This window comes from Pogona vitticeps, chromosome 3, assembly GCF_051106095.1.
Source record: "Pogona vitticeps strain Pit_001003342236 chromosome 3, PviZW2.1, whole genome shotgun sequence".
NCBI lineage: Eukaryota > Metazoa > Chordata > Lepidosauria > Squamata > Agamidae > Pogona > Pogona vitticeps.
Window position 1 is genome coordinate 27838317 of NC_135785.1, and position 72089 is coordinate 27910405.

Consider the following 72089-nt stretch of genomic DNA (forward strand, 5'->3'; position numbering starts at 1 on the left):
CCAACAACATCACACAGACTTGAAGACCATTGGAAAAGAGACCAGGCACAGCTGCTCTTGACTGACAACATGCGACATGTGGCAGCAGAGATCTACACCTGTAATGTGTAGGAGTTCCAATGTCCACACAACGCCCTTCCTTATTACTGTAGGAAGAGAAGTTGCCAGTCACAGTTTTTTGTCTCTGTGTTCCCTCATGCATCAAACATTATTGTCACATAGGGTATGTTATCTCCTTCCCTCCCCACCCAGAGAGCCAAGAAACGAAACTGATTCACAATGACTTCATCTCAGTAGCCTTAAGAGCAATATCTTGTTGAGTTTCCACAGAGTCCCATCAACATAGCAATGTACGACTGCACTGCTTACAGAACACTTGGTTGTACTAGTGGTCATCTCTATGAAGAAAATTCACCCTCTGCTTGGCAGCTGCAATACTTGTGCAGATGACATGATCTCATGTTTTGATTCTGGAAGGAGTTTCCACTCAGAGAAAGTCAGCCACGGAGTCAAAAGAAGGAGAACAGTAGGGGTGCTGACTCTGCTCACCTGGACAGCAAAATAAACAGACTTATGGGGCATTTGGTCACTGGAGTGAGATGTATTAGATTCCCATAGCAATCATATCTACAATTCTGTATATATGTACAATATTTACATAGAGAGCCAGTATAGTGTAGTCATAGTGGACAGGGTGATGGACTATGACTCAAGAGAGATGTGTTTTAATCTCCACTTAGCCATGGAAACATACTGGTAGGTGGCAATGGTGAAACCTCTCCTTAGATATCTCACATACCTTGAATATTGTATTTTGGTCACAATAAGGCACATAACAAATGCTTGTACATGTATGTGAGTCCAACCTATACCTATAAATCAACAAGTGTAAAATTGTATCCTTGTTTGTCTTCTTTTCCAACTGTGCAATTCTTCATTTTTGGAGATATATAATTGCCCTCTCTAAAGAGGCAACACTATTTTTTTTCCTCTCACCCATCCCCCTAATGTGGAATCTCACAGATCTCTCCACCACAAGATATGCCTGGCAGAGGAAGTGAGGTTACATTCTTTAAAACGTCAAATCTGACAGCAGCATTAATGTTCTGTTATTTTGCTTATAAATGTGTCCAGCTCAAAATTATTATAATTTGCAGTTGACTATATAATGAGCCATATTGATACGCTCCAGAAGTTAAAGCACTGTGAAACAGACTATTCAAGCAGAATTTGACACTGATGCTGTATTGAAGCGGTAGTTCATAGGAAACTGTCTTTCGTAATTGTTTACTTCACATGCATTTGTAAGCTGTTTATAAAACAGCGTTCTGAAAGGACGACAGAATGAAGTGGCAAAGAGCTTGCTTTCAAAGGACTGGAATCCTATTGCTATTAGTTACACTTCCTAAGACTGATGACATCATTAGCTACAGCATTTTTTTGGAAATAAAACATGTATGATTTCCCCCAGGAAATATCCTGAGACTCCTGTGGATTCTTTCTTTGTTGTGGGGAAGCTGTTGGGTGCTACAGACTGCAGGAGAAGCCACAATCTTCAGTAAAATTATCCTGGCACAATGATTTCCAGAAATCAAAGACTTACAGAAGTCCTACAACCTCCAATAAATCGCCACAGCTGATGACAAGTTGTAACTAATGGCAACACAAGCCAAGGAGACGTTATAAAATTTGGTGGAAGAGCATAACTCAAGGAAGATTTTAAAAGTATGTGTATAAAACCAGGGCTATGCACAGGAAAAAAACATTTATTTTGGCTTGTTTTGGGAGGGGGGACCATTGACATTTTCATTGTTTTCATGCACCAATCTTTTGGTTTACCACAAATGTTTCAGGCTTTCTCGCACTGGTGCAAAAAAACAAAGAAACCAAACCCATACAAACTCACAAAAGAATCCCATGGGGGCCTCGGGCAAGGCAACAGAGAAAAGAAGACAATGGTAAAACCAGCAACAACAAAGACACAGCCGGGCAGCAAGGCAGCACAACACTGAAAGTGCCAGGAAGAAGCTGACACGCTCAGCTCACCCTGCAACCTTCAAAGCACGTGACCAAAACATTGCAAGCAGATGGTGGCTTGACACCTCTGGTCTCAGAGCCCGAAGTGTTGGGGATAGTATAAATATATGCCCACACATCACACCACACTTCCCTCCTCCCCGTCCACCCTGCTTAGTAGCTTTTTGATATATTAGCAGGATATGAGCTTTCATAACTTGCCCTGTCCTTTCAACTCTGATGGAGAGGTGTTGTGTGATAACACACAAGTAAAACTCTCCTTCCTTTTGCCCGTCCTGCTTGTTTCACAGATCTTCCTTCAGCTTTGATAGAATTCCAAGAAAGAAAGAAAGAAAGAAAGAAAGAAAGAAAGAAAGAAAGAAAGAAAGAAAGAAAGAAAGAAAGAAAGAAAGAAAGAAAGAAAGAAAGAAAGGGCAAATGGGGGAAGGAGCTCCCATCCAATTCACCCCCTGCCCACAAGAGAAAATAGGAGGGAAAAACTTTTGAGAAAACCTTCACATGGTGATTCGTTGCACTTCCCTGCATTCTCCCCCACTGCCTGCTGTCCTGCTCAGCTACTTGTTCCCCACCCCCAAAAAGGTCTCAGAAACATGTTTTGTTTTTTTTTGCAGGGATATTTAACATTTTTTACCATTCCTGCTGGTCAAGTGCACCCTAGGGCTGTGGAACGCCTTCATTCCTCCTGCTTTTCTTCCCCCCCTCCACCTTGATCTCACCCCATCCTTTGCTTTTTCCAGGACCTCACACACTTCTTAGGTTTTCACAAGGGCAAATGGCAGGTGGAGAGCTACCAGAGTAAGTACACAAAATGGAAGTGTTGCATAAATTACTCCTAATCAGCCTCAAAACGCACAAACAGAATTGCCGGCACCTGGATGCATCCTTTCTTAGTAATGTTGTAGCCCACAGCATTTAAACTTTTATTGGTATGCATTTGGGTGGGAAAGACTACTCATTGTAACATCATTAGTGGCCTGGTGTAAAGAAAGAGAAAGCTTGTTTTAGGCAACAGCCATATTTTCCTGAATTTGACAAAAATTAGGAAGCAGAAGGTTGGGTTAATTGCACCATTTGAAAAGGCCTTCTAGAAGTGTAAACAGACTTAATGACACTAAAGGCATCTGTCTGGTGAGGCCACTGTATACAGGAAGCTGGACTACATGGGCTGTACTTATTTAGGTGTGATCAGAAATTTCCCACTACATCAGAGGCATTTCTGAAATGGTGCTTTACTGGAATGGAGTGAAGAGCAGTGAAAAATAAGCACTATCATGACAACCAACACAACTACCACGTTTCCCTGAAAATAAGACAGGGCCTTATAGTAGTTTTTGCTCCAAAAAACGCATTAGGGCTTATTTTCAGGGGATTTTTTTAAAAAGTACAACACTCTACATTTATTTAAATACAGTCATGTCATTTTCTGGTTGCTGCACAATGGTGGAAGGTGGGGTTTCACTTAACTAGGGCTTATTTTGGGGGTAGGGCTTATGTTAAGAGCAATCATACTGGGGTTTATTTTCAGATTAGGTCTTATTTTCAGGGGAACAGGGCAGTTTCCTTAGCAGCAAGGCAGTAGCAAAGTGTGGTCACTGTCCTATAGATTAAGTATGAATTGGAAAAGCAATCTGTAAGCCTGTCCCTGATTCTAGAAGCCTTCCTGTTGTGTAGTTGCACAACGGGGCCTCACACAGAGCATGGAAAACAAGCACGTGACAGGGAATATGATGGAGGGATAATAAATGCCATCATTTTCATGCATATTGCTTTGTATCTCCAGGATTCCAAATCTGTAGAACAGTGGCAGGTTCTACGAAGATGAATATGGCTGTCACTTCAGCTATTACCAAAATCCACATGGCAGCAGAATAAATAAAATCTGCCATTCTATTTTGAAGAAAGCAATCTCTGAAAGGATTTTTCATGGGATGTTAACAGCCCACACTCACCGGAATAAGGAAAACAACGATGCTATGTAGATTTCCGCACAAATATAGTAAATAATAATTCAACAAAACATAGAAGTGCAAGGTCTCTGATAATTTGAACAGGCAGAGGTTAAGGATGTGCGAGGGGAATACTTTTGGTTTGCTTCTGTTTGGGGTTTTTTGGGGGGAGATTCCTAAAAGATGGGAATTTATAGGAGCCCCCCAAAAGAACCCCAAAATATATACACACATACACACTCAAAAAAGAAGGTAACACAACAACAGTTTCTGAGGAACAAAAATCATCAGACCTATGTGGCTGGCGTTTTACATCATATCATACATTCTTAACAGCATTATCATCAGGAAACAGTATAGATGAGAAAGAGGGGCATCATCAGACTCATGAGATCTTTTTGTCACCACTTGCCAGAACTATGACATTCAAAGTGAAGTAATGTCAGTGAAATATTGGAGTTTTGTTTCCCCCCTCTTTCAGAATCAGGAATCTATCATATTTCAAAAACTGTCTATTTTAAAGCCACAAAAGACTCTGAAAATGAAAGAAAGTACTTCTTTTGTGTTTTTCCCTGTTCAAGTCCCATCCTTAGATGGATGCTGCAATTCACTCAGTTTTTTTGAATATAAGATTGCAGTCCAGCTCTGGTGGAGTAAGGAAAGTGTGGGCCATGGGCTGCCCCCTGCCCCTAGAACCCAATTAGTTCTCGCACCTCCAAATCTTTTGGGCTTCACAAAATCCTACTGTCCACCTGGCTGGAAGATAAATGGAGAGTAAGGGCTGAACTGATGAATTCATTGGTTTCCCTTCCAACCAGCTGGTATATATAGATACACCAGCTGCTTGGAAGGGATCCAATAACTAAAATTATTTATATATATACTGGATCAAACCATGTAACTTACACGTGTTGTGACATATGGTTTCATTTCAAGCTGGAGATACAGTATTGTGAACTAATTAGTCCATATGCAGTGTCTGTAGTTGGATCAATGCACCTGTGTGTTTTTGCAATGTTTATTGCACAAAGACACACACACAAACACAAGCACACACCACAATGACAACTGATACAAAAGATATTTGATGAATTCAAGACTAGACTATTACAGCATACTTATTTCTCAATAAGCTATTTTAGTCCTTTGGAGAATTCTCTGTTTTCTCATAGTCTGTTTACTATCTGAATGTTTTTAGAGACCATTCTTTGCTAAAATTAGGTAATGGAAATCAGAACTGAAAACACAAATTCTTCCCTTTTTCTCTGCAGGGAAAAGCAAATGAACAAAAAGTTTAATTACTTCCTGATCAGAAAGCCTTCTACCTACCTAAATTTTGCATTTTTGTTTTGCTTTTAAAATACGAAATATGAATATACCTTTCATACTCAGCAGTAGGGCATGCATTCTTTTTGGCATGCACTTTGTTTAGCCGATTTTGGTAGCAGATATTAGGGGTAGTGATTAATTGAGAGCTGATGGACTACTAGGGATAATTTGATGTTCGGATGGGAAGAGCATCCTAAATGGCATAACCTCAACACACACACACACACACACACACACACACACACACACACACACACACACACACACACACACACACACACACACACACACACACACACACACACACACACACACTATGGTGCCTATAAAAATGTGGGTTTACTCTGAGTATGCTGGTGCTTCCCATTTGGAGGATGAAAGTTAGAAAGATGGACATGACCTTTACATAAGATTCTTTTACAAGCTGTGATCAGAAAGACTTCTTAAGAAAAAGCAAGTAGCTCAGTTTCCTTCCTCTTCTTTGTTTTAAAGAATTCTGAGGACATGATTGTTTGCTTAAAGCTGACATAGGACAAATTTAAGTCCTCAGAATTCTTTAAAACAAAGAAGAGGAAGAAAATTGAGTTTCGGTCCAGTTTCATTTTATTGGTGTGAGATTTGGGTGGAGGATGGACGATTTTTCATGGGATAGAACTCAGATCATAAGCAGAGTCTTGACTGTGGTATTACAGTTTAACCTCTGCACCATTATACAGGCCCTGAGATAGCATGTTTCTTAGAGCAAATGAAGCATGTGTGACTAATTACAAAACAAAAGCAAGCCAATAGAACTGATTAAGGTGCCTTTCATTAGTTATCATGATATACAATATCATTTTAAATTGTTTATTTATTTAAAGACAAGTTAGTTGGTGGATTTATTGTTTCTTTGATTGATTTGTTTGTTGATTTTTAATTATATATTGTTTTTATTTATTTTTTCTTTGTTGTATGCTTTGCTGTAAATAAACCATGAGACCATTTTGTGCTGGGACAATTTAACATTTTTTATCACTCCAGGGAGCTCCACTTTTATTGACGTGTTAATTTTATTCTCTATTTTTTATTTTTGATTAGCTTTATTCTCTATTTTGGGCCTTAACAATGTAGGGTCATATTCAATTATATGGGCCAAAATAAATTGGTTGTAATTCACAACATCTTTTGAAAATAATAAGCCACTCCATTCTCATCTTTCCAATTTTAAATTCCTTTTTCTCTTCATTTGTCATTGTGGCATTCGCTCTCGTACCCCCTTGCTTGACTGTCAAGACTCAGAGCACACAAAGGCAAACAATCCCCTCTTTTACACTGCTGCCACCAGGTGATCACTAAATCACCATTACTTATGGAAGATAAAGATTCAGGTCCACACTCAAAGTCTTATAGGACTTTTGTTTATAGATTACAGAAATTGATATTGATTCATGAATATCTTCTTTAAGTAAATTTATTATTAAAAACAACCTTCTTTTTGATAATACACTCCTAACTGTAATCATACCTCAGAATTACCCAAACTCCACATTCTAACTATTTCTTTCTCTCACACTCCACTCCAACTCTGACTCCCTCCTGACTCCTAAGGCTCTGCCTCTTATAAGATCTCTCTCAGCTCCGCCTCTCAGCAACATGAATATACATGAACAATTAACATACTAAAACACGAACCATTGGCAAAATAAAAGGGGAATGCTACAGTCAGATTCCTCATCCATCTGCTTACCCAGGTGAAACACAAGACAGAGTTCATGACTCGTCAGAGGTCACAATTTTAACAAGATGTTTCCAGCCCCAGCAGGAAAATATACAGTATTCCTAATTTCCTTTTTAGCTGCCCACCATAACTACTACTATTTTCCTCTGTTGAATTTTGGTAATGGACACCAGTGGCATCAGTGGATTCAAGCAACTTGGAAGCAATATCCAGTCTTTCTCAGGGTTTTACTGGATGACACAAGTAACTTGAATCTAGAAAGAGTGCTCCCTCAAGTGGTGAAATAGGTATATTTGTGAAAGCACATTAAAAGGAGAAATGCGTGTCATGAAGACTACTTGACCTTTGTCTAATTCAAATGCCCACTTGGCCATGAAAGCTCACTGGGAGAGTGAAACAGGCAAACCAACTCCTTAAATTACCTTGGAAGCCTTATTAGGGTTGCCGTAAGTCAATTTTGACTTGATCACAGAGAACATACACATGTGTGTATACACACACACACCATTCAAATAAAGCTTTAGCTACATTCAGATAAACTTTGCTAGAGTATTTTCACTGCCCTTTGAACATATAACTTGACAATGAAAGTTTCTTGGCCACCAAAACACAATGGAAAGAAATCTTTTGGAACAGGTTATTTTTAGAACACTGAAAGCACTTGAAATAAGGTTCACTTTTGCAGAGAAACGCTGAAACTAGAACTGTTCAACAGAGGCTTTGTGGACAGTGAACGTATAATTCCTCTAAAACTTTGGTTGATGCATGTTTGATGTACTCAGTGAAGGTCATCTGGTTCTAGATGAAATTGTCCTTTTCCTACATTTCAAACCACATCCAAATTAAATTGAGGTATTAGGATTTATTTGGCTACTATCACATTCCTTTAAGTAAAATATCAAAGAGGAAGCCAGAGACTTCACACTGCTAAAGCATATGATGCTCTTTCAAATGATTTTGCCTCTTTTATAAAGTATAATATTGCACTGCACATGTGTTTTGCTTGCAGATTTGCATTTGCTTGTATAATAAATAAAGAGGGCTGATTGAGACTTTCCAAAGACTTTCCATATAGCGTGTATTTACAGTAATCCAGCCAAAATATAACTAGGATGTGTTTTGCCTTGGTCAGATGAGACCTTTCAAGAAATGGGTTCAGCTGGTGTACTAGTTCTAACTGTGGAAAGGCACTCTTGGCCACTGCCAAAAAAAAGAGGAAATAAGGAAAAGATCTTGGAAAACTTCATACCATTTCTGCAGAGTGCTTACACTCTGTGGGTCTCAAACTCCTTGTAGGAGTGGCAAGTCTGCACTGGCTGGTCCTCCCTCCCTCTTGCTTTTCTTCACCACCCAGCCTCAATATCACCCACTCTATTTCCAGGATCTGCCAGTCCTCCAGGTAATTTACTCTAGCTCAGCCAGAGGAGTAGCAGGGAAAGAAAAGAGCTGAAGTGAGACCAAAGGATGAGAAGGAACCCTTTCAGCATTTCTGCTTCTTCCTCACTCTGACTGACTGCTGGCAACAGCCGACTCAGCATTATTTGATAGTGAATTTCCTTGGGCCACTTGATAGACAAGGAGTGAAGGAAAGAGCAAATGGAAGAGGGGGAGATGAAAGAATCTGAAGCTTTCATGTCCTTCTCTTTTATTAAAATGAAGCATTTGGTTTTAAGAGGCTCTCTGCTGGGAACCAACAAGAAAACATGAAAATGAAAGTAATGTACTGTTCCATGCTTCCCCATGCTTCCGATTAAAGCAAAAGTCCTATTTCTAGTTGTCACCATCCTCTGTCAAAACATTCAGCTTTCCTGAAGACGGCTGAAAGCACTGCACTGTTCTTGAAATAGATTACCACTCTCCTGCCCAAACACCAAATCTCTATCTCAAAAACCCTATCTAAACTCCTCCTGTGGAGTATCTTATACCTCATGACTCCGCCTCTCCAGCACTACCATTGGTCTATGCAAATAACATATGAATATTCATGACCTGGGTGAACACCCCAGTGCCTTCTCCGTAATTACGATCAGCAGAGAAAGCCCTCCTCTTGGTCCCATTGCCAGTCACATGACCTGATGTACAACTAGCAATGAGAGTGGCAGCTTGTTGATTAGCAGCAATTTGTCACCACGATCTGTGCGATTGCACATACCCTGATGTAAGTCCCTAATAAGATTCTAGCTGGATGAGAATAAGTTATGCTGAAATCAAGAGTAAATATGCAGAAGACATTGTGGTGAATCAAACATGGTTGACAACTTCAGTTTACAATGGCTGCAGTCCTAACACACAGTTCAGCTGCTTCAGCATGACTTCACTTTAATAAGATTTAAGCAGCCCAAATATATTAGCATGTAAATACTGCTTTCTTGGGCATGACATACCAGTAATCTTTGTGTAGAAAAGGAAGCCAAACATTTCAAATGAAATACAGTGCTTATTTTTCAAAGAATCTGCCTGACTATAAATAAGGTTTTGAGAAATGTAGGTGAAAATGCCAGCCACCCAGCCTTCTTATCTAAGCAGCAGTAAACTATTCACTTTCATCATTTGTATTCATGGTGCATTGATGCCAATGGAAAGAGTTCCTTTTATCATAGGATTTTCTGAAGGCTGCAAGCCTCATGGCAATGCCTCAGACATTCCCCAAGAAAGCTCCAGTAAGGCAGATTTCCTTGTGAAATACAGGAGGTGGGCTCAATAGAAGTTTCTTCTATGGAATTCGTGATAGAAAGAAGAGCCTAGGCAACTATTGAAAGGGTATGTTTCATCTGGGTTTTCTTGTCTTATAGAAGTAGATAAGAAAGAAGGAAAGGAAGAATCTATAGAACAAGGATGAGTAAGGTACCATGGTAGGAGATCCTAACAAGAAGAGGAGTCTAAGAAAGGTGGGGGCTTCAAAAAGAGAAATTCTAAAGGCACAACTACAAACAATTCCAACAAGAAAAAAGGGGGGGGGAGGTGGCAAAAAAGGCCAGTCACAAAAAAGGCAAAAGGTCACAAAAAGCTCAGGGAAGACCTAAAAACCAAAATAGACATGTACACATGTACAAGGGAAGAAGGACAAGCCACCAAGGATGAGTACAGACAAGTAGCAAGGAAATGCAGGGATGGCATTAGGAGGGCAAAAGCAGCAAATGAGCTGTGGTTAGCTAGAGACACTAAAAGCAATAAAAAAGCATTCTTCAGGTATGTGAGTAGCAAAAGACAAACAAAAGACATAGTGGCCTAGCTCCGCAATGGAGATGGAAAAATGATAACAGAAGACAAAGAAAAGGCAGAGGCGCTCAATTCCTATTTTTATTCAGACTGTTCCCATAAGACAGACTATGAACTTCCAAACAAATTGGAAATGCAAGTGGGGGGAGGGGATTACAGCTAGAGATGGATAAACAAATAGTCAAGGAATACCTTACCACCTTGAATGAGTTCAAATCTCCAGGGCCAGATGAACTGCATCCAAGATTACTGAAGGAATTGGCTGAAGAACTCTCAGAACCGCTATCCATTATTTTCTTAAAATTATGGGAAATGGGTGAGATGCCAGATGACTGGAGGATGGCTAATGTTGTCCCTCTCTTCAAAAAGGGCAAAAAAGGAGGAACCTGGGAACTGCAGGCCAGTCAGCCTAACATCAAACCCAGGCAAAATTCTGGAACAGATCGTAAAGCAATCATTGTGCAAGCACATAGAAAACAATGCAGTAATAACTAGAAGCCAACGCAGATTTGTCAAGAAGAAATCCTGCCAAACTAATTTGATCTCATTTTTTGATCACGTTACCTCCCTGATAGACAGTGGCAATGCTGTAGACATAGTATATCTTGATTTAAGCGAAGCTTTTTGACAAAGTGCCCCATGATATCCTGATTAGCAAGCTAACTAAGTGTGGTCTGGATAGATCAAATGTCAGGTGAATACACAATTGGCTACAGAATTGTACTCAGAGGTTTATGATTAATGGGTCCTTCTCTAACTGAGGGGAGGTGATCAGTGGGTTACCCCAAGGCTCAATTAATGGGCCTGGTGCTTTTAAATATATTTATTAATGATTTGGATGAGGGAGTTCAGGGAATGCTTGTCAAATTTGCAGATGATACCAAATTGGGCAGGATAGCTAACACCCTAGAAGACAGAAACAAAATTCAAAATGATCTTAATAGGATAGATCACTGGGCCAGAAACAAAAGAATGAAATTCAACACAGATAAGTGCAAAGTACTGCACCTTGGAAAAAGAAACAAATTGCACAGTTACAAGATGGGGGATATCTGACTCAGCAAGAAGAGCGAGAAGGATCTTGAAATTGTTGTAGATCACAAGCTAAATATGAGCCAACAGTGTGATGTGGCTACAAAAAAGGCTAATGCTATTTTAGGTGTCATTAATAGAAGTACAGTTTCGAAATCCTACAAGGTGGTAGTCCCCCTCTATTCAGCACTGGTTAGGCCTCACCCTGAGTACTGTGTCCAGTTCTGGACACCACACTTCAAGAAGGATGCTAACAAACTGGAACAAGTTGAGAGGAGGGTGACAAGGATGATCAGGGGGCTGGAAACCAAGCTTTAGGAGGAAAGGTTGAAAGAATTGGGCATGTTTAGCTTTGAGACAAGAAGACTGAGGGGTGATACAATAACACTTTTCAAATATTTGAAAAGCTGTCATACGGAGGAGGGGCAAGATCCGTTCTCGATCATCCCAGAGTGCAGGACACGCAACAATGGGCTCAAGTTAAAGGAAGCCAGATTTTGGTTGAATATTAGGGAAAACTTCCTAACTGCTAGAGCAGTACAATGGTAGACCCAATTACTTTGGGAGTTGGTGAGTGCTCCAACACTGGAGGCATTCAAGAAAAAACTTAGATAATCACCTGGTAGATATATTTTGATTGTATTCCTGTATTGATCAGGGTGTTGGACTTGATGGCCTTGCAGGCCCCTTCCAACTCCACTTTTCTATAATTCTATGATTTTATCATTCTATAGTTTCAAGAGAAAAAAATAGCAGTGTGCTCCATTTTAGTTGAGACAACAATAAATACGTAGTTGCCCAATTAAATGACCAGGTTGATTTCAATGCTTTTATGGTACTAATAAATCCAACAATGATTATTCACAACCAAAATCAAAATCAGATGACCATATCAAGAACACATGGTTGTAAAGGGAGGGGATCACTCCTATGGCCTGGGTCAGTAATACTGATGTTCTGGGTTAAGTAACTCAATTAGGGAATCATCAGTTACCAAAGTGAGTTTTCAGTTTCTTCCAGAACTCTTTACCAGACAAAAATAGTACAAATGTTGAGAACAGGAAGAAGCAAAATCTCCAAAATTATTGGACCAATTGTGATAACCCATTATTGTTGAATGCAAATAGCTGTGCAAGCTCCATGTTGCCTTGCGAACAGCCAGCTTTCAAAAACAAAGGTTATCACATCTTTTTTTTTTTTTAAAAAAATCTTCCTCCCCTCCTCCCTAGCTTCATACCATCTTTGCTTGATGAAGAGTTCTGAGTAGAGATAGGCACCTTGATGGACCACAAACTATGAATTTCCAGCTGGCTAACCAGCAAACTACAAATTGGTTCATTGGTTCGATGTGGCTTTTTAAAATTTGTAGATAGCGTGCCGCTTCCTACTGCCCATCATCTCTCTATTTTGCCCTCTTCTGCCTCCGCCACCTCTTCCCACACTGCCACCACCATCTGCTGATTGGTGGGCCATAGGCAGACAGGGAAAGCTAGGCTGCCGGAAGGGAAGCTGGCCACTCTTTGCAAAGACAGTGGAGGTTCCCTTCCACAACCTGGCTTGCCCTGTGTGTGTATGCCATAGTTAGAAGCTGACCACTGTTTGCAGAGATAGTGGCGGCAATAGTGGAAGTGGAGTAAGATGAGGACAAGGTAGGGAAGTGACAGGGACAGTTGGAAGGGGCGGGAGGAGTGAAAAGGGAACAGGAGGGGACTGTGGGGACAGTGAACCAGGAAGTTCATAAATCGCTCCAAAATTCATTATTTTAGGAAAGTTTGGGTTCTCCAGTTTGGATGAACTTGAACCAATCCAAAGCAATGTACTGGTGGTTTTCCTCAAATTTCCTGGTTTGCCCTGGGCTTCATGCCCATCTTTAGTTCTGAGAGATGCCAACAGCTCTATTTGTTTGTAAGTTCTCAGTGATCCTACCCAGAACTTTGTTTCACTACTTTCAGACTGCTTTTACCTCGTAGAGTTTGGGGGAACATTTATGACACCACAGAACAGTGATGGCAAACCTTTTTGAGCCGAGTTCCCAAACTGCATAGATCATCAAGTCCAGCTCCTGTCCAGGAGGCCCAGGATCTCACCATTTGTAAGCCACTTATTCTACAAAGAGCATATTTAGAAACATACCTCTGGTGACTGTGAATAAAGCATAGTGATTACTGGTTAGGTAAAGGTAAAGATTTCCCTTGACATATAGTCCAGTCGTGTCCGACTCTAGGGCGCAGTGCTCATCCCCGTTTCCAAGCCGTAGAGCCAACATTTGTCTGTAGACAGCTTCTGTGGTCACGTGGCCAGCGCGACTAGACATGGGTTACCTGTTGCCTAACCTCAGTTTACATTTGCTCTTTATAGCTTTTCTGTTAATAACAACAGTAACAACAATAAGAATCTAAGAACTGTAGAGCTGGAAGGGACACTATAGATTATCAAGTCTAGCCCCTGTCAAGGAGGCACAGTAGGGAATCAAACTCCCAACCTCTGATTCCACAGCCAAATATCGAAACAACTGAGCTATCCAGAAGTTCTTCTCTTTTTGTATCTTTACGTCCCTATGAATCCCTGCACCACTTCTCTGCCCCTCCTTTTCCTTCTGCCACATTTACTAGGGCACCAGGATGCCAGTAAGATTTTCGTCTTTCTGCCCTACCTCCCATGGATAGATTCTCATCTCTCCCACAGACACTTTGGCACCCAGACTGCCACAAGAAGAGTGCCCTAGATATGAAGACCAATGTAATTCTCCACGACTCTTCATTCCATTCCAGTCATGATCTTCATAAGTGTTACTGACTGAGGCCATAGGAATGAACCCCTCCCTAGATCTGGTCATATGATTTCAGTTATGAATAATCATTGTTCAATTTACTAGTACCATAAAAGTATTGAAATCAACATGGTCATTTAATTGGACAACTATGTTTTTCTTCTTTTTAAAACATAAAATTGCCCTCGCACTCTCCATCTGCTCAGCAAGACATGGGGTGTGTGTGCGAGAAGCATCACATTTTCCTCTGTGAAATCAGTTTGGCAAAGAAAGAAAAACATGCCTGTGTGATTTACAGAAATGCTTGCAGGTTTTAAAGGGAAGCATGGTCTCCCATCTAGTGTTCTAACTAAATAATAATACATCTTTTGTTGCTCTGACTCAACTGGTATAATGTTATACACACACAAATTATCCTTAGGGATGAATTCAGTAAACAGAGGTTCTGAAGCTTGAGATTTATCAGACTGAGGAAAAGGGACCCTGAGGAAAAGGGAAGGGTTTTGTTGTCAACAGTGTAGCATTGCTCATGTAGTGTTATGGACAGGGTAGCCTAAATTATTTGTTCTTGTCAGTTTCTGCTATCCAAACAAGATACCTCAGAGAGGAATGTTCAAAGCTCCACAGGATTCCCCACCTCTAGGCAAAAGCAAAGTAAAAACCATTGCAAATTTTTGAATTTTGGTTAAAAACCTCTACCTGCACAACAGAAGTGCAGGAACTTATCTTCGAGTCTCCCCAGAGTAGACCACCCCCTATTGTCTCATCAACTAGCACTTACAGTCTGAATAACTCACTTTGAGATATTGGTAAGGGAAAAAATAAAATGTTTCCTTGACTCACCATTGAATAAACAGCATACTAAACATAAATGACTGCTTAGAGTAAGAGACCTCAACAGAATTGCAACCTGCTTCCAGCAGAGTCATACAGACTATATTCTCATAAATGCACCCTAACTGCATAACTGCTAACTGCCATCAGACTAAAAGAAAGGGAAAAGTACAGAGTGGCATGGCTGTCTTTGAAATCAGGCAGGGCAAGAACAATTGCTTACAACTGGATGGATTGACAGTCACCCCAGCCTAGAAATGTCCCTCCCTGCCAAACCTACTAAAGGCAGCATATGAGGCTGCTAAAACTCCAACAAGAACCACCATTTGTTTTCAATAGGGTTTCTATTATTTATACGAACTGCTTGAGAGCAAAACTAGCATTCTTTCCCTTTCCAAAGCAAAGCACACAAGTGCAGTACAACTTGCTGATTGTTAAAAAGATACAAACAGCCTATCTGCTACTTCTAACCCCTAGAAGTCCATGTCACAAAGTGATAGCCATTGTCTTATTGTGTTATTTCTTTTATTGACATAACTGTAATTAACGTGCACAAAAAATCTCTCCTGCTCTCATTCTTTTGTAAAACATGCCACAAAATATTACACCATCTCATGGAATGAGAAGAATCATTCTGCATGAACATTTGTTCTCTTTCATTTTGAACCTGGATGAAGTAGTTCGGATTTAGTAGCATCTGGTTGTGCTTATTTTCCCGGGCAGTGAGAAGTTCCAGTAGCACAGCACTTACCAAGGTTTGGGGAAGTTGGTGTTTTTCTTTTTGTTTGGAATTTACATCACAGAATCTGTCACCTAGCTAGCATGACTACTTGCCTAGAGGATGATGGGAGCTGGGTTTTCAAGGGTAAAGTTTTGCAAGCTTCATTTTTAGCATTGGTCATGATCTTTCTAAATAAGTTTGCTTCTGAATTTTGAGGGCGGTCCCTGGACGACTGATGATCTTTAAAAATATCTATATTTCTTTATAAGCAATGTAGAAATGGAGAAATATGTTTTTGCCATATTTGACTTTTTTTAAAAAAAACCCTTTCTGTTCTGAAGATGAGGGAAAACACAACTTTTAATAAATTATTCAAAAACACACTGAAGTAAGATTTCCAGCCAACTGCACCATCCAAATTGAATTGATACAGCTACAGCTTATTCCCAATAGGAAGAGAAGATGTTTTGCAATGATCTGTTTCTACCCACTAGAGGGCGGAAATACAACATACAATTCTGTACTGTTGGTCGCTTCCAATTGGCAGGATATATGTATCACAGTTTGACAGACTGAGAAGACAACATGACCACAAAAACAGGGGTCGGAGTGGCTCATTCACAACAAGGTCTTTTCATCCTCTGGTTGAAATGGCCTCACCAGCGTTTCCTATGTTCATGTAACTGAAACAAATTAAGCCACTGCAAAACACAAACAAACAAACAAAAATACATGAAGACTTCTGTCTAACAGGACAAAGCAAGCACCATTCTTTCTTCCATTCCTTACAGTTCTTTGCTTCACCTGCAACAGCCAGCTGGCTGTCCTGGAGAAATGTTCCTCCAGAGATACACTCCAATGATTGCTGCACCCCTCTCTGTGAATTGATTTATAATGCATTGTTTGTGAATGTAAAGGTGTAGTTTCTGCCACCATCTGGATTAGCTGCTGTGATGTCACATTACTGAGATAAAACATTTTACCTGTCTAGGGAATGAATTGCAATACCAGTTTTGCAATAATACACTGTACGTATGCCTGCACGGATGCTTGTATAAAAACGTTCAGTTTCATCTTCTTCAGTACTGGTACTTGGAGCATCAGCTTGGATGATGATTATGCTGAATAGATTTTCCACTGAGTCTGATTGATATTATTTGATCAGATTTTGCATTATAGCATCTTACTACCTGTGCTACATCTTGCCTCAATTTCTTCTGAATTTGTCATTTCCAGAGTAGAACATGTTGTAGTTGCCTGACTGAAAATATTCCATTCCTGTCCACTCTAGGTCACTGACATCAAGTGCTGCAATGTTTATATATTCCATAGTTATAAATTCCATTTCTCGGTTTAGGGTTTCCAGTTTGTCTTGATTCACACTCCTTGCATTCCATGTCTCAATTGCATGTGTTGTACAGCTGCAGATTTTCCTTTCACTTCTATGCACACCAGCTATTAGGATTCCTTTCAGCTTTCCTCTAGTTCAGCGGTCTCCAAACTATAGCCCGCAGGCCACATCTGGCCCACCTGCCATTTTATCTGTCCTGTTCCCTTTAGCCCATTCACACATGCATGGAAGTGGGCGGGGAGGAAGGAGGCATCCATGCAGGCATGCACACCGGGGGTGGGCAGGCAGAAGTGTGTGCATGCAGATGCTCGTAGACGTTCCTTCAGCCCTCAGAAATGTGGAAAATATACAATGTGGCCCTCACGCTCAAAAGTTTGGAGGCCCCTGGTCTAGTTACATCATTAGCAACAGAGGTATTTATACTTGTTCTTTGATCTTCCCCAGTAGCAGACTGAGTGCTTCCTAAGCTGGGAGTGTCATCTTCCAACACAAAATGTTTCATTTTGGACAACAAAGGGAGAAAAGCAAGAGCTCTCTTCAAGAAGATCCAAGAAATGAAAGGGAAATTTAAACGTAGATTAGGAATGCTGAAAGACCAACATGAAAGCACACTATCTGACCAGGAGAAAATCAACAGAAAGTGTAAATAGTAATTCTGAAGACCTATATATAGAAGAAATAAAAGGATGACAGACTCCTTTGAGAAGAAATTCTATGACGAAGAACCTGCAGTTCTAGAATGTGAAGAGAAAGCTGATCTGAAAGCACTGGGAAGAAATAAATAATCAGGCATAGATGGGAAACCAATAGAACTTTTTCAAGCTACAAAGACTGAATTTGTCAAAATCCTAACAAGAGTATGCCAACAAATATGGAGAACTGAACAATGGCCCACAGACCGTCAACATTCAATATATATTCCAACCCCCCAAAAAGGAGATGCCAGGGAGTGAAGCAACTATAGGACCATTGCTCTAATCTCCCAAGGAGGCAAAGTGATGCTCAGGGTATTGCAGCAAAAGCATTTACTTTATATGAAGTGAGAAATGCCTGATATTCAGCCTGGATTCCGAAAAGGGCCACTTGAGATCAGATTGCAAATATCCAGTAGCTATTGGAGCACACAGAAGAATTAACTAAGATGATAAGTCTGTGGTTTATAAGCTACAGCAAAGCCTTTAACTGTGTGGATCACATGAAACTATAAGTTGTTCTGAAAGAAACAGGTGTGCCTCAGCACTTCATTGTCCTGATACATAACCAGTATCGTGGACAACAAACTACCATTAGGACAGATAAGGAGAGTCAGAATGGTTTCCTATAAGTAAAGGTGTCAGACAGGGCTGCATTTCATCCCATTTCCTGTTCAATCTATACACACAACATATCATATAGAAAGTAATATTCAGATGAAGGAGGACTGAAAATTAGTGGAAGAAACATCAATAGTTTAAGGCATGCAAATAATGCTATCTTACTGGCAGAAAGCAGCAATGATCTGAAACAGTTTTTAATGGAAGCGAAAGAAGAAAGTGCTAAAGCAGAACTCCAGCATTAAAAAGACCAAAATCATGATTATGGAAGAACTACACAATTTTAACACTGACAATGAAGAAATTGAAATAGTTATGGATTTCGTATACCTTGGCTCAATCATCAGTCCTAATGGAAAGTGCATCCAGGAAATCAGAAGACCGAGTCTTGGAAGGGCTGCAATGAAAGGCTGCACATTGTCGTCCCCCCCCCCCCCAGTGAGCTGGGTATTCATTTTACCAATCTTGGAAGGATAGAAGGCTGGGTCAACCTTGAGCCGGCTACCTGGGATTGAACCCTGGGTCATGAGCATAGTTTTGGCTGCACTACAGCAGTTTAACTACTGCACCACAAGGCTCTTCTAAAAGGAGACAAAAAGGCAGTCAAGGAGAGATGGAACTGATGAAGGAGAGGTCCAGGAAGATGTGGTAGAAAAGCAGATCACTGAAGTCAGTTTAGTAGATATAAGAGTGCTGAGGTAGGTCATGAAGGAAGATCTCTGGGCAGAGAAACCTGTCCTATTTAGAATCCCTAAGGTAGGAGCAGAAATAAGCCACCTTATTTGGGAGAACGAGAAAACGAGAGTGGCCCGGTGGGCCAGATAGGCGGGGTATGTATGTATCAATCAATCAATCAATCAATCAATCAATCAATCAATCAATCAATCAATCAATCAATCAATCAATCAATCAATCAATCAATCAATCAATCAATAAATAAATAAATAAATAAATAAATAAATAAATAAAAAAGGGGAGAGAGGATGTCAGGACTAAGAAGCTAGTTCCCCGGAGAAGAGTAGAGAAGCAGCCATAGACTGACCCAAGATGGAAGAGTGAAGTTGCCAAATGCAAAAGGTCTTGGGAAGTTCCTCAGGGAAGAAGGGAGGACTGATCACTGGAATACAGTAGGTTTGTATAAGCCACTGTTGCAGTATCCCCTGTCTGGCATATATGTGCTCAATGATGTATTCCGAGGGAAACTGGGAACCCAATGTTAAAACTCCCCAAGGTTAAGCAGGTACCCCTGGACACAATAACTGGAGGTGATCTGCTATGTTAAACTTAAAGTTACCAGTTAAAGCTACCGGTTAAAAACATTAAAGTTCAAAGAGCTATTTAATTAAAGCTGCCGTTTCACATGCTACTGACTCCCATGTCACAGAGGTGAATATGGGTGAGGAATATAGCCAGTGGAGGAGAGAATAACACCAAGGCAACAGCATCAAACATGGAAAGGTCTGAACGTATCGTCCGTTTGATATCTGTGTTTTATTTTAATTTAAGAACAATGTGGTGGAGATGCAAACAAACAAACAAACAAACAAAAAAACAAAGACTCCAAGATTATTTCAGAATTGTCCAAAAAGAAGAAAGAAAGGATTCCATATCAATTACAATAGCCATAGAACTACAGTATCAAAATGATTCATCAAAAAGTAATTTCCTTTTTGGGAAAACAAAAACATTGTGAAACTGCCCGAATTAATCAATGCCAATAGCATTCCATAGAGACTCTTACTTTTATAGGTTGTTATTTAGCCACTCGATGTAATTATTGACCACTCTCTCTCCTGCAGTTAGGATGAATGGGCTGGTGGTAAATAGTAGAATCCCATGAACAGCATCCTCAACATGTTCATGTATTACTGGAACTCCTGCCTCCCTAAGTCGTGAGACATACATGATTCCATCATCCCGCAAGACATCATACTGACATGTGAGAACATATGTGAGGGGCAACCTATGCAACTTAACATCATCAACCAGTAGCGGTGCTGCTCTTGGATCCAGCAGCCCTGGATATTTCTGTCCAATCTTGGAATTCTCATGTTTGGGGATGGTATAAATGTGCCCCTTTTTAAACCTTTCAGGTAGCCAGTTACTCCAGTTTACAAACTTCAATAAATTGCTTGCTTCAGGAGGAACATGTTGGTTGGTCTCCATTGCTTCCATCAAAGAGAGGTCAGTTGTAAAGTATTCACTTAAGAATCTGAGCATTAATGATTTAGGTAGAATTGGCATGTCTTTATTGTCTCTATAGGAGGGCAAATCCAAATCAAGGGTCTGAAGAGCAGGGTAAAGCAGAGCTTGGATCTTCAACTGAACATCGATGTCGGGGTCATGTAGAAGCTGTAAGAGTTAACAGGGGAAAAGTGATAACAGATTGGAGATTTGTTGTTGTTTTGTTTGTTTCCTCCCAGGACACATGGCCAATCTAAGCAGAAAATATGTTTAATATTTCATAATATAAGAAGAAACAGGAAGTTTAAAAATCCAGATATTTACAGTAGTGTTTAAGGAGTTCGGTTTTAAAGAAATTCATACTGGGGACAAGGGTTACCCCAGTTTGTTTAAGAGACTAATTCAGGGCTTCCAAACGGTTCCAAACTTTGCCTGAGATTATCTATATCCCCATCTGATTCAGTCATGCCCCCAGATTTGGATCAATTGGTAAATTCAGATCACCAGCCTCCCATTGACATAAGCTGAATAACCAAAAAAGCTATAGCTTTTTCTTTTCTTTTTGCACCAATGAATGTGACATTTGGAGACATCATATGTCCTAAAGAAGAGAGCCAACCTGCCAAAATTCAGGGAGGCTATGAGGCTGTCTACACTGGTATATAAAGCAATATATGTATCACGGTTGATATAGTTTGGATTGGTTCAAATTATGGCATCCACATCTGATTCCCTTTAGAGCAATCCATCCTTCTCCTTTAAGAACTGTCCCACACCTTTTTGGATTCCTGTCAGGGGCGCTACTATTTTGGTACAGATTGGAACTCTTGAGTAAAATCCATTCCCAGTGAGTGTGGTCATTTGGAATGAACTAATTAGAGCCTTGCAGTTCCTTCTGGTGTTAATTTCTGGTACCCTAAAGTGTCTTATGGGCCACTTCAGGATATCAAAAATTGAACACATCGTCTACAGATGGTGAGAAGAATGAAAGAATTATTTCTTTACATCTTCCAGATCATTGTTGAAACAATGCATCACTTCTGTTAAATATATATATAAAATTACACACACACACATATACATACTGTATGTATGTATGTATGTATGTATGTATGTATGTAGGTAGGTAGGTAGGTAGGTAGGTAGGTAGGTAGGTAGGTAGGTAGGTAGGTAGGTAGGTAGGTAGATAGATAGATAGATAGATAGATAGATAGATAGATAGATAGATAGATAGATAGATAGATAGATAGATAGATAGATAGATAGATAGATAGATAGATAGATAGATAGATAGATAGATAGATAGATAGATAGATAGATAGATGTGTGTGTGTGTATGTATGTGTATGTGTGTATGTATATTTCTTTGCTATCGGTGTACTGCTGATTGAGAAATTGCCTGCAGCATTCACTTCTCCCTCCCTCCTTCTCTGCAACTTGTCAAGCATTCTTCCTTCTAGGGTGTCTGCAGCGCAGGTCTATTTATAACCAGCTGGGTAGACAAAAAAAGCTGAACCTCCCCTTCTCTCTCTCTCTCTCTCTCTCTCTCTCTCTCTCTCTCTCTCTCTCTCTCTCTCTCACACACACACACACACACACACACACACACACACACACACACACACACACACACACACACACACACACACACACACACACACACTTCCATTGCACCTCCATGGCTGTGGGTAGTTTCTCAATTGACAAAGGAAAATATTTTCTTAACAGAAGTGATGTAATCCTTCAGCAATGATCTAGGACAGCCATTCTCCACGAGGGCCATATGGCCCCCTCAGGTGTCCTGGCACATTCGAAGGGGGTCACAGACTGGAAACAATTCTCCACATCCTACCCCCTCAGGTGTCCTGGCACATTCGAAGGGGGTCACAGACTGGAAACAATTCTCCACATCCTACCTTATACAATACATGCAACTTAATCCTGATTTGGCCTATATTTCTTTCATTTTGTGTTCATGGCAGCATCCAAAAAGACAACAAAAAAAAGCCTTTCACATTCCCTGCATTTTTCTAGGCGTCATAAATTCCCATGTTCAATGTGATATCAGCACAATCCTAGCTAAGATTGTTCAACAGCACTTACTACTAGGAAACATGCTTAGGATTTCAGCCATCCTTCCAGGTAAGTCCAGTCTGGGTTTGCTGTACTGCTAGGAATCATTGACATCTATTATTCTTTTTCTAGAGCTCTTTGACCAAATGCCTTAAAGCTATGTTGAGGCCTCAAAATTCTCGGCTCCCAGTGTTCCTAAGATCTACTTGTCTCTAAGAACGGGGCAAAAGAAAACAGAGATGAAAGCCAACTGACTGGTAAATGTGCTGTGAAGTAGAGCGTCACATTTTCTCTTAAGTCTGTGCAGGGAGCTGCCATACATCTACATAGATTGCCAACTCAGTTTTATTAGCATGAGTTTTTGATAATAAAATAACATATTTCAAAATTATAGGTGTTTAAATCCTTTTTTGTCTGACTTTTTCTTTTCTCTTTTTGAGTAAGGTAGCTTCTTTTAAAAGAAACATCCCAGCATTAATGTCGCTGAACTTTAGCACCCATAATCCCCAGTTACCATCGCCCATGATCAGGGTAGTTGTAGGTCAGCACTGACCTACAAAATACAATAACACTGGCAAAGCAGTAGTTTTCCAGTGTCCTTTATTTTGGAGATCTTTGCTCCATCAAAAATTCCCTACCTAAAAAACTGAGGGCTGGTATGTTGCAGAGGATTCTGTGATTATATAGCAAATATTCATTTGTCTAATTTCAATGAACAATGGGCCCTCTTATTTTCAAACCATTATTTCAAATCACAATTACAGTACTTACCTGTTGAGTCACTGCTGCAGCTAAGTTCCCTCCTGCACTGTCTCCTGCAATGCACACCCTGCTTGGATCTACCTTGTACTGGTCAAGAACATTGCTTTGCAGGAAGTATTTTGTTGCGGTGTATACATCTTCAAATTGAACTGGGAAATGATACTTTGGTGCCAGTCTGTACCTTTATGGAATGAGTTTAAAAAGAAGAAGAAGAAATGAAACAGAAAAAGAAGGGAATAACCACATTTGCTCCTCATGCAAAATAGAACAAATAAAACCAGTGTTAGATTGGTTACAGTGTTAGCTCAATTACATTAAAGGTAAAGGTAAAGGTTCCCCTTGACATTTTAGTCCAGCCGTGTCCGACTCTAGGGGGTGGTGCTCATCCCGTTTTCAAGCCGTAGAGCCAGCGCTTGTCCGAAGACAGTTTCCATTGCCACGTGGCCAGCATGACTAGGAACGCCATTTTACCTTCCCACCGTGGTGGTACCTACTCGCATTTGCATGCTTTCGAACTGCTAGGTTGGCAAGGAGCTGGGACAAAGTGACGGGAGTTCACTCCGTTGTGTGGATTCGATCTTACGACTGCTGGTCTTCTGGCCTTGCAGCACAGGCTTCTGTGGTTTAGCCCACAGAGCCACGACGTCCCTTTCTCAATTACATTAGCTTCCATCAACATATATTTTAGCCTTGGTGTCATGAGCTTTTGACTCCCTTCTTAGATTAGACCATTTTGCTTCTCTTTTCAGGAAGGAAGGAAGGAAGGAAGGAAGGGGAGAGATGGGGGAGGGAAGGGGAGAGAGAGAATTTCCTTTCAAAACAAGGCACATGAAAAGCACATGTTTTGAAAGCAGAACTGTGCTTCTGGAAGCATTGTTCTTTTCTAAAGCAAGATGTAGGTACATTGCCTTCTCACCCTGCTTCGAAAGGATAGTGTGGCTTTTGCTGCTGATTCTCCAGCCCCAAAATTTAGAAGCACAGCCAAGAAACCTAGTAGCTCAGTTTTACTAGAATGCTCTATTTTCTGAAAGATTCTAATAATGTAAGCGCCTTTTAAGTATGCTGTCCTTCATTTTCTCTACTGCAAACCACTGTTAAACTATAAGCATGTCATTAGAACAAAAATTTACTTAAGTTCAGAATGACATCTAATTGTCACAACAGAACTTCTCACACTTTCCGTAGTTTCCAAATTAGATTATTTTGTTACTGATTATCAGGTGGTAAGTACAAACTTCGTTTCAAACACCTGCTGTGGCAGTAGACAAATTGGGCTGATCTGCCAAACTGGCAGGTTGTGCCCGTCGCTAATCGCTATTAACCACATGTGCAAAACAGCCAAGGATGAATAACACTCCCCCTGCAGACTTGTTCTCCCTTACTCGACTGATACGATGACCGCATTTAGTTTTTCAGAAGTCAGTCTTGACAGGTTGTCGTAAGACTTCATGGCTGCAACAAAATAAGAGGGGGGGGGTTATTATTCTCTGAAACAAATGGACAAACAATTCCCTATTTCTTTTTGCAGTGGCTTTTTACAGGAATCTCCATTCTTCACTGCTTTCTTGGATAAGGAACACAACCCCAGCACAAATGCTTTATCTACAAGCTAGAACTAAACTAGCCATGCATAAGTGACTTTGACGGCAATCTGGAAAGATGCTCTGGATGGGGCCTTTCTTTTTTGCATATCAAGCTTCAGATCTGTGCTCTATAGTTTTAAAACATGATAGACTTCTTTTAGTTTCTGGTGTATTTTATTTTTTAAAAAATTTTCAGGATACATGGCAGTATAATAAACAAAAAGTCCTGCTAATGATGCATGCAAATGAAAAATGAGATTTATGCTTTCAAAAAAAAAAAAAGATAGCAAAATGCTAGGATACTCACTATTGAAGGAACAGAGACTGCAATGCTCCTGTTAACTAATGACATTTGAAAAGTTCTGATTAAACAGGGTCGGCAGCCCAAGCCAGTTTACTCCTTCAGGTAATGCAAACTGTGATATCTTCCTTATTCTATAGACAGACACTAGAAAAATTGGCAGTCAGTATTTTTCCCTGGTGGCAAAGGGGCAGTATCACCTACCTTACCTAGGAACAAGAAGCTCTCTTAGGGCAAACTGTACACGTTTTGAGACGTCATCACCTCCACTGCCCTTAGCTCATCACCTGCTGTTTCATTCAAATTCTTGGTATGGCCTCTAGTCCTTCCAAAATATGTCAACACTGCATACACCTGATTATTATTATATATGTAATGACTAGGCTCAATATATTTCACATTGCTTTGCTTCTTTATGTGTGTTGTTGTTGTTGTTGTTGTTGTTGTTGTTGTTGTTGTTGTTGTTGTTATGTGCCATCAATTTGCCTCTGACCTGTGACAGCCACATGAATGAGTGAACTCCAAAATGTCTGTCCTTAGCAGCCCTACTCAGTTCTTGTAAACCCAAGGCTATGATTTCTTTGTGGAGTCAATCCTCATATTTGGTCTTCCTCTTTTCTTGCTATCTTCAAGTTTTCCTAGCATTGTTTTCTTTTCCAGAAAATCTTGCCTTCTCATGATGTGCCCAAACTATGCCAGCCTCATCATTTTTGCTTCCAAAGAAAGTTCAGGCTTGATTTGACCTAGGACCAACTTGTTTATCTTTCTGGGAGTCTAGGTTATCTGGAAAGGTCTTCTCCAGTTACCTATTTTAAATTAATCATTTCCCCCTGTGTGCTTACTTCACTGTCTAGCTTTCACACACTTACATAGTAATCGGGAATACCTTAGTGTGGGTGATCTTGGCCTTGGCCTCCTCTGGCATGGCCTTATATTTTATGATCTTTTCTAATTCCTCCATTGCTCCCTCCCAAGTCTCAGTTTTCTATGTATTCATGGGGGTCTCTTGAACCCACAAATATGAAGGGATGAATATTTAATGGATCAGCGATTTTCCACGAATATTGGGTTCTGTTATTCTTTCCCATGTCTACTCTCCACTCTTAAGTGTATCATTGACAAAGAAACACAATCCCAACACATACTGCTTTATCAACAGGCTAGAACTAAGCCAACCATGCTTATGGCTCTATATATGATATGAAGTTCACCACTTTATTTATTTATTTATTTATTTATTTATTTATTTATTTATTTATTTATTTGTTTGTTTATTTGTTTATTTATTTATTTATTTATTTATTTATTTATTTATTTATTTATTTATTTATTTATTTACTAGATTTTTTTAGCTGTGCCATTACCAGTGGTCTCTAGTTATATCTTTTCTGATTCTTTCTTTTTATTTCCCCATCATACATTATTCTGGCCACTGCACTTCTACCAGGACATAAGACATTAAATGCCCATGCTGCCAATTAGTTAATACATACAGTATTTTTATAAAGTTAAGAAGACATAGACACACCAACACAGACAGCTCAAGAACAGAACAGGGAATGATTTTGAGCTGAGCCTCCTCTCCAGCTTAACGCATAATCCTCTCTTACACATTAATAAGCGGATCATGGGAAAACAAATTTGGGCTATGCCTCCCAGACATGCTGACTCAGTAACGTTTTCCAGTGTATCACACTGTATCTGTATATTTCCAATTTCTTTTTTAAAATCTTGATTATCATTTCCCAGAATGTCTGCACCTTTTTATTGCTTTCTTGCTTCACTATAGGTTCCCTTTTCCCATTCACTAGTCATAGCTTACAACAAGCCATAAGCTTTTGAAAGTACAGTGGTGCCTCACTTAACGAGCGCACCATTTAATGACGAATCCGCATAGCGACACCTTTTTTAATAGGCAAAACATCGCATTGTGATGATCGGTAAGCGTTTCGCTTACCGATCTTTGCATTGCAATGTTTGGGAACAGCTGATCGTCGGTTCTAAAATGGCCGCCGGATTAACAAAGTGGCCGCCCGCAGCGGTTTCACACCCTGCCCTCACTTACTGGGCGGCGAAAATGGTGGCCGGATGGAGGATTCCCCACATAGCGGTGAGTTTTTCCCCAATAGGAACGCATTAAACAGAGTTTAATGCATTCCTATGGGGTTCCCCCCCGCATAGTGACGAATCTGGATAGCGACGTTAATCCTGGAACGGATTAACGTCGCTATGCGGGGCACCACTGTATTTCAGAACCTAATGTACTAATAGCTGGTTGGATCACTCAGTGGGTTAGATACCTTGAGATTTGGTTATTTTAATTTCCCTGTTTCCAACCTGTTTCTTTTGATTATTATCCTGCAGAGCCAGAAGCTGGGAGTTCAGATTCCCCACTGTGCCTCCTGTGAGAAGAGCCAGTGTGTGTATGAGCCTTGGGTAAGCTGCACAGTCCCAAGGCACCCCTGGAAGAAGGAAATGGTAAACCACTTCTAACCACTTCTCTACTTGGAAAACCCTGAAAAGCCATAAGTCAGAATTGACTTGATGGCACATGATTATTATTAATGTACTAAGGCATGTTCAGCACTCTTAATATACTTTTGTGTACGCTCGAAAACCTTAAGGATAATAATTGAAAGAAACGGTTTGAAACAGGGAATGTTTTTAAAGAATCAAATCCTCAAGAAAAATTGGCCAGCAAGAATGCTGCAAGTTGTAGTAAAAACTTTTCCAAACTCTCCTCTCAGGTAGGCAGATAACAATATCCATCCTTTATGGGTATAGCATCACCTCAGCAGAATTTCCTAGAAAATAAGATATAAATACTTTCCATATTTTTACCAACCGGCAGCGGTCATTGTCTTACCAAATGATATCATATATCCCATCTCAGTGAAAACCCCATGAGGAAAATGGAGAACATTTAACCCTTGGGCTAGGTACTGTGCTTCCGGTTTCCCTGTCTAGCCTTCAGCTTCTTAAGTTGTAATCTGTGATCAGCAACTGAAGATGGAAAGGTATTTAAAAGCATTTACCTTTATATGACCTTGCAGATAATACACTGCCTATTCCTTAAATAGGAAGGACCTTTGAAATAGGAAGATGAAGCATTTTCTAAGGAGTGATGATGTGAAGGGTGGGGGGGGAGTACTGGTGCTTACCTGACCCTCCTACACACCATCCACCTCCATGAACAAAAATGACTGCCCTTTTCAGGGATTCAGGCCGCCCTTTAGGGATGTACAGACGAACCGAAACACCATTAAATGCTGTGTCTGTCACGGTGGTCTTTTCATCTGACACCGGTGCTGTAGATTCCACATTTGTGATCACCATCAGAACATCCATGTGGTGTGCAAGACCCAGTTTTTCTGCAATGTCAGCCTGGAAAACAGGAAGAATGATGCTGCATTTATGTTCTTAGCTGCTCATGAGACATTCCAAGCACAGTACAGATGCCATAATCAGTAATCTGAGACTTCTTTTTCAAAAACCCCAAACTAGAGAAACTGGACAGTTTGGAGCATACATTTAACATCTGTAACTGCTTGTGCATGTGGCAGCAAAGCAGTATATACATACACACACACACACACACACCAAACAAACAAACAAACAAACAAACAAAAATGCAGCCCTAATTGGTTGGTAAATTAATGTCTAAAATATACATCTTGGGGGCAACCTTCTGTGTGCAGAGCGCATAGATTACTGCAATGCGCTCTACGTGGGGCTGCCTTTGAAGATGGTCCGGCTACCGCAACTGGTCCAGAATCGAACTGCACAGCTGGTGAGTGGTGTGGCCACCAGGGAACATATCAAGCCAATTCTGTTTAATTTACATTGGCTACCAGTTGCTGCCCAGGTCCAATTCAAAGTGCTTGTTTTGACATATAAAGCCCTAAACGACTTGGGCCCTGGATACCTGAAGGACCACCTCCTTCCATATGAGCCTACCCGGCAGTTAAGATCTAGCCAGGGGGCCCTTTTGAAAGAGCCATCCCTCAAGGAGGTAAGAGGGACGGCTTGTAGACATAGGGCCTTTTCGGCAGCTGCCCCCAGACTATGGAATGCCCTCCCGACTGAGATTCGTCTGGTGCCGACGCTGATGACATTTCGGCACCAGGTCAAAACCTTCCTGTTCCAGAAGGCTTTTAATTGAAATAATATTAGCTGTGGGTCCGATGGTAATTTTTATATATATTTTAATTGTATTTTAATTGTTCTGAAGTTTTGTTGTATTTTAAATGTTGTAAGCCGCCCAGAGACCTTTGGGTAGTGTGGGTGGCATAAATAAATAAACAAACAAACAAACAAACAAACAAACAAACAAACAAACAAACAAGTAAATAAGTACATAAGTAAATAAGTAAATAAGTATCTACATGTGTTTCTTTGGCATTGGGATTAGAGTCTGCAGTACACTAAGCTGCCAGATCTGTCCCAATAGCAGCATGGTAAGAACAGGGTGGACAGGATATAGTCTCTCCGCTTGTTCTTTTACCCCTGTGCTCAGGACCCAGTAAACCTATTGCTAGTAAACCCTACCTAGCACTCATACTTGCTTTATATGGGGTTTCCGCTCAGTTTGAAATTCAGTTAGACCAAGCATTACTAGTTTGATTTAGGGGCTTTTTCCTGATTTGCTATTGAAATTTAGTGGTGCAATGTGAGGGTGCAATCTGCCGCAGCTCATGGGGAAGTGAAATCAGAGATGTGACATATTTGTGTTTTCTTCTTTAATCTACACACCACAGAAGCCCACAGTCAAGGTAAGGTAAGACTAGAATATTGACAGATTTAGGTACAGGGTTTGGGGGAGTGCAGTGAGGAGCAGGAGGCGTCGGGGGAGTGCTGTCATTTGCCACTCCAGTACCTCAGGCAGCCACCTCACTGAACCTAATCATGGGGCAGGCTGAAAGTCAAGGAGAACTTACCAGAAGGTTCAGTCGTGTTACTTATGGCCCCAGCCACAAAAATATTTTCCTGCTCCAACATGGGTATCCATTAACTGGGCAATGTGGAATGTTAGTTTATCATCAGCTGCTGTTGTTGTTGTTGTGAATGGGTGTTGTGCTTTTGTGCATATACCTAACCCTTGATACTAGAGACGGGCACAAACTGCCAGTGGGGCGATTTGTGCCGGTTCATTTTTCATCCAAAGACATGTCCAGCGCTTCCCAGCCTTGTTTCCTCCTGCAGATGTCACCTCCAGAGGCAGCACCTGGAGGAGGCAGAGCAAAGTAATTGGGGGCATGGCCTCTGAGTGGGTGTCCACTGAAGAAGGTGGAGCGCGGAAGTGCCGAACATCTGTTCAGACAAAAAATGGACCAGCACAAACTGGCAGTTCCTGTCCATCTCTACTTAACACAGTTATCACAGGCTGTATTTTTCCCCACTGTATCTCCATCATCACTCATTAATTTCCCATAAAGGCATTCATGTGTATTTGTGCCAGCAGGAAGACAACATTTCATGTAGCTACAGAAGTGGACTTTAATCTCCAATCTACTTGTTTGATTGATTTTATTTAATACCTCCTGCACATCATTCTAATAGTCATTCAGCAAGACTGCTGTTGTCTACATGTCAGCTAAGTTGGTAACCTTTCAGCTGATGATAATGCCATCATTTGAATCAGCAAGTGCATCCCTGAAGATGTTATCACAGTACAAATGAAAAAAGCAGTACTTATTTTAAAAAATAGCATATTCTCTTCTTTCTCATCGTTGTCAAATTCCTTTATCTTTTTGTCTTGTGTTATTTGTTTTTTTAACTTTCGCTATAGTATTTTGCCAGTACAGATTGCCAGTTATATAAATATTTTCTGAATCAAGATTCTTGTTTACCAACCACTCCTTCAGCTTCCCATGTTAGAGTTTGCTCTGTGTGTCTCTGTGTGCGTCTCTGTGTCTCTCTTTCTCTGTGTATCTTTGCACGTTTGTGTGTGTATATGTAATCAATAATGTATGCAGCATAGTTCTTCCCTGATTCCAAATCTTCCTCTGAATCCAAACAGTGTAGCTCCTGCCTTTCTTCCTACTCCATGTATATTTTTAAGAACATGTTAAGCAAAACGTTCTTTAAGCTTACCGTTCTCTAATCACTAAAAGGTTTGGCATTTTCCTTTTTGAAAATTTGCAACCAACAACTCCTCCAACCACCATTCCTTTCATACACATCATGTAATATCTACATAAGTACATCATAGAATTATTGAAGCAGGAGGGGTCTATAAGGCCATCGAGTCCTGCTCAATGCAAGAATCCAAATCAAAGCAGATCTGACAGATGGTTGGCTCCAGCATTTGAGCATTCGCCACCTCCCGAGGTAATTGGTTCCATTGTCATACTGCTCTGACAGTTAAGAAGTTTTTCCTGATATTCAGTCTAAATCTGGCTTCCTGTAACTTGATCTCACTATTATGTGTTTGGCACTCTGGGATGATCAAGAACAGATCCTGCTCCTCCTCTTTATGACTACCTTTCAAGTATTTGAAAAATGCGCTCATATTTCCCCTCAGTCTTCTTTTCTCAATGCTAAACATGCCCAGTTCTTTCAGTCTTTTCCCCATAGGACTTGCTTTCTAGTCCCCTGAAAATCCTTGTTGCCCACCTCTGAACTTGCTCTAGGTTGTTGACATCCTTATTAAAATGTGGTGTCCAGGATGGGACCCAGTACTCTACACGAGGCTTAGCCAGTGCTAGTACCTCATCAGATTTGGAGATTATATTTCTGTTAATACATCCCAAATACATTTGCCTTTTTTTTGCAGCCAGATATAGCAGGTACAAGCAACTGAGGCAGGTCTGGGGCCAATCTGGTTCCTAGATCATGCTGTGGACAACACATTCTGCCATTACTGTGCAACACCAACATGTGGGAGCATGTACTTTGTTTTCAAGGATGAATACACTCCTGGAGCTTTCAAAAAAAAAAAAAAAAGGAAAGAAAAAGAAAAAGAAAAAACATTTTACTGCTGGGGTTGCTCATGGAGGATACTCATGGAGGGCCAATGAGGTTGGCTGCATGTTGTCCAGCCTATGAACATTCTGTGAAGAAGTTGTTGCTACTGCGTTTCCCTGAAAATAAGACGGGGTCTTATATTAATATTTTTGCTGCAAAAACATAGTAGGGCTCATTTTCAGGGGATGTTTTACTTTACAGTCATGGCATCTTCTGGTTGCTGCCCAATGCTGCACAATGGTGGAGGGCGGGTTTTCACTTAACTAGGGCTTATTTTGGGTAGGGCTTATATTATGAGCATCCTGAAAAACCATACTAGGGCTTATTTTCAGGTTAGGTCTTATTTTCGGGGAAACAGGGTACGTGACTTATAAATATAAAAATTCCCTGATAAAACAGAAATTTGGAGATGCGGCACAGTTTACCTACAGTGTGTGGAACTCAGAACCATCCAGTTTTATTTTCATTGCTGTTGTCATAAACACTTTAATACTGCCTTTTTGTTATTGACATTCAAGCTGTCGTTTTAGATTCTTGTGTTATCACAGTGATGATCCTAAATTGTCTCCTATTATAGTTTAATCTGTTTTTAAAAATCTAAATATTCATATTTGTCTTACTTATCTACACTTGCATTATGAAAGAATATACAGAAACTGCTTTGCAGAGAAAAGTGCATTACATGTGAAGCAGAATTCATGCCCTGAAAACTGATAATTAAATAATATGAAACAGCTTTTCAGCTGTTCTCCACACAAAATATAGAAGTGTTAAAGTGAACATTAGACTGGTGGATTCTCCTAATGTTTCATCTAGTCCAGTGTTCTTTTTCAAACAGCTGTTAGCCAGATACCCAAATGCACAGTGAGATCTCTCTTGTGCAAATTTCTACTCTTAGCTCCACACGTTCTTGCCTTTCTAAAGTGTCCCTCTCCACCCTCCCTGGTGGGCCTCAATAGACCACCTCTGTCTCTACACATTGTGGCTTGATTTGCAAGCTATGTCGGTCAATGACTCCAATTTCAAGAAAAGCTGTGAATCCACTCCATGTTTTAGTCTGCAGTGTATAAGAATTATCAAAGATGTCGGACCTCTTTAGGGAACAGGGTTCAATACTTTGCATAAATCTTGTAAAGTCCAAGCTAAAGCCAAGACAGAATTCATAACCCTTCTGCAAACAGAAGCCAGCCTCTGCCAGAAATGTGTTCCCGTCACAAAGATCATATTCTCACATCCGAGCGATATCTGGCTGACAGTATGTCTTAGCATTCAGATAATAAATACTGAGATCACACCGAGAAGCTTGAACAAATAGACGAATCTGCTACTTATTCCACAAAATGGGGTCAAGCATGTATGAAAGTATGAGGCTATATTTTAAGATGGCGGAAATATAGACATGGTTGCACAGAACTGTTATGATGAGTATCTTCCTGAACCTCTGAGAAGTTAAAGCTCTCCCCATCCCAAGGTTAGCTTCATGGAATCATGCCACTTGAGCAAGCACTGCTCTTGCACAAGAGAAAGGTAGGTCTTCTTCATGGAGATCATTGTGCAATGACAAGTTGCCAAATCCCATGTGGCTATGCTGGTAGCAGTTTTGCTCCGCACACCCTCAGTGGTATACTTATCTCAGTCTCTTACATTTCCTCCCTTTTCTGCATACAGGAAGCAGAATCAACATGGCTTTGTAGAAATGAACGTCAGGCTGCAAATGCATACCACTGAACTATGAGTAAGAGCTCTTATGTATGTCAACAGGATATGCATTTTAGATATATACAAGGTTGTACTGTGAGCCTTTTACAGAGAGGGAACCACAGCAATATTTTACCGGCAGTACAATTCTCTAATATCTATTCAGAGGTTTTACTGAGTTCAAAGGAACTTATGCCCAGGTAAGTGTGCATAGGATTCCAGTCTTAATTTCCTGAATTATTTTACCCCACAAAACATCATCACAACTTCTTCTCTCCAACCATTGTGAGATATCCAAATACAGTACATGCTTGTATGTGTTCAGTTGTGTACAAGAACATGGACTTCAACTTGATGGGTAAGTTTGAGTGTCTGACAAAAGAACCCAATTGACAGGTGATGTTGCTTACATATCTAAACAATACTTCTTCAATATGGTTTTCCCAAGTCACCACAGACATCTTAAGAAGGATTTAATTACTCTATGAAAATTTTTAATTCTGTAGAAGTATATCTTAATGAACAATAAGGTTTGCTTGGATAAATTATTCATACAGTATTCTTTCTGGTCATCTCAGACTTTATACTTCTATTTTCTTCCTTATTGCCTAGAATCGTATTACATATTTATGTTGGTCAACATAAATTTCAGTGGCAAATTGCCACAAGTTAAGAAGCCAGTGTAAATATTTGCCATCATATACAAAGTCACAAAATCTGTGCGCAACACTGAAATACCACTGAAATATATGCTGATGAAATTACACTGGCAGGAGTAACTCACAGGATTCTGGCCATTATATCTGTATTAATTCTTTGGGGAAATTTAAAAAAAATAATTTACAAAGTATTTTAGATTTCACCTTTGAAGATGTAATTACTAAAAGCCAAAGTTCCTTCTGATGCCTTCCTGTTATCCTGAACAACATCTATGACTTCTCATCCCACCACTAACACATGGGCATCAACAATCCAGACACAGGTTCAGAAAGGTCATCAGATCCTTTTTATTCTCTTTTTGAAACCACAGGTGAGCCACAGCTACTGAAACCCAGGCATACACTTAATTTACAGGCTGTAGGGGAGCCTGAGCCGAGAAGTATAATTCTTAACAGCCTGTAGGGGAAAAAAGATTGAAATGTTGACACCAGACGATGATGTTGACTGTAGATCAGCAGGAAGCAATGGTTGTTAAGGAGGCACAGCAGAGCCCTGAGGGGAGGGAGCACCAGCCCAAGAAGAAAGTGAAGGGGAAAGAGTTCAGTAGAAATAATCTAAAACAGCTGAGCAATTCTGAAAGATTCAGAAGAAAATACGTCAAGAAAGGTGGAAATTAGTGTCATGTTCTACTCAGTTTTGGGATACTATAATAATAAATAATAATACAAGTGACCCAAATAAAAACTCATTTAGAAAGAAGATGAGACAATAAGCAACTTTGATTCTTTCTCTCTTTTTATTCTCTCTACCTGCATTTATTTGCTACAATTTCTAGTTGAAGAGGTCCACGTGTAGGAATAGATTCCGTTAGCAACATTATTTGCTGGTTCAGAAACTACAGGATTTATATCAGTTGCCTTTTGCAATACACATTCCAGTGTCAATGTTGTCTTTTAACAGTGTTTTGCTTTCAGTAGACTACACAATTGATTGTGCATCCAGAAGTGGATTGTGAACTTTGGTGGACATGTGCATTTTGTATGCACATTGTAAACTTACATTCCCGCTGACAGTACTGCAGTGTTGACAAACTGTATCTCCAGTCAAATACATATGATCTTTTTGCTCCCAGCATTTTATACCACAGGAAGCTGATTGTTAAGAAAGATGTGAACAGCCCATTAAGTGCTTCAAATTCTTAAATAAAGCAGCAGACAACTTAAACAATTTAAACAATTGTGCAAATCACATGATTTTTAATTTTGTGCAAAAAGGTGGGCAGTTGTTTTGTGTAAAGTATTCTCTAAGAATTGTATCTAGAATTAAGATAATTCCATCACATCCCTTCTGATGAGGAGAAGAATCTTATAATTCAGGCAAGGAGAAGAAAATGAAAGATTTCCACCCTTGCTTACTCTATATTTGGCTGAAAGGTGCATTCAAGCCAGGGTCAGTCCAATGACCTGTGGAGCAAAAAATGACACATCGGGCCTTATTATAACTGCATGAGAGTGCATCCATTAAATTGTGCAGCAAAGTAAAACTAGATCAAATAAAGTCTGAACTATTTCTGGAGCTAAAATGCTAAAGTTAAGGCTGTCCTACTTTGGGCACATCATGAAAAAGCAGGATTATCTAGAAAAAACAATAATGTTGGGAAAGGTTGAGGGCAGCAGGAAAAGAGGAAGACTGAATATGATATGGAGTGACTTCCTAAAGCACAGCTGTCAAAAGCAAGGCCCGCGGGCTAGATCCGGCCCGCCAGACATCGTCTGATGGCCCGTGGAGCCGCCGCCAGCCTTGCAGCCTCCCCCCCCCCTTTTTTTTCAATGAATTTACTCCGTGCCTGCACGGAGTAAATTCATTGAAAAAATGGCTCAAGTTAACAAGGCTACGTCCTCCTTCCGATTGGCTGTGGCGCTGTCACTCCTTTCCTCTCCCTCCGCCCCCCGCTCCCCCTCCCTCCCTCCCGTGCCTGTTCCTTGCTCGCTCTCAGCCTGAGGCGAGAGCCGTTCCCAAGGCCGCGCGAGGAGGGGGCTCTGCGCCGCCTCTGTCACCCCTGAGGGGAAGGGAAGGGGAGCGGTAGGAGTTCTTGGCCGGGCTCCGAGGCGGAGGGAGGCGATGCTGGGGGGACGCAGGAGGCAGCGGCCAGCGCGGCCCTGAGGGGAGGGAGAGAAGAGGGAACGCGGAGCGATGCGCCGGCCCGGTTGGGTAACGTCGGAGGTGGCCGTTCGACCCAGCCGGAGAGAAGGGAGGGAGGGTGGGAGGGCTGGCTGGTTGCTCGCTTCCCTTTCCTTCCCGGACGTTCCGTTCTCTCTCTTGCTCGAAAAAGGCCTGATTTCTGTGAGGGGCCAGCGGGCGACATTCCTTGGCAGCAGCTTTTCCGCCCCCGCAGGGAGGTTGAAGGGAAGTGGGATGGGAATCTCTCTCTCTCTCTCTCTCTCTCTCTCTCTCTCTCTCTCTCTCACACACACACACACACACACACACACACACACACACACACACACACACACACACACACACACACAGAGAGAGAGAGAGACCCCGGCACTTTCCCTTCCTTCACACACACATACACGTTCTCTTCCTTCCTGTAACTCTCTCTGTCTCTCTCTCTTTCTCTCTCACACACACAGAACCCGGCACTTTCTCTTCCTTCACTCACACACACACACACACACACACACACACACACACACACACACACACACACACACACACGTTCTCTTCCTTCCTGTATCTCTCTCTCTCTCTCTCTCACACACACACACACACACACACATTCTCTTCCTGTATCTCTCCGGATGGGGTCCTTGCAAGGCCATCAGTACAGATACAACTGGCCCTTTGATGGGGACCAAACTGCTGATGCGGCCCCCCGATGAATTTGAGTTTGACACCCCTGTCCTAAAGGAACCCACAGGCTTGAGTTTACAAGAGCTGAGGAAGGTGGTTGAGGACTTGACTTTTTAGAGATTTGCTCATTCATTGGATTGCCATGAGTCAGAGGCAACTTGACAGCACATAACAAGGCAATTCTAAAAATGGGGACAGGCAAAAAAATATATAACTTTGAAACTGAGCTTTGGATGAGTGCCAAGTTTAGCACAGTTGGAGCAAACAGCCTTCTCTTGCTCTGTGCTGAAGTTGCAGAGGGTTGAGCAAAGAGATTTGAGTTAATACATTTTTTTAAAGTAAAACTGTTTTCTCAAAGGCTTTCACGGCCAAACAGCCCAAAAAAACCCTACTAAAACTGTTTTACCTGTACATTCAAAAAGAGGCTGCTTCAAACAACTTCTAATTTAAAATAGTTTATTTACCTTGAGGAGATTAAGATTTTAATTTGGAAAAAATCCCGGTTGCAGGAGCTGAACTATTGGTCTTCAAAAAAAAGGCATTTCAAGTGGGAGCAACAGTGACTTTGTTATAACACTGAGCATTCATGGTGCAGGCTTGGAAGGCAGACAATGCAATGTATTGTATGGGCAGGAGAGAACTGCAGTTAAAGAAAGCTCACAGGTATTATGGAAGGGCTAAAAAAACAGATTTGCTTTAAAGAATATAAAGAAGTGAAAATGCTCTAGAAAGGCTGACATTTTGCCATATATCTTCAGGGAATTGGCATACAGTTTTATAACACATATTCAAACTATCCCCATACTTCATACTTTAGAAAAATAGATAGCACTTGTGCGCTTTTTAAAAGCACTTTCAGCAAAACATTATCTCAGGATTTCTGCGACCAAACTAGAAGTAAAGAATTACACAGTTTTTTTACTGCAGGCTTCAGGTGAGTGATCATTTTAAGCTCAAGCCTGAAAACATTTCTATGTTACCTTGAACCAGATGATTGTGCTGCTTTACGATAACAGATCAGCCATACATTTTTAGCATAATTCTTTAAAGTTACTGCCAGTACTAACTCTCCCTCCCCCACAACTTCATAGGTTTTCATGCATAACAAGAGCAAGAACATTGGGGGGTTGAGCTGAAATGAAACAATTTTTTAAATGTATCCTTTCATAACTTGGTGTCCTCCAGATGTGTGAACCCACAATACTGATCCCCTTAGCCAGCATGTTGTGCAAGTATTAGCCGGGGACAGTGAAAAATATAATTCATTACCTCAGTCTAGGGAAGGTTGGTTATAACTATATTCAAGAACAAAGTCTTCTGTCTGGAAGTTTTTTCTTGCTATGCTTTATAATTATAATTAGAAACTGGCACAGAAAACCAATGAATCTGTTTTGTGGTTTGTGGATAAGCGTAAACTATGAACCACCACAAATCCCCAGAAAAATGAACCTTTTCACAGTTCATTTTTCTGGTTCATTCCAGGGGTAACCTACCTGCTTCTGCCTTCTGCCACCTGCCTGCCCCCTTCGCATTGCCCTCATAGCCTCCCTACCTGATCCTGCTGCCAGCATCTCCGCCTAAGCTGCTCCCAAGGCCTCTGTACATGCACCCACCTATCAACTGATAAATGGTGCAGTTGCAGAGGTGGCAGTCCTGCTCTGGGAAGGGAAGCGGGGCCCACTGTCTCTGAGGGTGGTGGCAACAGCAGAGGAGAAGGAGGTGGTGGGGCAGTGGAAGGATCAGGTAGGAAGATGATGGGGCAGTGGGAAGGGAGTGGGTGGGCATTCCCCTTTGCCTAACCAAATGAACTGCTGAGGGGGAAAAAAGTTTGGTGCTTCATTTTGTTTTGGCAAAATGGGATCCCTGAACAGTTTCACAGAATAAACCAAGAACCAGCTCAACTATTTTGTTTGTTGGTTGGTTGGTTCTTGTTATTGTTGTTTGGTGGTACATGGTTCTATTTGTGCCCATCTCTAATCACCATCACCTTAGAACTACAAAGCTGGAAGGGGACCGTATGGATCATCAAGTCCAGCCCCAGTCACAAAGGCACAGTGGAGAATCGAACTCCCAACTTTTGGTGCCACAGCCAGCTACCTAAGCCACTGAGCTATTATTTTCCCTCAGTCACTTTGATCAAAGCATGAAGTAAACTGCTCATTAGCTGTTTGCATTTCAAACAAGCTGCTGTAGCTGTCAAACTGATTTCCTAAGGAGTTTGTAACAGGGATATGGAAGATTAATTATGGTTCGTTAGGGCCAAAAAAAAAGGCTTAGAAACAGAATGACATTTGGAAAGTAGTGTTTAACCCTTGCACTTCCACCCCTTCTCAGCTAACACAGCTTCTTATAGCTATTTCTCCTCAAGATGTGTATTAGTTTTTGATTTTAGAAAATAATTGAGAAAATGTGGCACATGGGGAAAAGATTTAATGCACAACCCATTGCTTCGGGTAATGTGAGTTGTGATCTAGCACAACTATCTAACTAGTTGTGATCTATTTAATGAATGCCAACTTCTAGAAAGTACCAGAAACCATTAACATGACATAAGAAGTAAACAAGAGAAAAAACGCAGAGACAGCCAAATAGCAATGCTTAGTAATCATATGAATTATCAATTTCTGATACCAGCCTCTGTTATAAGGTTACCATAAGTCAGAGGCAACTTCATAGCACATAACAACACCAAGGTCAATAAAATATCACAAAGCAATGTAACATGTAGTCTTATCAACACAATTAGCATTATATTGCCTCACATGGCAGTACAAGAGTGTAAAATATAATTGGATTAATGAAAAAACAAGGCTATGTATGAAATCTGCTTTTGCTGGATTCTGCCCTAGATTATACGGTTCTAATTTACAGTATAAGGAATATTTACTGAGGTGGAACTAAAAGTAGCAGTCTATAGCACTTTTGAAAGTCTGCTTCTGGAGTTTAGCAATGCATTTTAACACAATGTTTAAAAGTGATAATTTAAGATTTTAGGTTGGGGTTTTAAGAATTGCTAATTTTAAAAAAGGTAAATCAAAACTATAATTCCTTCCTTCCTTCCTTCACATGCTTCTAGTGGAATAAATGCAGGGACATTATTTTTTTTCTAGTTTTTCAAAACTGAAACATCTGCAACCCTTCAGATGTTGTTCAATTTACAGTTCCCATCATCCACAACCAACACAGTCAGTCAGTGATCAGACATTATAGCAGTTCTAATACAGCATCACTGAGGAAGAAACGTAGCATCATCCTGCTAATAGCTCAGACAATGTCAGTAGATGAAACAAACTTAATTTGCACAGATGTACCAAAACCTAGAAGGGACGTGGTGGCGCTGTGGATTAAACCTCAGAAGCCTCTGTGCTGCAAGGTCAGAAGACCAGCAGTTGTAAGATTGAATCCATGCAACGGAGTGGGCTTCTGTCGTTTGTTGCAGCTCCTGCCAACCTAGCAGTTTGAATGCATGTAAATGCAAGTAGATAAATAGGTGGAAAGGTAACAGTGTTCCGTGTCTCAGCCGCACTGGCCATGTGACCATGGAAGATTGTCTTCGGACAAAGGCTGGCTCTATGGCTTGGAAACGGGGATGATCACTGTGCCCTAGAGTCGGACACGACTGGTAAACCTTTGTTTGTTCAGTCATTTAGTCGTGACCGACTCTTTGTGACCCCATGCACCAGAGCACGCCAGGCCCTCCTATCTTCCACCGCCTCCCGGAGTTGTGTCAAATTCATGTTGGTTGCTTCGATGACACTGTCCAACCATCTCATCCTCGGTCGTCCCCTTCTCCTCTTGCCTTCACACTTTCCCAACATCAAAGTCTTTTCCAAGGAGTCTTCTCTTCTCATGAGATGGCCAAAGTACTGGAGCCTCAGCTTCAGGATCTGTCCTTCCAATGAGCACTCGGGGTTGATTTCCTTTAGAATTGATAGGTTTGTTCTCTTTGCAGTCCAGGGAACTCTCAAGTGTCTCCTCCAGCACAACAATTCAAAGGCATCAATTCTTCGGCGGTCAGCTTTCTTTATGGTCCAGCTCTCACTTCCATGCAACGCTACAGGAAAAACCATAGCTTTGACTATTCGGACTTTTGTTGGCAAGGTGATATCTCTGCTTTTTAAGATGCTGTCAAGGTTTGTCATTGCTTTCCTCCCAAGAAGCAGGCGTCTTTTAATTTCGGGGCTGCTGTCTCCATCTGCAGTGATCATGGAGCCCAAGAAAGTAAAATCTGTCACTGTCTCCATATCTTCCCCTTCTATTTCCCAGGAGGTGATGGGACCAGTGGCCATGATCTTAGTTTTTTTGATGTTGAGTTTCAGACCGTTTTTTGCACTCTCGTCTTTCACCCTCATTACAAGGTTCTTTAGTTCCTCCTCACTTTCTGCCATCAGAGTGGTATCATCTGCATATCGGAGGTTGTTGATATTTCTTCCTGCAATCTTAATTCCAGTTTGGGATTCCTCCAGTCCAGCCTTCCGCATGATGTATTCTGCATATAAGTTAAATAAGCAGGGTGACAATATACAGCCTTGTCGTACTCCTTTCCCAATTTTGAACCAATCCATTGTTCCATATCCAGTTCTAACTGTTGCTTCCTGTCCCACATATAGGTTTCTCAGGAGTAAACCTTCACCTTTCCCAAAACCTAGAAACCAATAATCTAATATTAACTTTCACAAAAAGGTATTTTGCAATTCACAACCTGGATAAATCATCTGCAGGGTAATCCTTGATTTTGGGATGCATTTGACCAGGCTTAGAAGACAAGTCATGGTTAAACCAGAATTTCTGAAAGGAATCCCCAAGGTTAGGCACTTAAAGCTAGCACATCAACCTGGCAGGTAGCTGCCACCACGCCCATGCAAACAATGAAAATCCCAGTAACTGGTTGAGGTGAGGACTGGTTTTACTACCACAAACCCTGTCAACCAAAAATCTAGACAGGTGCTTGAAAGGTCTTTTGTTGTTTATTAAAGAAAAAGAAAAGAAAAACAATTTAAAAGGGCAGAAGATCCAAATGGTTACAAGGAAAGGTTTATCAAAATGCAGGAGCAAATGCAAAGACATACTTAAAGATATTCAAGAGAACACATCATATAATGTGTTCTCATCTATTCTATCTAATAATTACCCCTTAGTACAGAGATAGTGTGGTTCTGGGACATGCACAGAGTGCAACCTCCTGGGACATATCATAAGACAGCAAATAGATACAACAGTCTCTGGTTAGGGTCTGACTATGCTCCTTCTAGGCATCACAGCACAGCAGATGAGTAAAGCATTTCCCCCTAGGCTAACTAACACGTTTTCCTAATTCCCTTTTATACAAGTAAATGGACAGTTGCACATCTATTGCCAACAACATCTTTTATGCTTTTATGCCTGGGACATTCAGAGTAGCAACTGCGATAGCCATATATTGTGTACATATAAGAGCGCACAAGAGAGTGGAGATTGGATGGGAAATGGCAGTGCAGAGTGAGCAAACAAATGAGTGGAGGTCAAAGAAAAAAGGAGTTTGGGAGGGGCAAGGTGCACTTCCAGGAAACAGACCCTTATTTTAACATTACTCCTGATAGGAAAACAGAGTTCGACCTCACAGGGCTTGACCTACACTGGTCATCCAGATTATGTCTTATACGAGTTCTCATAAGGAACTACAGAGTAAATAGGATGTGTGTTGTGAAGAAACTGAGGAATATGAATATGGAACTGGGGAATATGAAATATGGGATTCAGTTTCTGAACACATCAATATTGGTGAAGCATGATGCCCAGTTGTTTTCAGCTCAGCTTGCCAAAGATCAAAAGCTCATTATGGGATATTGGTCTACATACACTTCATAAAGTTGCTTCCCATTTTACCTGAGTGTAAGTAGTATTTTATAGGCCCCTTTAAACTCCATTATTCTATTATTCTATGGCTGCAAAAAAAAAAAAGTACTATGTGAAAGGTCCCCTCTTCTCTTCAGGATGTTGACCGCCCTCACAATTTAAAGGATCCTTTGTAGGCTTGGCAAGAAGGGCTGCTCAGCATTCATCAGAGCGTGCATTTTTAACCCTGGGCAACTTCTTGTTGTTCAGATTCTAATACCAAACACCAGGTGAAGGCTTGTACTTGCCTACCAAAAGATTCATTGGCAGTTTGTAGGCAAGGAATGTGAGTGAGCCCTGGACTTCCACAAAGGAGTACCTGTAAACCACAAGCAGCTGAATATAACAAGTGTGCTTATCAGCTGGGCGGAATCTAACTGCTCCCTTTGCCTCACTCATTTATTAATTCATCACCTTTCTTGTCTCACCTACACAATACTTGAAAAGCAGGTTTTCATAATTGATATACAAAGCATAAGATTTATGACTGGGGCTAGGGTTAGAGCTCAATGTTTGCTTGGAGAGTATACCTTTCTTTCCAACCTTCTTTGTGTGATTTAAAAGCAACCAGGCATTTAAAGCAAGGGAGAAAAGCTTGATTTCTGTGGGTTTTTTAAAGGCCACGGTTAAAAGTACAGGAGCAAGACAAAAGAAGGCAAGGCTATATTTGATAGGGTGACTGCTAGCAATGAAGGAAGCAGATTTTGCACCCCTCTGATCATTCAGAGGTCACATTTGTTTTGGTGGTGGTGGTACATGATGATGCTTAACATGTGCAATCAACATCAAAACATTGCAATGCATAGGACTCCAGGTCCAATTTCTAGCACTCCGGTTTCTAGCCCTCCTCCAGTGCACATCATTCCAATCTCCCTCCAAGAGACAGGCAATGTCCAATGTATGTTCAGCTGTCATTTTACTACTTCACATCACCCATTATTTTTGGGGTAGGCATGGGAAGGGAAATGTTCACCTTGGAATTTGTCAATCATACCACCAGAATATTTTAAGTAAGGGGTGTGACTTGCATTTTAAATGTAATCCCACCACTACCCTATTTAAAGCTTTGATATACTCTTTTTAAGAAAGAGTTAAGTGACTGGATTTAAAAAGAGCAATTTAGGATTTGCAAAATAAATAAATAAGTGAAATGTCAAGCATGTAGGGTGGTAATTTCTAATGGGAGCCATATAGTCCCCTGGGAAGGAGCCATGGACTGGAAACAGTTCTTCACACACCACCTTAAAAGATCCATTATGCAACTTATACAATCCTGATTCAGCCTATATTTCTTTCGCATTGTGTTTATGGTTGTGGCTAAAAAAAAAAAGGTTGCAAAGTCATTCAGGAGGGGTGGGGTTGTTTAAAGTCCAAGAGAGATGAAAGTTACCCATGCCTGTGGAAGATTTTCTCTGTGTGTGCATGTGCTTTTTCAGAGTTTGGGGATTCCCTCATCTTGTTCAGAACAAAATGATGCAGGTATCATCAGACTCAGGAAGGAGCACTAACCATGTGTAAGCGAGGAGGAGACTGTGGTACCCCACTGTCTACCTCATCAATTTCATCACCTGAACAGTGTGAGTCTGAAGAAAAGAGGCTTATCTACCGCTTGAGTTTCTCCACCTGAGCTAGAACTGTGACTTTCCCACATTGATTACCCAGAGAGGATCCATAGCTGGAAAGATCTTTCTTTTTCAGATCCATGAAAGCACATTTGCAACACCCCACCCCAACACACTTATGAACTCCCATATTTGACATTGCTAATTATTTATATGTAAAAGAAATGTGCTTCTGCCCCAGTACACCCCAAAAGTAACATACCTTAAGTACAGTACGGTCTTCAGAATCCTTCCACTTTCTCATGCTTTAGAATAAAAAAAAATCCCAATGCAGATCTGTGATTAAAGCTCTACCACGGAGCCACTTGTATAAACATGGATGGATCCCTAATTCAACAGTGAAGGTCTAAAAGATAACAAAGTCCCTTCTATTGCAGCAGAATAACAGGAAAAACTGACAGTGTCAAAGTTTTCCTAAAAGAATAGCAATTTAGGACCAAAGGATTGCCATGGATTTGACCAGAAATGGTTCTGGTGCCCTAGCAAGGAAAATTGTGACATTGCTGCTTCTACCACTACAAGTATGATTGATGGGAAACCTGAATAAGAAAAAGAAAGAAGTAGTAGTATATGTAATACTTATCATCATCTTAGAACTGTAGAACTGGAAGGGGCCCTATGGGTCATCAAGTCCAGCCCCTGTCAAGTAGACACAGTGTGTAATCAAACTCCTAAACTTTGGCTCTGCAGCCAGATACCAAAACCACTGAGCTGTCTAGTAGTTCTGTATAAAAGGGGCATGGCGAATAGGTAGCATCATCCAATTCTGTATCAAACCAGAGTTCCACTGCTGCCATTTCAAACACAGGAACTCAAACTCCACAAGGAATTTGGCAATCCTACCTACTCTCCACATTCGAGTTATACATCTTCTCCTTTCTTCTCTTTGCCCTACATCTTTCTACTCAACTGTATATTTATTTCCCCACCCCCACTCTGTACTTTTCTTCCTTGCTCTGCTACGCCACGCCTTACTACGTTCTTTGTTTTCTTCTCTCTAATCCTAAGGGCATATTTTCCTAACTCCTGAAATATCACAAGCACCCAGGCAGTCACATGAAAGCTGACGCCAAAACACGCTGCACACAGAACTTCAGAGTGGCTTTTCTGCACACCTCAGCAAATATTCCAAAAAGCTATTCTCATAACAGCAGCATGCAAAACATAAAGCTTAGATATGCTCAGTTCATTGGCTGGAAATCAGCAGGCAAACTGCACAAAATGCAGGCAACGAAGCACTTTGCAGTTTATGATTTCTATGCTTCTGATCCTTTTGTGGATGACTGAGTACAGGTATCAAGGTCTTCTTTTCATAGATGTGAACAAGGCGATGCTCGGAAGCAAAATATCCAACAACTTGCACATATTCTCAGTTAAAAACCAGGCAGGTGAACAACTGCAACCCAATAAACTGGCACATTAAACAAAAGGATTTGAAACCATTTTCAATTTCTGCAGTCATCATAATTTCAGAAAGAGATTGTTAACAGCATCGGGTTTGGGTTATTTTTGCCACTTCACACACCACATTTCTATTACAAATTACATCAGTACTGAGGAAAGTTGAAAGGATTTTACACTTGATTGATTACTTCTAGAATTAGCATTGCTTATTTATTAGGAACACTCATGCAGTCTAAAGAATATACATGAATTGTGAATCACAGTAACTACAGTATACTCATTACCAACCTGTGTTTGGGATTTTTCTGCCTCAGCCGTAGGATGCTCGCGTTTCTAAGGCAGCTCTACAATTCGCATAGAAAGCAGACTGCAGTACCTTGCAAAGCTATGCATTCTAACAAAAGGCAGCTTTTCCTCAATCAGTATTAATTTGAATATATAAATATGTATGCATGCACACACACACACAGAGAGAGAGAGAGATTTTGCATTTTTCTATTTCCCCGTCTGCAATCATTCAATAGCATGTTGCATGGTTTCAACTACAGTACTATTTAGATCAAATTGTACACAAACTCCTGCAATCTCTCTGTCATTTAACTTAACTGTCTAATATCAATAAGTTCCCTTCTTCAGAACTCAAGCAATCACACATACCTGGGGGGGGGGGACCAACAAACCCCTAGGAAATACTTACCACATGTCCTACAGTTCTAAAGACAGCGCTGAGGAACATGAGTGTCCAGGGGTCCTCAATATTCTCTGGAATGGGGCTGTATAGATAATAGGCAATCAAAAGAGAAGCAATCAGAAGACATAGTGATTTCTTTCCCATCTTTTACTAGATTCACTTTGTTCACGACTGATTCCCATTGAGTAGACTCACACAGAGCCTTAACAGTGGCAAGTCAGCTGACAGCAACAAAGTTAGTCTGCTGTGATACACAGATCACGCCCATGGAGCTCAGCTCTTTCTTTGATCACTATGTAAAAGGTTATGCCTCTACACCCGAGGCAAAAATATCACTTACTCCCTTTCGTAAGCATTCGAGTCACCCCCAAACAGGTTTAGTTACGTTGGCTTGTACTGTAAGGAGTTTAGGTTTCAGTATCGATGGAAGAGGAAAGAAAGAAGTTGCCTTTACAAGTTCTGTTTCAGAGGAGAGATTGCTGGGGAAATTAAAATGAACAAATGCAGTGTCATAGATTAAGGATTATGTATATGCAATAAGACTGACAGCATACCAGGAGCATGTGAGCCCCTTCAGTGCCCCAAGAAGTAAGTCAAATCTTCATCTCAGTGCAGGGGCGTTGAATAATGAAACATGATTTGCTTCCATGACACAGAGAGGGGATTTCTCACAGCACAAGACCACATATTAGATTTACTCCCAAACTGAAGACTTACACCAATAATCATGATATACCTGACTGTTCAAAGAGACTGATCTATTTTACTCAAACACCCAACCATGATAACAGAGATGGGAAGTTTTTGTAGAAAAGCGTTAAGAATTAAGAGTTAGTGAATAGTTACTGAGACACATGGACAGGTTGGTAAAGGTTAAATTGACTATTAACCCCCCTCTACTAACCTTTCTGACGTTGAATTAAGAGAATTAACAGCTGCAGAACTTTACACCCAAATTGTCCTCAATCTTTGTTCAGCAAACAAAAATGGGCATGCTGATCACCAGCTGTAAAAAAGAACAAGAGGGAAACCAGTACTACTGGATTTACAAAGTAAATAAAGTTGAAAAAGTTTTAGCATTTTAGCCAGTAAGCTTTAGGAAAAGGTTTTGAGCCAGATCCTACAATTCTGCTGTGCTTGAATTGTTTTTCTGCCTGGACAAATTAATGTTGATGCAAAATATGATTTTCTCTTACCCTGGCAGTTGGAAGCTTCAGGAAAAGGGAGGAATGCAGTGCATTGAGAGCTACTTCCAGCATGTTACTTGTTGATGATGTCTCTGTATGGAAGGCATCTGAAACTACAGTGGTGGCAAGAACTCTTATAATGGTGTCACAAATTATGCCTTATATTGCTTTCTATTGAGGCAAGGCTGGGCTCTTCCAGAGGTCCAGGGGACACGCAAGCCCACCCCAACGCCTCTAAAAACATTTGTCTTATTTTTTTCCTGAAGAAGCCCTCTCACATATTCTTGTGGCTTTAAAAAAAGAGTTTAAGGGGCTGGTTTGGGAATTAAAGGGGCAGAACTATAGGGGATACAATAAAAGGAAAACATTCTCTCACTTTTAGATATTTGTTTTTATTTGGAGGGGGTATGTGGGATGTTACGGGGCTGAGGGGATATATGTAGCCCATGGGCCACACTTAATTACTCTTGCATAATGTCTATATGGTGAAGGGGCTAGGAGGTGTACCTGTAGAACTCATGGCCCAACAGTCTCTAAGAAGGATTCAAGTTTTGTTGGGCAGTAGTATAGTGGTTGTATTAAAATCCACAAATCCATGCCCCTGTTTAGTTTTTTTTTTTTTTAATTTAGGCAGTTCAGTGAGTTGGATTGTCAGTCTGTGAAAGATCAGAAGGTTGATTGCCCCCTGGGTGGAGAAGAGCCAGCCTTCTGATTTTGGATAAGCTGCACAGTCTCAAGATGCCAAGAAGGGAATGGTAACCCACTTCTGTGTATTCTCTACCTGGAGAATCATGGAAAGGGTCATCATAAACCATTGACTTGATGGCACATAATCAATGCATAAATAGTGATCCATAATGACAAACTTATTTTAGTAGATTCCCTGTCTATCAGGAATGTTTCTTTATGTTAAGTAGATCAATCTCAAAACATTCAGCACTAAAAATCACTGAGATAATTTTGCTTTACAGGAAGGATAGCTCACAAAAAATAAACTACCAATATTTCTATGAAGATTGGTTTTTCTTAGAAAGTGTTTACATTAGTTTTTTTTAAAAAAGGTTTGAATTAGATGTTTTATTTAAATTAATTTTTTAAAAGATGAGTACATGATGCACGCAGAAGTGTGGATTGTTTTGACAGGGGATCATGGTTATTTGAGCAGAAGTGAATTATTTTACTCTTCTGAGTGAGAATCACTCTCTTTTTTAACTCAGATGTTGAATCAACTTAATTTTAAGCCATTTGCCATATGTGAATGCCTCAACTGGTATACATTTTTCCAAAACTGTTATTGCTTGTCTAAATGTCAGTCACAATCACGCTGTGGGTGGCATTCAAAACTTTTTTTTGAAGTGCATGAGTTTCAATAAACATGATTTAAATTGCGAGTGTAGTTTCCAACATGGATGCAACACCTTAAAAAGGAACAGATTAAAAGTTATCACAATGAAACATAAGCAGAGATTCAAATACCTTGTGACTGCCATGTAGCTTTAAATCTATTTCAATAACTCTGCCACATATTCCAAAATATTTTGATAATACCACTATGCTCTCAGAGGCAAATGATATCATAATTGCTGACACTCTGACTTCTGAACCCTAATTTCAATGCATCACTGTTTGCTAGTGATTCAACTCCACTTAGTAAAGATGCACACAGTACTTAGATATGATTGAATCAATGATTTTTCAAATTAGAGAAATAGACAGCCTAAGAGAACATGTCTCAATGGAAAAAAAATCCAAGAACCCCGTTTTCAGTCCCCAGCTACCAATGCCCTGCTCTGGAAAACATCTCTGAGCTATCTAGCTATGTCTAGCTCATATTCACTTGAATGCCTATCCATACTAACTATGGTATTTTTCACAAAATGAATGGTGCCATTCACTTCCCAGTCCACTTCATAAAATCTTACATTGATCACACCAGCACCAGAGACATTACAAGGTGAACATCCTTTCTCAAATGCTTATGAGCAGGTTAATTTCAGCCTGCTATAAGCTTTCAAGTGACATGTTGAAACCCCCTGTTCCATATATTAAAAGTGCGGAACCCCTGTCCCATTTTTCAGGTGTCTATTTTAGTGTTTCTCTCAGTCCTACAAACCTCTGCCTTGCCCTGCCTGAACAAACAGAAAATCTACTTCCAGGCAGGTGTGTTCTTGCCAATTTTTCTGATCCTTTAAAAGGTACAGGTCAGGTTCTGTTTGATCAACTGTATTGCTGAATAGATGAGCTTATGCCCATGACTGACTTTTATGAAGTTTGCACAAGGAGATGTTCAAGATGCCCTGGTGTAAACATTAAGTCAGTGTTTGTAATGAGGGTTTAGGCTAAAAAGAAAGATTCTGTGTAGACAGAATGTGAAGGTGGGGAAAAGAGAGAATGTAGAATATGGAGATGAATATTTGGGCATGAGAGTGATCCAGAAAATGTGTATTCACTAGGCAGGTCAAACAGAGGTATTGTAATAGATAAACATTTGCTGATCACATAGCCTATACAGTCTAACAAAGAAAAGCAGTAATTGTTTTATTTCTGCACTTTTGCACATATTCAGTTGTAACTTTGGAACTTTCCACTTGGAACTATAAAAGAGTATCCTGTTTTTTATTCAGTAAGATTTACCATATACATATATCATGTGTGTATGTCAGTGACTCTCCAGTTTTGAAAACAAAGAAGTTTCATGTTCTTATTACTAAGATTCACTCTGTGTTCTGTTTCGCAACCCCTAGCTAGTGAACTAGGACAGGTCTTCCCATACAGGGTGTCCACTTGCTTAACAGCAATGCTTGACATGTAAAGAGATCTTGTGTTACTGGACATTCTGCTGGAGCTGAACAGTATTCTGGCCATTGCTATAGCTTTCTGTCTTTTCTGTTTTCTCATACATTCAAGATATGCATCACTGTGCACGTGGAAGCATATTTCCATAAGCCCTTCAGGAACACAAATCATTAGGTAAAGCTGGACCAGGAACAGGCTTAGTTACTTCCTCACTAATGTCTTTATTTCTGCTAGAGAATAAACCCTATTGTCAGTTTTCCAAATACACAGAAAATGCATGAGTAAATTTTAAAGCTTTGGCATGCATAGTAGAAAGCCCATGTAAGATGTTCAGAAATCAAAAAAAGAAAAAAAAAGTAAGATCACTGCTTTTCCACAAAAGCAAGTGTTAGTCCTCCACTTCCATGTACTGCCATAATTATATGTATAATGTGATCTGTAACATTTATACTTTTCCTCGAGTTTATGTGTTTGTGCCTGCATTTAATTTTATTTTGTTTCACCTTGACTTCTCCTGTTAATAGCTCTAATTTGATAGAATCGTATATTCAGGTATTCTGACTTTGTATTAATCTGATTCTTCCTCTTTAGATGGAAGGTTTTATAGATACATATTTCTGAGACTTCACAATCATCCTGTCTTAGAGAACACTCCATTATACTCATTACAGCATATTTATTATCATTCTGAAATCAGCAAATGGAAAATGTAACTTCTGACTCCCACTGAGATTCTCTGCAAGTAGAAGAGTTTTCCTTTTCAGGAACAAAGTGATGACAGAGGAGACAGGACTACCACTGTTCTATCCTCAAATATTGATTTAACCTTCTTCTTGTTTTTTTTAATGCCTGGTAGTGGGTTAGCTAAAAGATGTTTGCTTAGTATCCTGACTAGAGATAGGTACAATTTGGGAAAAATGGTGATTCATCACAATTTGTAATTAATCAAAGTTGATGAATTGATGAAGCACCAAATTTTAGTGACAAATAGTGAATGTTCATCAATGTCTCAACCACCAGATGGTTGGGACATTGAAAAGCAGGCTGGCTGCAGGAACAGAAACTGGAGTTTCCCTTCCTGCAGCCAGCCTGCTTGTCAACGTCCCAACCATCAGCTGATCGGCAGGACATAGAAAAGCAAGCAGTGGGAAGGAAAACTCGTTTCCCTTCCCACGCCCGCCTGCACAAAAGGACGATTGAAAATGGGTAAATATTCATCTCTTCATAATTTATCGGGATCTCCAGGCCTAACAAATATGTAGTGATGACTATCCCACAAATCAGTGATATTTCACGAATATCAAAACTTTTCCAAATTCATCCCCATGTCTAAGGTTGACTCAGGAGACAGAGAGTATGTCCAGATGGTCATATAGTTCACTATTTGGACTGCTTTCATTGCTGTTTGATTTCAATCAAATTATGGTTTCCAGAAATGTTTTGACTTAGCGTTATCCATCCTGCCCCATTTCAGAGCTAATTCATTCCTTTTTGACACAGGTCTAGAGCTACAGGGTTTTTTGGTGCAATTCAGAGCTCTCATAGTTATCCCATTCTGTAGCCTGTGTAGATGATAAATTCACACCAAAATAGAGCTATGGGTGGTGTTATCTGAGGTCACACCCCTGTGAGAGATGGCATTGAAAGAGACAATGGAGAACCCACTGTTCTATTTTCATTTACACTACCATATTTAATTCTTATATATTCTAGATAGCTAGGCAGTGACAAATTTTACTTTCTTGGGCTCCATGATCACTGCAGATGGTGACAGTAGCCACGAAATTAAAAGACGCCTGCTTCTTGGGAGGAAAGCGATGACAAACCTAGACAGCATCTTCAAAAGCAGAGACCTACTTTGCTGACAAAGGTCCGCATAATCAAAGCTATGGTTTTTCCTGTAGCGATGTATGGAAGTGAGAGCTGGACCATAAAGAAGGCTGACTGCCAAAGAATTGATGCTTTTGAACTGTGGTGCTGGAGCAGACTCTTGAGAATCCCCTGGACTGCAAAGAGAACAAACCTTTCCATTTTGAAGGAAATCAACCCTAAGTGCTCACTGGAAGGACAGATCCTGAAGCTGAGGCTCCAATACTTTGGCCATCTCATGAGAAGAGAAGACTCCCTGGAAAAGACCCTGATGTTGGGAAAATGTGGAGGCAAGAAGAGAAGGGGACGACAAAGGAAGAGATGGCTGGACAGTGTCACCGAAGCTACCAACATGAATTTGACCCAACTCTGGGAGGCAGTGGAAGACAGGAGGGTCTGGAGTGCTCTGGTCCATGGGATTACAAAGAGTTAACAACTACTTTCTTACGTTTTCGTGATAAATCTTTTCTTAAAAGTAAATAAAAGTAAAGTAAATGTTCTAGATGACATAATAAGTTGACTTGTGAGTATGCACTGCAATCTGTTGCAAGGCCAGGTGAGCAAAGGGGGGATCTATTAGAAGTGGGGAAACACATGATTGCCCTCATGTAATTGCATACATGAGTATAATTCTGACTTATAGGTCTACTTCATGATTATTTGACCCTCATTAATGGCAATGTGTATGGAGCTCCAGAGAGTTCCAGAAAAACATTTACTTCTGCTTCATTGACTATGCAAAAGCCTTTGACTGTGTGGCCCACAGCAAACTATGACAAGTCCTTAAAGAAATGGGAGTGCCTCACCACCTTATTCGTCTTGTGAGAAACCTATATGTGGGACAGGAAGCAACAGTTAGAACTGGCTATGGAACAACTGATTGGTTCAAAATTGGGAAAGGAGTATGGCAAGGCTGTATATTGTCCCCCAGCTTATTTAACCTATATGCAGAATACATCATGCGGAAGGCTGGACTGGAGGAATCCCAAACCAGAATTAAGATTGCCAGAAGAAATATCAACAACCTCCGATATGCAGATGATACCACTCTGATGGCAGAAAGTGAGAAGGAATTAAAGAACCTTGTAATGAGGGTGAAAGAGGAGAGTGCAAAAAACGGTCTGAAGCTCCACATCAGAAAAACTAAGATCATGGCCACTGTTCCCATCACCTCCTGGGAAATAGAAGGGGAAGATATGGAGGCAGTGACAGATTTTACTTTCTTGGGCTCCATGATCACTGCAGATGGAGACAGCAGCCACAAAATTAAAAGACTCCTCTTCTTGGGAGGAAAGCGATGACAAACCTTGTCAGCATCTTAAAAAGCAGAGACATCACCTTGCCAACAAAAGTCCGCATAGTGAAAGCTATGGTTTTTCCTGTAGTGATGTATGGAAGTGAGAGCTGGACCATAAAGAAAGCAGACTGCTGAAGAATTGATGCCTTTGAATTGTGGTGCTGGAGGAGGCTCTTGGGAGTCCCCTGGACTACAAGGAGAACAAACCTATCAATTCTAAAGGAAATCAACCCTGAGTGCTCATTGGAAGGACAGATCCTGAAGCTGAGGCCCCAATACTTTGGCCATCTCATGAGAAGAGAAGACTCCTTGGAAAAGACCTTCATGTTAGGAAAGTGTGAAGGCAAGAGGAGAAGGGGACGACAGAGGATGAGATAGCTGGACAATGTCTGCGAAGCAACCAACATGAAATTGACAGAACTCCGGGAGGCAGTGGAAGTGCTCTGGTCTGGTGTGCTCTGGTCCATGGGATCACGAAGAGTCGGACACAACTAAACGACTAGACGACGAATGGCAATGTGAATAAGCTTTATTTCCTCTTATTCTTGCCTGTCTTTCCTTCTGTCTTTTTCTCTTTTTCATATATATATGAAAAGCATGATGAAGAAAACCTCTTCTTTTAAAAATTGGGAGTAGATGGGAGAAGAATTTGGCAGGAGGAAAAAAAGCTGTGCACAAGCAGAAGTGTCTTCTCCTGCAATCAAATTGTTGGACAGAAGCCATCATTGGCTTCCAAATTAATATATTTGATATAGCTAAATGTTTTTTTTTTTAATCTAAGATAGCAATGTTAAATCATATTTGAATATATCAATGTTGTGCTTCTGGATGCTCTTCCTTGTCGCCTGAATTCAGTGATCCCAGAAGCAGCGATAACAAGGGTACAAAGGACTACTTAATGGAAAATAGAATGTGCTTTTTTGGTATGAAAAAGCCTGGAAAGGGTACTTTTCCAAGCCACAACTACCATAATCCCTCCAGCTCTGTGAAATAGAAACAGGGGACTTGGTAGTTTTGAATCAATACTACATTTAAGAAGTATTTTCTCCCAGCCACCAAGAGGCAGTACAATACCAGAAATATTCACATACTCTCCTTTTTGAAGTTGATGCACTTTGCTTTTCCAAAGAACTGTACTAAAACTTTCTGCAGTGCTGCATCAGTAAAATTATAGCGTGGGAACAATAGGCTTCACATTAAAGGGAAATATAAAATGATGGAATGAATCATATTGTAATTTTAAACAGCAGACTGCAAGATTCGTTTTTTTTCCTTCGTAAAAGAACTGAAAACACACATTCCATTAAAGAAAGTGGTGATGAACTTTCCTATATTTAACCATAAATCATATTAGTTACATCTGCCAGTGTAATACAATTGGCGTAAATTTCAGCAGCGAACTGCTGCTAAGAAGTTAGCATAAGCATTTGATGTTGCACTGTGAGTCACAAAACTCAGCACACAATAGCAAGTTCACTTCTTAATTGGTAGCAATTTGCTGCCAAGATTTATGCCTATTTCATTGTGTTCACTTTTTTTATCTGATCAACTGACAGCTCTTTCATTGTGCAACTGCTCTGATTCATCCATAGAATGTTACAATGGTTCCATCATCAGATCTACTTTGATTTGGATTCCTATACTGAGCAAGGGGTTGGACTCAATAGCCTTATAGGGGCCTCTTCCGACTCAATTATTCTATGATTGTATGATCTTCCAGTTAGAACACTGCCATATTTTTTTCAACCAAAGAAAATCTGTTAAGGAGGGAAAGATAGGTCCACAATAGCTTTTTGACCTACCAATGCCTACTTCTAGTAGATCTCTGTATGTGAATGCTTTGTTGCACAGAGTTTTAAGAATCAGATAGATTGTTTGTGATTGCTTATTTTGATCAATCAAGCGATCTGTTTACTGTAGTCTCACTATTCATTAGGCTTTATCAGAGGGCTCCTCCAAGGATCTACACCTCACATAAATACAGTGGTGCCTTGCTTAACAGGTGTCCGGTTTAACGACGAATCCGCATAGTGATTAAGTTTTTGTGATCGCAAAAGCGATCGCATTGCGATGATTTAAATGGTAAAAAATCGCTTTGTGATGATCGGTACGCTGTTTCACTTACCGATTTTCGCATAGCGATGATTTTAGAACAGCTGATCGGCTGTTCCAAAATGGCCACTGGGGAAAAAATGGCTGCCCGCTGTGCTTTCGCGCCCATTCCTTGCTTACCAGGCAACGAAAATGGCGGCCATATGGAGGATTTTCGCTTAAAGGTGAGTTTTTTGCCATAGGAATGCATTTAACGGGTTTTGATGCATTCCTATGGGCTTTTTTATTTCGCATAGCGATGAATCCGCATAGCAATGATTTTGGCTGCACGGATTATCGTCGCTATGTGGGGCACCACTGTACCTAGTCCTCCTATGAAACGTAGGGACAGATTTCTTTTTGTACATTGACAGTAGGTCCAAGGTAAAAAAAAGTAGCCTGGGAGGCAGGACATGTTCCAGGTGAGTGAAATTTCAATGTGTGTCTGTAGGTTGGAACTCCCAGAATTTCTGTCTGGACCATTCTCAGGAATGGGAATTGGAGTTGCAGGACTCATTGTCAAGTGGGACTCAAGTCGCACTGATAACTCAAGTCAGACTTCACTGGGTTATTTTTCAATGACTTGGACTTGATTCATGACTTGGAACCCCCACCCCCTTTCTTTTTGGAGGGAAAAACTTGTTTTTAATAGGGATTCTTACTTAAGAGTTTGGACTTGGGATTTGGTACTAAAGACTCAGACTTGGACTTGGGACTTGATACCAAAGATTCGGACTCAGACTCGGATCTTGAACCCAAAGACTTGCGAACATCCCTGGCAGTTCTTGGACAATTCTGGGAGTTGGAATCCCCTCAAAAAAAAAAAAAAAAAAAAAAAAAAAGCAAATGGAACATACGTACACATTATTAATGTTTAGAATATTGTAGGAAAGTAACCATAGATTATATTCACACTATTTTTGGTCTGTGAAGATTATGAGCTCTGCCATCCCTGATCAATATAGAAAATGAAAATCCACATCTCTCCCTGGTTACTCTCTGGGGCTGCAAAGCATGATGCAGCCTCTTTACACATGTCACCTCCCTTTGTGAAGTACCTCAGTTGCCCAAAGACCAAGATTATATCTTGATATCTGCAAGTAAGCCTGTTGATCTTCTATAAATCCCTGTTGGGGCTTTAATGAATCCACTGGCATGAATATATGGACGGGGACTTGAGTTATTGGACTTGCTGTCAAGTCAGACTTAAGTCGCACCAGCAACACGACTCAGACTTGATTCTGGAATTGCTTCCACCCCCCCAATGACCTGAACTTGACTCTGAACCCACCAACCCTCTCCCTTATTTCTGGGGCACAGGGGGAGCTTGTTTTCAATAGGGGCTTGGATTTGGTGCCAAAGACTCAGACTTTGACGAGGGACTTGGACCCAAAGACTTGTCAGTTTTCCTTCCTGAATGTACTTGTTTCTTTGCCTTTGATGCCACATTCTCTTTGGCATTCACATGTGTAATATGCACATCTGGAGAAGAAGTGATATGATAGCAATCTAATATCAAGTCAAAGAAACAGTCAAGTCAATCCAGAGTGAGGGTTTCAAGCACACAGGAGCAAAGCAGGGAAGAGACAGATAAGTTGTCTCTAACCGCTTTGAAAGCTGACTGAAGGTTTTCTAGCTTTACTGCTGAATCCTGACTTAGCACACAACTGCAGTGTTTAGGCAGAAGGCAGTGAACTTTTTTTCCACTGGAGGTCTTAAACAGAGGTTGAATACCAATCTGTCAGAGTTTTTCTGACAGATTGGTATTCAACCTCTGTCTTAAATAGGGGCTGTGGACTTCTTACATTTACCTGGATTGAACGCAGTGACTTTTTCAGTCCCTCCCAGCACTACAATTCTGTAATTCTATGATCTGCAGAAATCTAAATCTGTACATCCATAGGTTTTTGCACAGTCTCTCTAAGGATACTTACTGCCTTAAAGAATAAGTACTGTATGTACTCTCACTTTGCAAGGCTTGTATGCACATCCTTCTCAAAAAAATGTGTTATGTACCATCAAGTCGCATCCAACCTACAGGGACCCTAATAGGTTTTTCAAGGTAAGTGTGATATTTAAGGAATGATTTTACTGGTGACACCTCCCAATACATACGGGGGCAGAATTTTAGCACTGATTTACACTTACGTACCCAGTGTGTATAGTGGATAGAGTAATGGACTAGGACTCAGGAGACCTGATGCCTGCCTGGCCCTGGAAACTCATAGGAAGAGGGGGGCACTGGTAAAAACCACTTCTTAAATATCACACTTGACTTGAAAACCCAAATTAGGTTTGCTATGAGTAGGATTTAACTTGATGACATATAACAAGGGAAACCACCATAGAGCCTGGTAGCAAATTGCCAGTCATTGTTGAGATCTGTTTGGATGCATGTTCAAGTCCCTTAATGATAGGAACTTCTGGGAGTTCAAACCACACGAAGGGGCAAATATTCTTTGCTTCTGTTGAACTGTGAGATGAGATGAAATTGGTGCAGTCCAGGAAGGAAACAGTACAGTGGACCCTCGACTTACAGACGGCTCGACTAACAGACTTTTTGAGTTACAGACTTCTCTAGCCGCAAAATTTAGATTCGACTTGCAGACAGAGAAGCGACTTACAGACCAGAAAAAAAACAAAATGGAACAAAAATAGAATAAAAACTGCCAGTTATAGGATTAATCAGTTTTCAGTGCATTGTAGGTCAATGGAGATTCGACCTACAGACTTTTCAACTTGCAGCCACCGTTCCAATACGGATTAATTTCGTAAGTAGAGGGTCCACTGTACATTGTTTTATCACACATGTAGCTGGCTCAGTTGTAAATTGCTGTAGTGTGTGCCTGAGTTTAGGAGAAGGGAGGAGGGGAAAGATGAAGCCTGGAGACCTTGCATAACTGAGAATGCAGTTACTTAGCTGTACTAGTCAATCCACTAATTGGTTGAATTGTTATTTCCCTCTGTTAGTTTTGTTTATTATGCAATTACCTTTAATCTCTCTCTCTCTCTTAAGATACACTGTATTTCTCATTGGATATCCTTTGGACTAATGCTTTGTAAGAAAAAGAACTCATAGTGCTTATGTGTTGCTATATTTTCAATGAAATGAGGAGATGCAGCTTTCATGATGGTTTCTATAACTAAGCCGTTTTGGATTTCATTCCCCCATCTGTTTCTCATTACTGAATTATGAGCTATGTAAATGGAAACAAATGTCCTATTCAATGCAGCATTCAGATTCTATCATCTGCGAAAAGAGCAATTCGCTGCAGTGCAAAAGAAAAATAAGCACTCATTTAGCACGTGACATTTCTGAATGTAAGGACTCTGAAGTTATGTAAGTGGCTTGTGCATGCCAGAGCATCAATCCCAAAGCAACCTCTTTTCAAATAAACTCCATTAGTCCACAAAGGTTTCACAGAACTAGGTTAAACAAACAAGCATTTCTAATGTTACCATTGAGGTCCTGTACTTATTTTCTGGGATGGCTTTTCATACTGTCTTCTTGCAGATGTTCCTGAAAAATATGAATACTCTGGACACATGAGAAAGGAGGCTTCCGGTGTTTCCTCACACAACTGATTTACCCTTTACAAAAGAAGTCAAGCTTCCTCAGCTTCATAGTGCAAACTGTTTATTAAAGCATTAGTAGATTCCTTTCAGTTGGAGTGGAAGAAGCATATAACTAAAGAGATATTGAAAATTGGCTTTTCTCCCAGTATATACCGTATTTTTCGCTCCATAAGACTCACCTCTCCATAAGACGCACCAAATTTTTAGGAGAAGAAAACAGGAAAAAAAATCTGTTTTCTTCTCCTAAAAATTGGTGAGCCTTATGGAGAGGTCTGTCTTATGGAACACACCCTAGGACCCTTTGGAGGCTCACCCAGACTCCCTGAAGGCCAGAGGGGGCAAAATCACCACCTTCTGGGGCTCTTTTGAGATTTGGAAAGCTTCAGAAGAACCCCAGAAGGTGGAAATTTCGCCCCCTCTAGCCTGGTGGGGGGGCAGGGTGAGCCTCCAAAGGGTCCTAGAGTGTGTTCCAGGACCCTTTAGAGACTCACCCTGCCCCCCCGGGGGTCAGAGCGGGCAAAATTGCCACCTTCTGGGCTCTTTTAAGGCTTGGGAAGCTTCAAAAGAGCCCCAGAAGGTGGCGATTTTGCCCCCCCTGGACCCATGGGGGGGTGGGGGTAGCGTGGCAAGGGTCCGAGGGGGCCTTCCAGACGCCTGCCACGCTACCCCCCCCATGGGGCCAGCATGGGTGAAATAGCGACCTTCCAGGACCTTTTGAGAAGCTTTCCAGCCTCTCAAAAGGTCCTGGGAGCTGGCGATTTCGCCTGAGCTGGCCCCGTGGGGGGGGGTAGCGTGGCAAGGGTTCTGGGAGGCTCCCTTGGACCCTTGCCACCTTCCCCCCACCCACCCCCCCACGGGGCCAGGGGGGTAAAATCGTCACCTTCTGGGAGTGTTTGGAGGCTCCCCAAGCCTCCAAACACTCCCAGAAGCTGTTGATTTCGCCAGGGCTGGCCCCGTGGGGAGGTGGGGGCAGCCTGGCAAGGGTCCTGGGAGGCTCCCTTGGACCCTTGCCACCTTCCCCCCACCACCACCCCCAGGGCCAGGGGGGTAAAATCGCCAGCTTCTGGGAGTGTTTGGAGGCTCCCCAAGCCTCCAAACACTCCCAGAACCTGGCGATTTCGCCAGGGCTGGCCCCGTGGGGAGGTGGGGGCAGCCTGGCAATGGTCCTGGGAGGCTCCCTTGGACCCTTGCCACGCTACCCCCACCCCCCCCACGGGGCCAGGGGGGTAAAATCGCCAGCTTCTGGGAGTGTTTTGAGGCTTGGGAAGCCTCAAAACACTCCCAGAAACTGGCGATTTTGCCGGTGGGAGGAGCGTCGCAAGGGTCTGAGTGAGCTTCCAGGACCCTTGCGACGTTCCCCCCACCTGGAAGCTGGTGATTTCGCCTGCGCTGGCCCCGTGGGGCGTGGGGGAGCATTGCAAGGCTCCTGGAAGGCTCCCTCGGACCCTTGTGACGCTCCCCCCCACAGGGCCAGTGGGGGCGAAGTCACCACCTTTGCACCATAAGACGCACAGACTTTCTACCCCCCTTTTGGAGGGGGAAAAAGTGCATCTTATGGTGCAAAAAATACGGTACTTATAGCATTGGGTCTTACGGATGCCATTAAAGCGGTGAAGTTAAGGGTATGGGACATTGAACTACAGGACCATTTTGGCCAGTTAGGGAAATATAACTTTCTTAAGAAATCTTCTTTTATCACTTCCTCGTATTTAGCCAGCACTATGTCATATAAAGCCATTAGGGCTTTCACACTAGCTAGGCTCAATTTCTTTCCTTCTAAGCTTCTGGAGGGAAGATTTCGAGGTTTGCCTGCATCAGATTGTCTCTGCCCTTGAAATAATGATAAGGTTGAATCAGTTGGTCATGTTCTCCTTTTCTGTTCTTGCTATCGGGATCTTTGTATGGAGCTTTTATCACCCGTTATTTGTATATCTCCTGGGAGATCAGAGGAGGATTATGTGCAGTGGCTACTCTCAGACAGTACCCCTTATACCACAAGACAAGTGGCCAAATTCTGTGCTGCAGCAATGGTTGTTTGTAAACAGATGTTTGGGTAGGTGATTTTAGATGGATAATATGTTTTTAATATAACACTGCCTGAAGTTTTACCAATCTTAAGGATATATGATGTTATTAATTGGAAAGAAGGGGTTGTTTTATCATGTTTTAATTGAATTTTATTATCCTGCCCGAAACAATAACTGTATGTATCTATTTTATACTGTTTTGGTTTTACTGGTCTTAGACCGTAATAAACTACTACTACTACTACTAACATTAGTAGCATCTTAAAAATAGATAGAGCAAACTGTTATAAAAGCAACCCTTTAAAATTCAGCAAAAGAAAATCTAGAAGAATTCTGGAAAAACTTGGAAAATTAGCACTTTGAGGCTAATTTATTACAACCCAAGATATTTGTAGGGTGGGATACAAGATTATAAATATATTATATATATTGTGGGGGTGGGAGAGAAAATAACTATGTAAACAAACAATAATGATGTCAAGATCTTTTAACAAAAAATCTTAAAACTGAAGAGCTGGAAGAAACCCTATAAATCATTGAGTCCAGCCTTTGTCAGGAAGGAACAAAGGGGAATCAGACTCCCTACCTCTGGCTCCACAGCCAAATACCTAAACCACTGAGCTGTCCAGCAGTTTTTTATTCTAGTTGTTCAACAAAAGCACTACTCAAATACTCTAAATATGATTAGATGCACAAGGTGGGAGGGAATGGAAATGAAATGTCAGCCATTTTGTCCTCCACTAGAATGACTTTGGCACAATGGCTAGAATTTTTCAGCTTTTTTCTCCAGGTAATATAGCTTAGAAAGAGGGATTTTTTGATGGAACACTATTGCCTAAGGAAAGAGTTCCACTCTTTCACCAAGGCACCAGAATGAAACCCACTTATCTCAACATAAAGAGACCAAGTATGGTTCAAATCGGTCACTCGGTCATGAAGCTCCCTGAATAGTCTTGGACCTGTCACACTCGCTTGGTTTGACATGGTTATTGTGAGGATGCCGCAGAATGGAAGAGAGCCACACATGTCACCTTTAGCTAATTGAGTATAAGGCTGAATAGAAATGTCATAGTTAAATAAATGCAACAGTTCTTATGATTCCTTTCTAGTGGAAGAAGTGCAATCTAGTAGACATATAACACTAGATCATGGCCAAGCCTCTTAAGCCAAATATATATATGGGGGGAGGAAATGTTCAACTGCAGGTTCCATCAAGTGCAGTCAACATAGCCAATGATAAGAGATGGCTGAAGATGAACTCCAAAAATATCTGAATGGCTATACTAGACATCGGCTATTTGTATTTGTATTCCTGGGGGGCACAAATACAAATTGTGGCACCATATGTGCCACGGAGGCCCCTTCCCTCCCCACCCCCCAGAACTGGCTGGTCCACTCACCATTCACTGTGTAGCGCTCGTCTCCACTGTCTTTGTCATTGTGTTAATTGCAGAAGGAGCCCAATCGGCTCTTCCCTATCTCCCTGTGCAGCCAACCACTGCAGCGTGGATGCAGGACATGGAGTCTCCCCACTCCGCCTATGAGTAGTTGGCTGTGCAAGGTGTTGGGGAAGAGCCAGCTGGGCTCCTGCTGTGATTGGCATGACAACAACAATGAGCCAAGTGCCACATTATGAAATCTGAGTGGACCGACCAGTTCTGGGGGGAAGGGAATGGGCCTCCATAGCACCTACTGAGTACTCTCTATCTAGAAAACCCTGAGAAGGGCTGCCGTAAGTCAGAACGGAATTGATGACACACGGTTATTATTTAATTATTTATAGTGATATGACAGTTACAAGAACAAGCTTTGCCCCTTCCACTGGTACTCATACGGATGTACTGTGCTACTACATAGTGGAGATGTGAGGAATATTTGAAAAATATCTCATTCTTGGCAACTTTCCAAGTCTCACCAGGCTGAGACTGTGATGAGACTTCTCTGCCCCAGCAAGATTTGCCAGTTTTGTTCCCCCCCCCTTTTTTTCTACCTGTTCTACACAGGTAACCACCAAATCCTAGGCAACCTGGTGCTCTTTGCAGCAAAATCCTACACAGGAAAGATTCCATTTTGTACTGGAATTCTAATAATTCTGTTCAGTGTGGTGATTTCTCTGTTCTTTCTGGATAAATCCTGCACAGTAAAGATGAAATTCCGTACAGAAATTGTAATTGTCCTGCACAGCTTGGAGCTTCCTCATCCTTTTCTTGAGTGAACTCTGTGCAGGAAAGATGCCATTTTGAGCAGGAATTTTAATAATCCTGAATAGAAAAAAGGGACACAAGATGTTCCAGAAATCCCAGGAGATTTTCTGTGAGATTTGTCAGGGGAAAGAAAGAAAGAAAGAAAGAAAGAAAGAAAGAAAGAAAGAAAGAAAGAAAGAAAGAAAGAAAGAAAGAAAGAAAGAAAACGAAAGAAAGAAAACCCTTTTACAGGAAAATCTTACTACAAGGAGGAAAAAGGTATTTCTGTTTTTCTTTCTTTCATATATCTGTGGTTGGATAAGCCTTATAACTAACGAGCCCAAGGGAGGCATCCATCTGTCTCCCTCTTCCATTCAACTTATTGTTAGTGTAATGTTATGTTATTGGGCAAGGCCATATGCAAACAAGAACAAGTGGAGTCCAGTATACATTTCTAGCATTGAGCCCAAATGATGGTCTTCAACTGCTTTTAAATATGCCATGGTCTTGTTTCGGTTACTACAGTTAAGAAGAGGAGTGGTCCAAATACTTCAAGAGAACAAGTATTGTTCTAGTACAACAGGAAGACACTGGCCTAAGTCCAATTGTTAATAGGCCAACTTAATCAATACGAACTTGGTAAAATGGCACGTAATGTAATTTACACTGATCCATAGAGTTCACTCTAGCTGGACTTAGACCTTTGTTCTATTCTGTCTGGGTTTGTCAAAACTAGTTTCCAAAAGAGCTGAATAGCTGGATCAACTTTTCTGTCTTGACTTCTCTGGTGCCTGCATGTTTCCACAGTGCAATTGCTAGCTGTGTAGGAGGCAAGAGGAATGTAGATTGGGCAAACAGCATGGGAAAGGGATGTAATATATGCTCCCAGTTTGCTCACCTTAGATGAAAAGGTGTGGCATGAAACATCAAATCAATCAATCAATCAATCAATCAATCGGGCAATAGCTGCAAGCCTTTTTATTCTGATATTTTAAAAGCAGCATTGTTTTTGTCAGCAAAATATTTACATTTTTTGCAAGAAAAGGGTGACTTTTGGAATACATTGTATTTTGCAGAAAAAATACTTCTACGATTGTTTTTTACTAAAATGAACAAAACTTGTAACTTTGTCCAGCATGAAGAAAACTTTTAAATTCTTTTGCTGTTTTTTTGTGAAAATAAAAGAAGGGAATATATACCTACCTAAAATTCATCATTGCTGTGTGGAATGATTATGCTGGCAAAGCAAATCAACATTCTATAAGGCAATTCTAAAAATTGGGGCTACCCAAACAAGATCAATTATAACTTTTAAACTGGGATTCAGAAAAACATCAAATTCGGCACAGCTGAATTAGACAGTTCGCTCTTGGTCTGTGCTGCATGGGGGGGGCGTTTGGGCAAAGGTTTTTGAGTTATAAATTTATAAAGGTAAAACAGTTTTACCCCCTCATTCAGAAATAAGTTACCCTAAACATCAGAAGAAGAGTGAGATTAGGAAGGGCAGCAACAAAGGAATTAGAAAAGATAAGCAAACATAAGAATGTGTCACTGAAGACCAAGACTAAAATCATCCACACTTTTGTATTTCTGATCATATATGGGTATAAAAGCTGGACAGTTAAGAAAGCTGACAGGAAAAAATGGTTTGAAATATGGTGCTGGAGGAAAGCTTTGCAGACACCTTGGACTGGCAGAAAGACGTGTGTCCTAGATCAAATCAAGACCGGACCATCTCTGGGGGCAAAAATGTTGAACCTGAGGCTGTCCCACTTTGGGCAAGGTCATCAGAGGGCAGGATTATCTGGAAAAGACAATAATGCTGGGAAAAGTAGAAGGCAGCAGGAAAAGAAGAAGACCAAATATGAGATGCACTGTCTTCCTAAAGGAAACCACAGGCTTGAGTTGACATGAGCTGAGCAGGGCTGCTGAGAGCAGGACATTTTGGAGATTGCTCATTCATAGGGTCACCATAAGTCAGAGGTGACTTCACAACATAAAAACAAGGGGGGGAAAAACAATCTCAGATTTAAAGTAGATCACATAAGCTGAAAAGACCAATCTTGCTTATCTTGAAAGAATGGTTGGCACCTCCCATTTTTAAATTTGGAAATAAATCAGGCTGCAGAGGTGTCCAAGTTGCTGAGACTTAATAATTGTAGATGCTTGTTCCTGTGCGCAGCCTCTTCTGAAACTGTACAAGAAGTTGTGTGTCATTAACTAGGAAAGGTTTGTACTGTGCTCAGATGAAACATTGTGGGGTATTGAAAGCTTGTGAGTTTTAATCTTACTGTATGTAAACTGCTTAGTGTAGTGCTTGCACTAATGGGGCAGTATATAAATCAAATCAAATACCAATAAAATCTAGGTGGTCAAATCTGTTGGTTTTGTTTTCTTTTACAACTGAATTTTCAGAATCTCTCATTCTTCCTGCCTTGTTTATGAAGTACAACTTTTGCTTTGTCTTATCACAAAGCAAACAAGATGCTCATCGATCTGTACCCACAAGGCAGAACCTCATCACCAAATTCTCCAATAGAAGGACTCACCAGAGTGCGATCCTGCAATTTCCATTCACTGCCATTCAGTTCACTTCCATCCCATTCTCCCTTAGTCTGAGAATTTCTTCACTTCTCCATGTCTTGCAACAATGTTAAACTGAGTGTGTACGAGGCAAGGGGTGGAGGTGTCACCTGGATTCTCCAAGTAAGATGCCACATGTGTTGACCCAACCTTTTTGCTGTGACTAAATATATCTCATCTAAGTGGTCACCTTTTCATAGAATCATAAAATAATTGAGTTGGAAGGGACCTATAATGCCATCACGTCCAATCTCCTTCTTGATAGAGGAATCATACTCAAAGCAGTTCTGACAGACAGTTGTCCAATTTTCTCTTCAATGCCTCCAGAAATGGATAGCTGATCACTTCCTGAGGTAATTGGTTCAACTGTTGTACTGCTCTAACAGTTAAGATGTTTTTCCTGATATTCAGCCTAAACCTGACTTCCTGTAGCTTGAGCCCATTATTACATGTCCTGTGCTCTGGGATGACTGAGAACAGATTCTGCTCCTCCTCTGTATTTCAGAAGTGCTATCATATCTCCCCTCAGTCTTGTTTTCTCAAGGCTTCCTTCGTAGCTTGTGGCTACACATCTGTATTTGGGAATGTAATGTGTGTGTGTGTGTGTGTGTGTGTGTGTGTGTGTGTGTGTGTGTGTGTGTCTGTCATGTATATTAGGTAATATTGCTTTAAACAATGACACATACATTCACTAATTATATTTCCAGAATTTCTTTAAAACTACACTCAGTCTGACCTATGTTCATATATAACTGATTAATGTTGTCATTTTTAGCAAGCAGAAGAAAAACTACATTCCACCAGTTCCTACTCAATAAATTACTCAATTATACCTGAAAAAACATATTTCTGAAATAAATATAGGTCGTTTGGCCATCATAATTTATGAGGAGCTAGTTCACAGAGAGTTCACAGAAACAATGTATGTATGAAGGAGCAGATATAGGCTATTGCTTGTTCTGCTTTATGTCTACTCTGACAGAGGCTTTATTACCTAAGAGAAACAAATACTGTTCAGTGTCACCAGAAAGCAGAATCAGTTAAGCTTGTTTTGTAATCTGAAATATTATTTGGAAGAAAAGAATCCCAAAGCAATCTTAACATGGATTTCCCCTGGTGTGCCCAGTGACGTCCAAGCCAAAATAAATATTGAAATTTAGTCTCATTTCTTAAAATCCGTTCTCAAATACCTTTTGCACAAAAGATTTCCAGACAATGAAGTAGCGGTCTCAGCTAGATCAACAACACCTACAGGAAAATGTCTGCAACAGAGACTTGTCCAGCACCAGCAGTGCTAAGAAAAACCCTTGACCATCTGCCTGTACTCATCGCCGCATCACCTGAATTATGCTGCAAATGGCAGGAAACTGCTGTACATTTGATCAGACTGCTGAGCATCTGAGAAGGCATAATTTTTTTTGTCATTCCTCTTCTCTCTCTTTCTATTGCAGCAACTAGCCCAAGATTACCCAGGCTAGTTCTTCTCCTAGGAGACACAGTGGGGAATCAAACTCCCAGACTCTGGCTCTACATCCACTTATCCAACTCACTGAGCTAGCCAGCTAGCCAGCTGTTGCTGTACTGATATGCAATATCAATTAACAGCTGAAATGAAGACTTGTAAATCTCACCCATGGTAAAATAGCTTTGAATGAAATATATCAGAAGAAAATATTTAGAGATGGGAATGAAAATAAAGATGCAAATCTATACACCTACCTGGGAATTAGTGCCATTGAACATAATGGAACTTACCTGAAAGTATGCATTTAATTGCATTTTAAATCACCATTTCATTTAAAAAATGAATGAGTGCAAGAGCTAAGGTTTTACACACTCTTGCTAAGTACCACTACAATCTTCAAGTAGCTCCAGGTGTTACTAACTAGATGGTGCTTTTATCATGCAACTGGCCTGTCTCATTCACATAATTTTACAAGAGATCTGGATATTGTCATCTTCAGTTTGTAAGCATCTTGTACTTTCCTTGATGTGTTCTACTTTTTTCCTTATCAGGAAAAAAAAAACACCAACCTTTGAAATAATGAATTAATTACAAGTAACACAGCTATAGTACTTGGATTGTAATATCAAGGAGATAACAAAATTAGGATACCCAGTGTGGTATAGTGGAGGCTTATCCATGGAAGCTCACTGGGAGTGTGGAACTGGTAAAATCACTCCTTAAATGTCTCACCGTGAAAACACTATTACCGTTTCTGTAAGTTGGTTCTAATTTGACAGCACACAGCAACCAATAACAAAGTGACATTCCAAAACAAATATTAATGTGTGGGGGGAAATTACGGTTTCAACAAATTATCATTTCTAGCTGCTTTTGAATTGTTAAACAATATTTTGATAGGATTTTTTCAAATTTGATGCTATCAGTCTAAAGGATAGCTCCCTCCCCCAAAGATTTTTTTAAAAAAAAAAGAATGAAAAAGGTTATGAACAACACAAGTAATGCAATGATTTACTTGCTGTTGTTATGTGCCATCAAGTTGTTTCCAATTAGAGACCTTCAGAAGCTCCTGTCATCCAATGTCCTGCACATCTTTTGCAAACTGAAGGCCATGGCTTCTTTTATTGAGCCAACCTATCTCTTACTTGGTCTTTCTCTTTTACTACTACTGAACTTTCCTACTGCCCAACTTTCCACAGCATTATTATCACTTCCAGTCAGGGCCTGTTCCTAATGCTGGAATAAACCAAGAGAGGGATCAGGGTATTTGGATTCAGCCACCAGTGCCACTTCGGCCTCCCCTCTGTTACTGCCTCAGCCTCCCCTCTGCCACCTGTTGCAAAGGCAGCTGAGTTTGCATTGGGAATGGCTACTGCTTCTTCCCCAGCTCTGACTGTCAGGGGCTGTGGGGAGGGAGCAGCTGCAATGGAAGCCATTCCATTTCCTCCTCATGCTGCTGCATCCTGTCAGTTTTGTTTCTTTGTGTGGAGTTGTAGGAGTTTGTGTGTGGATTTTTCCCCTCCTGGCCAACCCCTGGTTGGTTTCATTATACTGGCGGTGTCTCAGAGGAATCAGGCAGGTGCTGTGTCAATGCAGCCTGGCCATCCAGTTGACTGACTTGGCAGGACCCTGAGAGGGGTGGAGGATGTTAAGTGATTCCTGTAAGGGTGGAGACATTGGCTCCAACAGAGAGAAAGAAGAAGCATCTGGAGGGACTTCCTATGGTTGTACGGGACATGCAAGGTGGCTGGGTGTAGGGCGTGGCAGACTTTTTTTTAAAAAAAATCCTACTATCTGGTATAGCGCTATATCAAATAGCAGGAATTTTTGTAAAATCATGGATGGGGCATTTGTGTATGCAGAATTGATTCCAATGAATTGATTCCACATCTGCCTCAAGATAAATGGACCTGTGGTGAAGCAGAAAAACTTTCTCCCCAGCCACATTATTCCATGCATGCACATAACTTGTGTATACATGAAAATTTAAATCATTTTTAAAGCAGAACTTGGTTAAACAGTATTTTTTAAATTGTCATTAGGATCAAGCCCTAAATCATGATACTCCCAAAGTATGACAACATAATTTTTATCATTTTTACTTCGAAGGAGAGCTCTGGCTTGATTTCATCTGGAACCCAGTTATACGTTGTTGTTGGGTTGTTGTTTTTTCTTGTTGCTTTTGCACTTAAACACTGCAACAGTAGCAATAATACGTTGTTTTTAAACACTTGTGGGTTGGACCAGTCACTCCCAAGGCTGGTCCAACTCACAGAAAGCCCCCCAACCTCATTGTCCAGGCCTATGCACTTTATTACCTGCAATTGTCCCATGGACTGGGTATTTGGGTAGCTTGCAGAGGATATGACAGGAGATGTTTGACAGCCCAGGAGGGAGAGACAGGAACAGGAGAGTTTGGTACCCATAGCAGGACTGTGTAAAAGGAAATCAAGCAAAGAGGTGGAGACAGTTTGCTGGGAGAAAACATGATGACAAGTGAAGTACCAGAGACAACAGAAGGACAAAGCCAGAAGGACTGGGAGGTGGTGTGTCATTATCCTGGACTGGTGAGTGAGTGGAGCTAACTGTGTCAGCAGAGGAGGTAGAACAAGTTCATTGGGCCCAACAATGACAGCCACTCTCCTGCTGGGGTGACTAGGAGTGTCAGAGATGCAGCAAAGTGAGTGCAGTACCTGAAGCTGATTCTGTTGAGTCTAGGCATCTGGTCACAGACTCCAGATAGACACCTACAGCTCCCTGTGTGAGACCAGTGCCAATTCTGGTCAACATCTGGCTTGAGAGGTCACCTGGTGTTGTCCCCTTCACTATCCTGTCCACAGCCTGTCTTCCCAAGGCCTTTTTGTACAGTGGAGCAGAAGCTCAGGTGCAGGGTCAGCTGACTCTGTCCATACATCGTCCTTGCTGCTGCACTACCTGCTTGTCCCACCTTCATGGTGTATTTCAGATCCTAGAGGTTGAGTGGTTTGTCAACCACCGCCACCAATAACAAACTAAGGATAGTTCCTCAGCATAAGAAAAGGATGACAGGTTAGGAATCCCTAGTTTCCATAGTGATTGAGGGTAACCCCACTGGGTTTTGTTCTTCATCCTGTTTTTTTACAATAAACCTGTTGTTTGTTTCCAATTGGGCTGTGTCTCATGCAGGGGCACAGGGACTGCCTACAACTCCTAATGATTAATCGGAATATGCTACTTTGAAGAAGCATCTTTTTAAGGAGGGAGAAACAGAAAAGTCCTGTACTGGCTTTCTAACAGACTGAGCAAAAATTTTGTACTTGATTGTTCAGTTTTCTGAATTATCTTAATCTTCAATTATAGTATGCTAAATATTTCTGATTTCAATGTGAATACTACATTTGATTATAAGATTTGAATTACAGCAAATCATTATGTAACCACTAAAACATGTAGTTTATTATTGAAAGGAAACTATCTTGAGTGCCTAGAACTTTACTGAATTACCTTAAACCAAGATCAGTGATCTCGTCTTTCAATGCAGTTCCAAATGTAGGAAAGATGCTAATTGAAAGTGTCCCCCTGCTGGTGAACTGGGTGGACATCAGCATGGTGAGCCAGTGAGTTTGCATAGTGGTCTGGGCCAATACCCTCCTTAGTCTTAGGACTCCTCTGCCTGGAAAGATCCTTTGAGATGCTATTGATGCATTGATATGTTCTTTTCACCGATCCTCATTTTGCGGAGTCTTAGGATCAACTGCAATGGAGCCTTGGGTTCAGTGGTTAAACTGCAGTACTGCAGTGAAGACTCTGCTCATGACTTAAATTCAATCCTACTAATTCTCAGGTAACCAGCTCAAGGTTGACTCAACTTCTCATCCTTCCAAGGTTGGCAAATCGAGTTCCCAGCTAGCTGGGGCAGGAAGGCAATGTGCAGCTTACATAATTAAACCGTAAACCACCCACAGAGAGCTTTAAGCAGTATCCAGTATAAGCAGCACCCGTTGAATGGGAGCCACCCACAGAGCTGATGCTTGATAGCTTCTCCAGATTTTCCTGTACTTGTGTGAAGAACCCCCTTGTTTGTAGCCTT

At 40.9% G+C, this 72089-nt stretch overlaps 1 protein-coding gene across 6 annotated transcripts; it reads right to left on the minus strand.

The window, feature by feature from the left end:
• Window positions 1-19741: 19741 nt before the first annotated feature.
• AADAC (arylacetamide deacetylase) lies at window positions 19742-58847 on the minus strand. 6 transcript variants are annotated; one of them, XM_020781830.3, is made up of 7 exons: window positions 48143-58847; window positions 47851-47952; window positions 46953-47028; window positions 28334-28556; window positions 24671-24740; window positions 23298-23469; window positions 19742-20621 (listed from the first exon to the last, which is right to left on the minus strand). In XM_020781830.3, exons 3-7 carry the CDS (start codon window positions 46989-46991, stop codon window positions 20013-20015), a joined length of 1113 nt encoding a protein of 370 aa, XP_020637489.3. In that variant the 5' UTR covers window positions 46992-47028; window positions 47851-47952; window positions 48143-58847; the 3' UTR covers window positions 19742-20012. The 6 variants fall into 6 exon arrangements, with proteins under 6 accessions (XP_020637489.3, XP_078245235.1, XP_020637486.3 ...); XM_078389109.1 differs by lacking the exons at window positions 47851-47952; window positions 48143-58847 and adding an exon at window positions 47501-47519; XM_020781827.3 differs by lacking the exons at window positions 47851-47952; window positions 48143-58847 and having other exon boundaries at window positions 46953-47193.
• Window positions 58848-72089: the final 13242 nt, after the last annotated feature.

Bases quoted from the DNA above. Each gene is read 5' to 3' on its own strand.
- AADAC (XM_020781827.3), bottom strand. From the start codon at position 47,090: ATGGGAAAGAAATCACTATGTCTTCTGATTGCTTCTCTTTTGATTGCC. The intron at 28,557-46,952 runs GTAAGTATTTCC...CCTGTTTTCCAG, and splicing joins TTAGAACTGTAGGACATGTG to GCTGACATTGCAGAAAAACT. The intron at 24,741-28,333 runs GTAAGCACCAGT...ATTTTGTTGCAG, and splicing joins ATGGTGTGTAGGAGGGTCAG to CCATGAAGTCTTACGACAAC.